This window comes from Elephas maximus, chromosome 15 (genome assembly GCF_024166365.1).
Source record: "Elephas maximus indicus isolate mEleMax1 chromosome 15, mEleMax1 primary haplotype, whole genome shotgun sequence".
NCBI lineage: Eukaryota > Metazoa > Chordata > Mammalia > Proboscidea > Elephantidae > Elephas > Elephas maximus.
This window is the reverse complement of record NC_064833.1, coordinates 60324484-60385431: the sequence shown is the minus strand read 5'-3', so window position 1 is coordinate 60385431 and position 60948 is coordinate 60324484. Positions and strand designations below refer to the sequence as shown.

The window sequence follows — 60948 nt, the reverse complement described above, 5'->3', positions numbered from 1 at the left end:
TGGTGGATTTGAACTGCTGACCTCTTGGTTAGCAGCTGTATAGGATCATATTATCTGAGAATAGGGATAGTTTTACTTCTTCCTTTCCAATTTGGATAGCCTTTATTTCCCTTTCTTGCCTTATTGCTCTAGCTAGGACTTCCAGCACAGTGTTAAATAGGAGTGGTGATAAAGGGCATCCTTGTCTTGTTCCCATTCTAATGCTTTCAGTCTTGCCACTGAAAATGGTGTTGGCTGTTGGCTTTGTATAGATGCCCTTTATTATGCAGAGGAATTTCCCTTCTATTCCTATTTTATTGAAAGCTTTTATCAGAAATGGCTGTTGGACTTTATCAAATCCTTCTGTGTCGACTGAGATGATTGTATGATTGGTTTCTTTATGTGGTAGATTACATTGACTGATTTTCTAATGTTGAACCATCTTTGCATACCTGGTTTGATTCCCACTTGGTTATGGTATATATTTTTTTATATATGATGCTGAATTCTATTGGCTAGAATTTTGTTGAGAATTTTTGCACCTGTATTCATGAGAGATATTGGTCTGTAATTTTCTTTTTTAGTGGTGTCTTTGCCTGGCTTTGGTATCAGAGTTATGCTGGCTTCATAGGATGAATTAACGAGTATTCTTTCCTTTTCTATGCTCTGAAAAAGTTTAAGTAGTACTGGCATGAGCTTTTCTCTGAATGTTTGTTAGAATTCTCCAGTAAAGCCATCTGGGCTAGGGCTTTTTTTGTTGTTGTTGGGAGTTTTAATTTTATTATTATTATTTTTTTATTACCTCTTCAGTCTCTTCTCTTGTTTTGAATCTGTTCAGATTTTCTATCTCAGTTTGTGTTAGTTTAGGTAGGTGGTGTTTTTCTAGAAATTTGTCCATTTCCTCTAGGTTTTCCAATTTTTTTTGGAGTATAATTTTTTTTTTTAATAATTTTTTTTTTGCTTTAAGTGAAAGTTTACGAATCAAGTCAGTCTCTCACACAAAAAACAGTGGTTAGATGCCACTAAGTAGGTGGCAATGCCTTAACCGTATGCGTGTTGTAAGGCCCGAGGGCCTCTTCCATCCTTGTCAAGGGGTGTGCTAACCTTCTCTCCTTTCATACAACACTGGAGTATAATTTTTTATAGTATTCTGTTATCGTCCTTTTTATTACAGTTGAGTCTGTTGTAATGTCCCCATCTCATTTCTTATTTGGGTTATTTTCTTCCTCTCCTGGTTTTCTTTTGTCAGTTTGGCTAATAGTTTGTTGGTTTAGCTGATCTTTTCAAAGAACCAAGTTCTGGTCTTATAGATTCTTAATATTGTTTTTCTGTTCTCTATTTCATTTATTTCTGCTCAAATCATTATTATTTCCTTTCTTCTGGTGGCAGTGGGATTCCTTTGCTGTTCTCTTTCAATTCCTTTGAGTTGTAGAGCTAATCTTTTGATTTTGCCCCATTCTTTTTTTGTGATGCGTGCATCCCTTGCTATACATTGACCTCTGAGCACTGCCTTTGCTGTGTCCCAAAGGTTTTGGTATGATGTATTTTTATTCTTATTTGATTCTAAGAATTTTTTAAATTTCTTCTTTGATTTCTTTTATTACCCAGTTGGAAACTGGAGTGACATAGTGGTTAAGTGCTATGTCTGCTAACCAAAAAGTTGGCAGTTCAAATCCACTAGGCGCTCCTTGGAAACTCTATGAGGCAGTTCTGCTCTGTCCCATAGGGTCACCATGAGTCAGAATTAACTCGACAGCAACAGGTTTTGTTTTTTATTACCCAGTTGTTTTTAAGCAAAGCATTATTCAGTTTCCATGTATTTGATTTCTTTCCCTCGTTATTCATGTTGTTGGTTTCTACTTTTATGGAATTGTGATCAGAGAAGATGCAATGTTTTGGATTTTATTCAGGGTTCTTGTGGCCTAGAATGTGGTCTATTCTGGAAAATGTTCCATGTGCATTGGAAAAGAAAGTACACTTTGGTGCTGTTGAGTGGAGTATTCTATACATATCTATGAGGTCAAGTTGGTTGATTTTGGCCTTTAGATCATCTGTATTTTTGTTGTTTCTTTCTAGATATTCTGTCCATTACCGAGAGTGGTCTGTTAAAGTTTTCTACTATTATTGTGAAACTCTCTATTCTATTTCTCTTTTCAGTGCTGTTAGTGTTTCTTATATTGGGGCCCTGCCATTGGGTGTGTAGATATACATTAAGGCTATGTCTTCTTGGTGGATAACCCCTTTAAACATTATATAATATCCTTCCTTGTCTTTCATGGTTGATTTTGCCTTAAAGTCTATTTTATCTGAGATTAGTATTGCTACCCCTGCCCTTTTTTGGTTACCGTTTGCTTGATATAATTTTTTTCTGTCCTTTGGATTTTAATGTATTTATGCCTTTGTGTCTAAGGTGTGTCTCTTGTAGACAGCATATTGACGGGCCATTTTTTAAATCCATTCTGCCACTCTCTGTCTCTTTACAGGCGCATTTAAGCTTTTTACACTTAGTGTGACTATTGATAGGTATGAGTTTATTGCGCTTTTTTTTGTGGTGCTGAAATTTTTTTTCAGTTCACCTTACTTTCCTCTTACAGCAGATTCTCTTGAAGGAAGTTCTGAGGGGACATTTCCGTGGCCACTACACCAGCATTATCTTCTTTATTCTGGATCAGATCATATCTGTTCCCTATCTGCACCCGTCGATAACTCCCTATTGGCTACAGAATAAATTCCAATATGCATCGAAGCCTTCTAAAACCTTGACCTAGGCTTAATTTACACTGTCTACTTTTAGAATAAAGAGTCCTGGTGGAGCAATTTTTAAGCACTTGACTGCTAACCAAAAACTCAGTGGTTCAAACCCACCAGAGGCTCTGTGGGAGAAAAGACTTGGTGATCTGATCCCATAAAGATTACAGCCTAGGAAACCCTATGAGGGCAATTCTACTCTGTCATATAGGGTTGCTATGAACCAGAGTTGATTCAATGGCACACAACAACAACTTTTAGGATATCTCTCCTTGATTCCTGTCCTCTAGCCACGGACAACTTTGCACCATTCCCTGGAGCTCCAAAGCAGTGTGATGCCTCTAAGCTTTCACTCAAGCTGTTCCTGTACATTTATATTCCCCTTTTGAACCTCTCAAAATACTATTTGCTTTGCCATATCCAGGTAGACTCCCTTCTTTGAGATATCTTTCTTGAGCTATCTACTAAACGTGTCTTTGTGCTCAAACTCCAGATTGTGCAATGCCTACTTGTCATGGATTTCATTTTGTTTTCTGCCTTTTTATCCCAGCATGTTTCAAATTTCTAAACAGCGGGATCTCTAATTCTAGGACCCTTCCAGGATCTTGTGTGTGGTCATTTGATAAATTTTATGGAAAATAAATTAATCCGGATGCAGGAAAGGACATTCGCTTATGTAGACAGGGGGCAGAGGAATAAAGATGGAGTCATATAAAGAACCTCAAAGACATTTCTGCATACTTATTAACTTAATCCTCATTGTTTCTCCAAGAGACTAAAGATTCTGCTTCCTGGAACTTGGAAATCATAGTGGCCAGAAAAGTTGAGCAATTAGAGGCAAGAAAACAGGTGACTCTTCCTTTTCATGAAGCCACTAGGGAGCATGTAGCATTTTCTCAGCTCTAAAAAAAACCCCAAAAAACCAAACCCATTGCTGTCAAGTCGATTTCGACTCACAGCGACCCTATAGTACAGAGTAGAATGGTCTCATGGGGTTTCCAAGGACAGCCTGGTAGATTCAAACTGCCAGCCTTTTTGGTTAGCAGCGGTAGCTCTTAATCACTGTACCACCAGTGTTTCCAGCCCTAAAGGAGAGAATGAAATCTGTGTTTTCCTGTGTAGTCGTTCCCTTTTTTCTTATATGTAGCCATGTAGGCCAACACTCTCCCACCTAGTTCTTATGTGAAGAATAGACTGTGAAATTGATATCACTAAATTGCGCACCTGAAAAATGTTGACTTGTAGAATGTTGTTTTATATATATATTTACAAGAGCACTAATAAAAAAGATTAGACTGAGGTTTTCACTCTGGCTTATGTGTATCTTTGGTCCTATCACCCAGTAGAGGGCCTGGCAGACAGTGGATGTGCAGAAAATGTCTGAGCTGAGCTGCACAGAGTCAAGTGCGGTTTGCAGTGAGTGAGGAAATGGGCACTCTTACAAAGGTAGAGATCCTATCAGCAGAAGGGTGGTTAACAAGAAATCACAGAGAGAACTACAGAAACCAAAAAAAAGAAAAAGTGGCAGGAGGTGAAGGGACAGGTGGCAGTATGCAGAAAAGAAAGCAAAGGTGAGACATTTTACTTTGGCAGTGGTCAGTTGGATTGGGCTATTTGGGGGCCCACAATAGGAGTAGAAATATCAATTGGATTAAAGTTAGCAAGTCTTCATCATGTGCTTATTTTTACAAAGAGCTACTGTCACTTTTGTAGTTAAGACCAAAAAAAAAAAAAAAAAAAAGAACTGAGTTCCATGTGCAAAATAATTATAATCTAGTTGGGAATACATGTACAAATATACATTAAATAGTTAATTATGACATGGTAAGATATGAATTTGACATTCTTTCACCTTCTGCATTTAATTTACTCATGGGTCCTGATGGCATAATCTCAAAATACATCCTAAATCTGTGGACTTTTATCCATCCCACTTAGTCCAATTCTTGCTTGTCTCTACCCAGGATCTGCTGGTCTCCTGCATTGTAATTTTGTACCCACATGATTTATTCTTTGCCCAATAGCCAGACAGATCTTTTTTAAAAAAAAAATACAAATCACTCTCTTGCCTCAAACCCTCCGATGATTTCCAGGTGCATTCGGAGTAAAAGCCAAAGTTCTTCCATGACCTAGCACTTGCTGACCACTCAGCTCCATCTCTACCATGCTTCCCTTTTCTCACTACCTTCTGGCCATCCTTCCTTCTTTTTGTTCCTGGAAAATGTCAGATTTAGCCCCCCTTTGTTGCACACCACTTGTTGATGTTGCTCTTTTTGCCTGGAACATAGCTCCATCTTTGCAGGGCTGGCTTTTTCTTTTCATTCAGGTCTCTGCTCAGTTGTCATCTCCTCAGTGAAACCTCCCCTGGTCCCTGAATCTAAGTTCTCAATCCCCCCTCCAGCCACTTTCTCTTATCACTGTGTTATAGATTTTCATAGGAGTCCCTGAGTGGTGCAGCTGATTAATGTGCTGGGCTGATAATTGAAAGGTTAGAGGATGGAGTTCACCTAGAGGTGCCATAGAAGAAAGGCCTGGCAATATACTTCTGAAAAATCAGGCATTGAAAATTCTACGGAGCATAGTTCTATTCTGACACAGTTCTACTCTGCCATGGGGTAAACTCAATGGCAGCTGCTATAGATCTTTATAGCGCTTGTCAGCACCGAAAATAAACTTTATTGGGTATCATCCAAGGAACCTCAAGACACTTCCACATACACATTCATAGACTTTTACTGTCTGTCCTTCCTTCCTAGAATGTGAGTGCCTCGAGAAGAGACCACTTGTTTGTCTTTTTCTCTGCTCTATTCCCGGTGCCAGGAGCCCTGGTGGCTCAGTGGTTAAAACACTCAACTGCTAACCAAAAGGTTGATCACCAACCGTTCTGCAGGAGAAAGATGTGGCAGTCTGCTTATGTAAAGATTTACAGCCTTGGAAACACTATGTGCTATAGGGTTATTATGAGTCAGAATCAACTCAGCTGCAATAGGTTTGGTTTTTTGGTTTATTCTCAGTGGCTGCCATGTTGCCTGATACATAGTTGGTTCTCGTTATATGGTTGTTAATGAATAAACAGAAAATACAAGATATTGGGAGATAAAGAAAGGAGACTGTAGTTTAGAGTAGTTGGAGAAAATTCTTGGAGGAATAAAGATTAGTTGTAAAGAATGGCTTGGAGAGCAAAGGCTTAGAGGCTCATTTCTATCAGAGAGGACACCGGCCTGCCTGGAGTAGAAGGTAAAAAACAAAACAAAACAATAAAAACATTTGCAGTCCTATGTTTTTCAGAGTAGACCTGTGCTCCATAGAGTTTTCAATGGCTAATTTTTCAGAAATAAATCACCAGGCCTTTCTTCCAAGGGAGCCCTCGTGGTGCAGTGCAGTGGTTAAGTGCTTGGCTGCTAAAAGGTTAGTGGTTTGAACCTCCCAGCTGCTCCATGGGAAAAAGATGTGGCAGTCTAGTCTGCTTCAGTAAAGATTTACAGCCTTGGAAACTCTGTGGGGCAGCTCTATGCTGTCTTATAGGGTCGCTATGAGTTGAAATTGACTCCAACAACAGGTTATGTGGTTATATTTGATTTCTTCCCAGGCTCCTCTGGGTGGGTTTAAACTGCCAGTTTTTCCAGTCAGCAGCCGAGCATGTAAACCGTTAACCCACATGGGGACTACCAAAGAAGGTACAGGTAGGTAAAAGTGGGACAGGAATCAGGTCAGACAGTAGAGCTTGGCTGGAATCTGAGAGCAAATGAAACTCATTATACTGCTAAATACTATATATGCATTTTGCCTCAGGTGGCAAAGCAGTGAAATTACACAGGGCACCTGAGAGCTAGAGTATCTATTTGTCATCTAATTTCCAATTTGAACAAATATGTAACAAATTACATTTCCTGAGTCATAAACATAATGAAAAAAATTTAGTAAGCCCCATGTATTTCATATTTATACCGGTGATGGTGATTTTATTTTATTTTTTTGGTTCCTCTGGTACTCATGAAGTGGTTCACTATTTTGATAGAGCAGCTACCTGGATTATTTCATCTGGGAATAGTTTTCATTTACTTGACATTTTGTTTTCTCTTAGGAATGGCCCTTATAGAATACGCATTTCTTTTCTTTGAATAAGATAATATATGTGAAAGTACTTTGCAAACCATCCAGTGCTGCCGAAATGGAAGGGAGAATGATTATTACCTTTAAAGGTCTTAGGCAACAAACTACCGAAAGCATCAAGTCTCACTTCCCTGGTTTCCTTGCTTTTTATTGCAATGAGATGGACTATTTCACTGCATTTGAAAATTATTCTCTGGTGCAGTCAGGATACAAACATGTCTGTCTGTACATTGCCCCGTTGCTGACTCCAAGAAAATTAACAAAACCCATCTGTTTCTGACCGAGATCTTGGATAAACAATCAGTTGTATAGCATATTCTTTGTTCAGAAGAACAAATAATTAAAGTTCTAAAGATTTAAAAGAGCACTTATTCCTTATATCTCTGATTGGCTGTCCTCTCGTTAGCACAGAATGTCTCCACAGAGTCAGGAAAGCAGCAATTTTCGTGAGCACGTAAGCTGCAATGGTGGGAGTAGATATTTGGAAATTTAATTTTGTGTCCTAAGTTACAGTGATCAACGCCCATTGAAGCAGCAGTCAAGAAATCAGAGGACATATTGCACTGGACAAATCTGCTGCAAAAGACCTCTTTAAAGTGTTGAAAGGCAAAGATGTCACTTTGAGGACTAAGGTGTGCCTGATCCAAGCAGTGGTATTTTTAATTGCTCATATGCATTGCAAAAGCTGGACAATGAATAAGGAAGACCAAAGAAGAATCGATGCCTTTGAATTATGGTATTGGCAGTGGATATTAAATATACCCTGGACTGCCAGAAGAACAAACAAATCTGTCCTAGGAGAAGTACAACTAGAATGTCCCTTAGAAGTAAGGACAGTGATACTTCATCTTACATACTTTCAACATGTTATCAGGAGGGTCCAGTCCCTGGAGAAGGACATCATATTTGGTAAAGTAGGGGGTCAGTAAAAAGAGGAAGACCCTCAGTGAGATGGATTGACACGGTGGCTGCAACAATGGGCTCAAACACAGCAATGATTATGAGGGTGGTGCAGGACTGGGCAGCATTTCATTCTGTTGTACATACGGTCACTATGAGTCAGAACTGACTCCACAGCACCTAACAAACAACAATAACAACAATTTACAGTGAAACTGCCCCATTCAGGGTTTTAAGGAATATACTCAAAATACGAAGATATTTTCCCAGATATGGTCCATCTCTCCCTCAGTCCTCAATTAACACCTCTGTCAGTCCCGGTACCTGAGCATAATGTGTCTGGGATCACATTGATGCTTTCTGTGATTTTTTTTTAAAGTAACACATTTCCCATATGTCTTCTAGACATCATAAGGAGAACTAAGTTCTTCTAGCAGTTACTGGGGTTCCTGGGCCCACCTGCTGTGCAAAGCAAGACCCAGCATCCACTTAGGAGGCAAAGGATGGATTGAGATAATGAAGAATGAAATGGTTTTCAGTTATGGCCTGGATGGAATTTCCAAGAAATGAGCTAAAGCAGGTGGTCAGGTGGTGTGGGGGCAGCTCTATCTGAGTAAGTATAGAAAAATGGGAATTCAGAAAGGAGTTTTCAGGGAAGAGGCAAGGCACAGGAAAACTCAGCTTTTGGACAGAGAAATATATGGAATGTAACAGCAAATGTAAACTTCTAAGAGAACAAGGGAGGCCGCGAATCTGGCCTGTTTAAGAAATGGGGAGGAATTAAAACCTATCTGATAGGCCAGATAAACCTGAACTTTGAACGTCATCTTCTTCACCCTAATCATCCTCAGCAGCATCTCTAATATTTATTGAGTTTTGTACGCCCCAGTATAGTTCCCGGGTGGCTAAAATGGGTAAGCACTGGACTACTAACCAAAGGTTGGAGGTCTAAACCCACTGAGAGGCACCATAGAAGAAAGGCCTAGAGATGGATTTCAAAAGGTCACAGCCTTGAAAACTCTATGGAGTTCCATCCTGTGCAGAGCAAAGAAGGATGAAGAAAACCAAAGACACAAGGAAAATATTAGTCCAAAGGACTAATGGGCCACATGAAACACAGCCTCCACCAGCCTAAGCCCAGCAGATCTAGATGGTGCCCAACTATCGTCACTGGCCACTCTGACAGGGATCAGAATAGAGTGTCCTGGACAGAATGGAAGAAAAATGTAGGACAAAATTGAAATTCACAAAAAAGACCCGACTTAACTGGTCTGACAGAGAATGGAGGTGCTCCCAAGACTATGGCCTCTGGACACCGTTTTAACTCAGAGTGGAAGCTACTCCCCAAGTCCACCTTTTAGCCAAAGGTTAGACAGGCCTGGAAAAAAAACAATAACATGTGAAGAATGTGCTTCTTAGTTCAATCAAGTATATGAGACCACATGGGCAAGACTTACCCCAAAACAAAGCCAAGAAGGCAGGTATGGACAGGAAAACTTTTGGAAGATTAGAAACAGGGAACCTGGGGTGGAAAGGGGGAGAGTGCTGACACGTTGCGGAGATTGCAACCAATGTCATGAGACAATTTGTATATAAAGCTTTGAAGGAGGAACTAATTTGTTCTGTAAACTTTCACCTAAAGCACACACACACACACACCACACACACACACACACACGCAAGCTTACTTTGCAACACTTGGGGTTACCATGAGTCAGAATCTACTCAGGGGCAACTGGTTTAGTTTTTTGGTTTTATGTACCAGTTACGACACTAAGTATTTTCACAAATTATCCTGCATTATTTCATTAATCCTTACAGTCTTATAAGATAAAAGCTACTTGTATCCTTACTTTATAGTTGAGGGAACAAAGGCTTAGGAAATCTAAGACACTCAAGTGGTGGAGCCAGGTCCCAGACTATGCCTGTCTGATTCCAAAATCCATGATGTATATATTTCCCAAAGCTATAATATAGTTTGTTTTTCATATATTTAATTTAAAAATATAGAAAAACACATATACAGAAGTTTAAATTAAATTAAACTCTACCATGTAAAAATAATATCACATAGTCTTTCAGACAACCTCCATTCCTAAAGATAACCATTGTTAACGGTTTAGTTTACATAGCTCTCCAACTATCTATGTCTGTATCTATAGCTGTATATGTTTGTTTAAGGTACATATTTTGCAACTTTTAAAATTAAATATGTATTATAACAATCTTTCGAGAAGGCAATATTGTTTCATATTTGTGCTTTTTTTTCTTCTGAAGGAAGAGCTCTAGAAGTTACACACGTAAATTATAATACTGTCAATAAGAGATATCAGTTTATCATTTTACCAGTGTATGCTATGAGAGCTCTTCTTTACTCACATTTTTGCAAAAAATAGTTGTTACGAACTTTTTAAATTTTAGTGACTGTGATAATAGGGAAAAGTTATCTCATTTATTTTGTACTTTTTGACTTATTATTAAAGATCAAAAATTTTCATATATTTATTGGTCTCAACATAAATCTTTCTTAAATATGTAACATGATATGCTTCTTCTCTTAACCACTATAGTGTATTCTTTATTCTGTACTGGGTTCTGTCTATTTGTAGATAAGATGCACTATGGGATGTGACGAATGTGGTAAGAGGTAGGGGTTTGGAAAGTGAGAAGGGGGCATTGGGACCAAGGTTATTGGATGGAAATGTTAACCTTTGAATAGTAACGGATGTTTCAAAACAGAAGCTTTTCTTTCTATAAGACTAGAAATCACTGTTTCTAATCTTTGATCACTTGTTGTTGTTAGGTCCCGTGGAATCGGTTCTGACACTACACACAAGAGAACGAAACACTACCTGGTCCTGTGCCATCCTCATAATTGTTGCTATGCTTGAGCCCCCATTGTTGCAGCCACTATGTCAATCCGTCTCATTGAGGGTCTTCCTCTTTTTTGCTGACCCTCTACTTTACGAAGCATGATGTCCTTCTCCAGGGACTGATCCCTCCTGACGTAATGTCCAAAGTATGTGAGAAATGTAAGTCCAAGGAGCACTCTGGTTGTACATCTTCCAAGACAGACTTCTTCAATCTTTTGGCAGTCCATGGTATATTCAACATTCTTCGCCAACACCACAATTCAAGGGTGTCAATTCTTCTGTCTTCCTTATTCATTGTCTAGCTTTCACATGCATATGAGGTGATTTAAAACCATGGCTTGGGTCAGGTAACTTAGTCTTCAAGGTGACATCCTTGCTTTTAACACTTTAAAGAGATCTCTTGCAGCCAATTTGCCCAATGCAATGTATCTTTTGATTTCTTGGTTGCTGCTTCCATAGGTGTTGATTGTGAATCCAAGTAAAGAGAAATCCTTGACAACCTCAATCTTTTCTCCATTTATCATGATGTTGCTTATTGGTCCAGTTGTGAGGATTTTTGTTTTGATTATGTTGAGGTGTAATCCATACTGAAGGCTGTGGCCTTTGATCTTAGTAAGTGCTTCAAGTCCTCTTCAAGTTCTGCAAGCAAGATTGTATCATCTGCATAACGCAGGCTGTTAATAAGTCTTCCTCCAATCCTGATGCTCTGTTCTTCTTCATGTAGTCCAGCTTCTGGGATTATTTGCTCAGCATACAGATTGAATAGGCATGGTGAAAGAACACAACCCCAACTCACACCTTTTCTGACTTTAAATCATGCAGTATTCCCTTATTCTCTTTAAATGACTGCCTCTTGATCCATGTACAGATTCCGTATGAGCATAATAAAGTGTCCCGGAATTCCCATTCTCCACAATATTATCCATAATTTGTTATGATCTACACAGTTGAATGCCCTAGCATAGTTAATAAACCACAGGTAAACATCCTTCTGGTATTCTCTGCTTTCAGCCAGGAGCCATCTAACATCAGCAGTGATATCACTGGTTCCACATCCTTTTCTGAATCCAGCTTGATTTCTGGTAGTTCCCTGTCAATGTAGTGCTACAGTCGCTTTTGAATGATCTTCAGCAGAATTTTGCTTGCATGTGGTATTAATGATATTGTTCTATAATTTCCACATTTGGTTGGATCACCTTTCTTGGGAATAGGCATAAATATGGATCTCTTCCAGTCAGTTGGCCAGGTAGCTGTCTTCCAAATTTCTTGACATAGACAAGTGAGCACTTACAGTGCTGCCTCTATTTGTTGAAACATCTCAATTGTTATTCCATCAATTCTTGGAGCCTTCTTCATTGCCAATGCCTTCAGTGCAGCTTGGACTTCTTCCTTTAGTACACTTGGTTCCTGATCATATGTTACCTCCTGAAATGGTTGAATGTTGACCAATTCTTTTTGGTCTAGCAACTCTGTGTATTTCTTCCATCTTCTTTTGGTGCTTCCTGCGTTGTTTAATATTTTCCCCATAGAATCCTTCAACATTGGAACTTGAGGCTTGAATTTTTTCTTCACTTATTTCAGCTTGAGAAATGCCGAGCATACTCTTCTCTTTTGGTTTTCCGTCTCCAGGTCTTTGTACACGTCATCATAATACTTTGTCTTCTCAGGCCACCCTTTGAAATCTTCTCTTCGGCTGTTTTACGTCATTATTTTTTCCTTTTGCTTTAGATGCTTGACATTTAAGAGCAAGTTTCAGAGTCTCTTCTGACATTCATTTTGGTCTTTTCTTTCTTTCCTGTCTTTTCAATGACCTCTTGCTTTCTTCATGTATGACATCCTTGATGTCATTCCACAACTTTTCTGGTCTTCGGTCGTTAGTGTTCAACGTATTAAATCTATCCTTGAGATGGCCTCCAAATTCAGGTGGGATATGCTCAAGTTTGTACTTTGGCTTTTGTGACCTTGTTCTAATTTTCTTCAGTTTCGACTTGAACTTGCATATGCGTAATTGATAGTCTGTTCTGCAGTCGGCCTCTGGCCTTGTTCTGACTGATGATAGTGAGCATTTCCATAACCTCCTTCTACAGATGTAGTCCATTTAATTCCTGTGTATTCACTTAGATTCCCTTATTATGAAATTTCTTTTCACTTCTAGGTATCCAATTTCTAAAGTGAGGATAAAATTTCATTTCCTTTTAAAAGGCTACCTGAACATAAAAGATACAAAAACTCTTAAAAAAATTATTCCATATTTTGATAATGACTTTTGTTTTATCAGTGATATCCTCTCAGGTCTGCTCTACCGGATTTCACATCCACCCACACTTATCCGCCTTATAAGAACTTATCATTATTTTAAAAATAAAAATAGCACATTCTCTCAGATTGCAATTCAGTTGTCTTTTAGAGTTAAGGAAGGTTGTTTTACTCTAAAGTCAAGACTGAAAATTATCTAAATTGTTTTTTAGTTAAGGACTGAGAGCAGGAGAGCTTTATAAAGAAACGCAAGGATCTGCAATTTTGCTTTCTTTTGATTCAGAAAAATCTAAAGCTGCTGTCCCCTCAGGGCATTATACAAAGCACATCTGTGAAGTCAGGATTTTCCTGCTATAAATGGACACTGGCTCTCTTGATAATTTCACCTATTTAAATTCCATTGGGCTACTACTATACCTGTGCCTGAGGGGGTCTGTCAAAGAGTGGCTATTATAAATCAAAATAAAATATCTGCTTGACTGTATTAGAAACATTATCTAATATACATTAGAAATGATTCCCCCAAATCCTCATCTGATCAAATGCAATTTTATTAATCGCTCTACATTTTTGATAGCCAGCTTGCTCTATTCATTGTAATTCAAGGTTGTGCCTCTGCTGCCATTCATAAATCACTTGTTATGCTCTCCCGCTCTATGGTTCCAGCATAACCTTTTGCTATATCTTGCTGTCAAAACATTCCAATTCATTTTGGTGCATTTGTATTCTACGTGTGTGCAGCCCTATCTGACCTACAGAATAGCAGAAATAATTGACTACATATGAGAAGTTTTTTTCTCCTAACACCTGTAGTAATTAAACACCCCCAACACTTGGAAAATTCTTGACAGTAGTGTTCCTCATTAAGAACTCCTTTTCATAGGCGTAGTAAACAAGACACGGACTGTGTACAATGGCTAGCCAAAGCTGGATAAATAATGGAAGCTTTATTCACTGAGCATTCTAAAAGATTCCATCTATTAGCCAGCTAAAGCATGATTCGTTGGATCCCTTTGTGATTCCCATACCCATGGCAGACAGGCATGAAAGACCACCTTCCCAGGCCGTATGAAATGGTAGTCCTTCATTGCCTGAAATAAAACTTGTTCTATACCACTTCCCAAGCAGATTTCATACTTGTGTTGATTTTTCCCTGGCTGTTTTGCAAGACATAGATCCTTTCCAGGTGCTTGGATCACACTTGCCAAATTGGTGCCCAATCCAAAGAGTCTTTGGCACTTCACAGCAATAGCTGTTACAGGGGACACACCCCGAAGGACATAAAAGCTGACTGGGTAGTGGGGATGTAAGGGAAGATGTTGCCTTTTTTTCTCTTACCTGACACTGAAACACAATGTAATATATTTTGGCTAAGAAGTGTTTTTCTCATGCTTTCTATTTTTATATGCAGACCATTAAAAAGGGATGCAGGAAGTCTATGACAGCCCAGTCTAAACCGTTCTGAGGGAGAGTCTAGAAATTAAGTTTCAAGCAGGAAATCACACGCATTTTGAAACCTGGTGTAATGTGCAGCACAATCATCTCTTCTTCTTTTCTATCCTCTAGTAATAGCCATTATATTCTTTTAATAGAGAAATGGGCCCTTTGTTTTTTCTCTTGTTTGTAGGGGTACATGAGATATCTTTTATAAGGAAGTGTTCTGCGTAGCCAGTATTAAAGTATTTAGTCTCCTGATGTACTTTCCCACCTTTCCAATTCTTTGAGAAAAGTTTCATTTCCCTCTTAATATCCCTCATGTGGATATGGAGTCAGACTTCATTATTTTCTCCTTCTATAGTTTCCTTAGCTGTAGCATAGATGCAGCCCAGGAACCAATTCTTTAAAAATAAAAAAGGCTTAAAGCCTTTAATTGCTTCTAATGTTGAAATACACTAGAAACACTGAAAAAGAAAAGCCTTTGCTTTGGTCTATCTGGAGACCTGGTGGTACAGTGGTTAAGAGCTTGGCCACTAACCAGAAGGTCGGCAGTTCAAAGCCAACAGCCACTCCTTGGAAACCCTATGAGTCAGTTCTACTCCCTCATATAGGGTTACAATGAGTCAGAATTGACTCAATGGCAATGGGTTTTTTTTTTTTTTTTTTGGTTTGCCTATCTAGGGAGGTAGTGTAGTGTCATTGCAGAGAAAGACATCAAATGTATCACAGTATTTCTGCAGGAAAATAGGATTTGTCCCTGATATGTGGCTGGGTGCCAAGGATCCAGGTTACAAGTTTAAAACACACAATTTCTACTCACTAATTTTTCTCTTTTTAACAAAAGAACACAAGTTAGTGCATAATATGTGATACGTATCTCTTTATGCGTACGCAAAATGTGTTTGTCATATAAGGGGTAAATGAACATAATGCCTATAGCTGCAGCCTGAAAAAAATAAGGGCAGACTTGAATCTGACCAGATTCAGAAAAAGATTTAACAGATTAAAAATACAAAGCCGCTACGGTCTGTTCCTTCCATATGTTCATGCTTGGAGATACCACATGGAGCATTGCACTGAGTCTGTATTTGAAGGAATAAATGATAAAAATGTTTTCCAGATAGCACAATAAAGCTGTTTCATAAAGTTTTACACATAAGAAACCCCAGAGGTAATAACAGAAATATGATCATTCATCAATTCATTAATTCAATTGCATTTATCCTGTTTTTGCTACATGCCTGGCACTAGGCAAATAAAGATATGCATAATATCATTACTAACCTAGAACTCAGAGCGAAATAAAGACCAAAGTCATGTAAACCTAACTATTATAAAATATGCTATGTATGGGAAAAAAGTGTATCCAAAGTGCTATGGAAGCAATGGCAGGAGTAATTCACACTTTTTTTTTTTTTTAATGGGGGCGCAAAGGTTCTCTCTGGTATCTCCTATTCCCCTTTCCTGCATTGTTTTTTAAAAATACTTATTATCACTTGATAGAGTATACATTTACTTGTTTATTAAGTTTATTTATAGTGTGCCTCCTCCATGCTTGAAATAATATAAATTTTTTCAGGGCGAGAACTTTTCAGTTTTATTCACAGCTCATATTCTAGTGCCCAGGGCAGTGGTGGACACACCCCAGTTGCTGTTGAGTCAATTTTGACTCATGGCAACCCCACATGTACAGAGCAGAGCTGCTCCATAGGGTTTTCAAGGCTGTGAACTTTCAGAAGCAGATTGCCAGGCCTTTCTTCTGAGATGCCTCTGGGTGAGTTCAAACTGCCAACCTTTGGGTTAGTAGTTGAGGACTTAACTGTTTGTGCCATCCAGGACTCCATGGCAGACACGCAGTAGTTACTAAATAAGTATTTGTTGAATGAATGAAAGGAATGCCCACTGTGTGACAGATTCTGTGTTAGCTACTGGATATATGATGGAGAACAACACTTACGCTGAGCCTGGCCTTAAGCAACTTACATTCTAAGGGGAGAGAGGTGAACAATACACAAGTAAACAAATTAATGTGATAGTCTCAATAACTGCTGTGTGCTAAGAACATACAAAAGCGGATATGTCACAGAGACTGAGAAGGGGTGTTGCTTAACTACAGAGGTCAGGAAAGGCATTTTCGAGAAGATGACATTTGAATTGAAGCCCACATGATGAGGAGGAAGCCAGGCGAAGATGCAGGGGAAGAGGGTTCAAGTGGAAGAAAAAGTAAGTCACGGGCCTGAGAAGGGAATGAGCTTGGTGTTTTTCTACAAGAAAGAGAGGGCCATGCTTATAGAGTGAATGAACAGAGTGGGCAGTGAAGGGCTTGAGGTGTCAGATCACACAAGACCTAAGGGGCAAGGTAGGAAGTTTGGAGTTTACTGTGGTTCTAAAGGGAAGCCACTAGAACTTTCTAAGCAGAGGAATGACATGACCCAATTTACGTTTTAGAAAGGATGTTTGCAGGGTTGTTTCCAATTACTATGCATGAGATGATTTATGGAGGGGAGTCAGGGAGACCTCTCAGTGGAGTCTCTCAGGGAATGTCTAGGAAAACTTGGACTAAGATTGTAGCGGTGGGGATGACAAGAAGTGCTTAGAGTTAGGATACATTTTGGAGGTAGAACTGACATGCCATGACAGCAGATTTAATGAGAGAGCTGAGGAGATTCAACAACTCAGTGAATGAATGTTGGAAAATGACAAACAGATTTGCTGTAGCTGAGTAGAAAATATAACCAGAACATTACAGGCAATGAGGGCAGGTGGTGAGGCTCCTGAAGTCTGTTATTTTGAAGTCTGAATCAGTGAAGTTGGACTTGGTCAGTACAGTGAGTTAGTGCAGTGGACTGATAGGGAGTTTACAAATATAAAGGATACTGGAACTCCATCATTGTGGCTGAGGTAGGCAGGGCAGAAAGGAGGTGAAGCATCTAGAAGGAGAAGGCAGTTCTAGCAACCTGCAGTTGAGGGGGATAGAAAATAGGGCTAGAAAGAATAAAGCTCAGATAGGTTACAGAAAATCGGTAGCACACTGACTATGCTGAGACGCTGCCCCAGCAGCTGCTCCGTTTATCTAATGCAGTAAATATCACCTAAACCTGTTGTGGAAAAAGTATCAGATAAATGAAACAGCCAAGTGACTGAATTTCCCACATTTTAGCAACTTGTTTTTGTGTTGCATGCATAAAAGTTTTTCAAGGATTGGACATAACGGATGCAGCAATGAAAAACAACTGAATTTAATTTCAAAGTCGATTTTTTAAACTTAAGAGGCCAAAATCACAAAATGGTCATGAGAAGCCTGGAGAGAAAAAGAAAACGAGACTAAGAGATATTTGAAATAGTGAAAGAAAGCCCCTTCAAATGGTAGGAATTCAAATGTTTTTACTTCTGGTTTAGAAAATGTTTCCATGTTTCCATTTAGATACCAGAGGGTGTGGTTTTCAGGAAGTTCATTGAAATATAACAAATTAATAGGGTGTAAAACAGACACAGGAGTTGCCGCGAAGCTACTCCATTTTCCAGTATCAGCTCTGTACGGAATAGACAAACTCTTGATTCTTCTGGAACAAAGGCTTTTCTTGACCCGTCCCAGGAAGATTATGGGAATAAGCTACGTGTTTGTGTTTAATATGCTGAAGAATGAGGAAAAGGAGCTGAGATGTCAACAAAGCTATAATTAAGCAGATTCATTTATTCATTTGACACATAAAAATTTCAATCCAGTCCAAATGCGTGTGATAAATATTCAAAGCTCATTGAGGTCAGTGACCATACCTAATGCATCTTTCTATCCCTTACAGCACTTGGCACCAGTAAATGCTGAGGACACATTTGTGAATTAAATGAATAAGGTGACTATGGCTGGAATGTTTAGTGAAGCCTTACCGACAATGTAGAATTTTAACTTGTCTTTTAACAAAGAGATAGTTTATATAGAAATTAAAAGAGGTAAGGAATTATAACCATTAATAAATTTGCAAGTAAGATTTGCCTCCTAGTCCAACTGTGAACAGACTGTCTTAAAACCACTCATTCATTTATCGTTTATTCAGCAATTCATTTAGTACCACTGTGGTCTCTGCCTTGTGCTGTATCCTAAGCATACATTGGAAAATAAAATGTACATGGTCTCTGCTCTACTAAGGTTATAGTCTAGTGGAGGAGATAGAGAAGAAACAAAGAAATAGGTAAATAAATGGAAAAAAAAAAAAAAAAGAAACCCAGATTGTTCTGATAGAAAATAATGAGATGACACCGAATTTAGATGAGAAGCAGCCAGCTGTCCTAAGAGGAGAGAATTTGGTGGGAGAGGGAAGCCAGTTGAGGTAGTCCATGTTCCTTCCAGGTGGAGGGAACAGCACGCAAAATTCCTCAGACAGGAAATATCTTGCCTGTTTTGGGGATTGGCAGGAGGACCTGCAGCTTAGTTTGTGAGGCGTGGTTTTGAGTAAAAATGGGACATCCAATTGGAGATCTAGAATACGGAGGAAAGTAACAGCCTAGAAAGGGTGAAATGTCACTGGCAATAGTCATTTGGTAAGTATGCATTGAGTCATTATTCTGGGCATTGAGGCTACAGTAGTAAGTAGCTTGCTTTGTAGAAGGGGAAGACAAACCAGAAAACAAGCAACTTAATGAACAATTTAATTTCAGATAATGATAGGTACTATGCAGATGATGCAATATCACAATGGCTTGAGAAAATGGGGGTGATCATGACTGCTTTAAAAAGGAAAAGTCAAGAAAGGAGCTTGAGGAGAAGACACCAGCTGGGCAAAGGGTGGGAGCAAGAGCATTTTGGGCAGAGCACGTGCAAAGGCCCTGAGACCTGATGTTTCTGTGCATCTTGTGCTAGTGTCGCAGAGGCTGGGGATAGTTTCATGGTCCTTCTCTCCCACCTCACTCCGTTGTGTCCAGAAAAGCTTCTGGACTACCTCGCCTAGAGGCAGACCACCACCTCTGGGAAGCCCAAGCTGTCCCTGGTTCCTGCTGCACTTACTCTTATTTCTCAACTCTTCCTTTTTTTCTGTCACTTGTGCAACTGATCCTCCTACCCCCGCTACATGGCCAGCAGCCTTTTCCTTCTTGGGGTGGGCACAGCACTGTGGGCTGTAAGCTGGGAGGCACCCCAAACAGCCAAGAGTAGGAATCCTGAGTGGGTGAGGCACTCGGATCAGGAAATGTTTGTGTGAATAAATGTAAGCTTGAGTATAGTTCACTGCCAAGCATGTGATCTAATTTAACACTCTGTCACCAAGTTCCTGCTGCGAGGTGCCCACATCGTCTTCAATGTACGTATGCGTGTTTGGCTGAGAATTTGAGCTCTAAATGTGGAAGCAAATGCATGGGTATCTATGTACAGAAAGAGGGTAAAGTGAAGAATTAAGTTCTCAAAGACAAACTGAGGTGTTATCAAACTGCTATTAAATGTGAAAATATACACACATATTTTAATTACAGAATTTAGTCACCCAGAAATCAGACTTAACAAACATTAATTGAGCGCCTATTATATCTCAAGTACTCTGCTTGGAAAGTGGATGCAATTCCTACAGTGGTCCTTTGAGGTAAGTCTGATTTTCCCCCATTTTTTTGGCAAGGGGTGACAAAACAGGCTGACAGTGGTCACATATTAGAAACAGGCAGAGCAGCGGTGTGACCTGGGTCTCCTGACCACAAATCCTGGGGTCATCTCATGAGATGCCACTGCCTTCTCAGGCATGATGACAGCACATTGAGAGGCAGTCTGGTGAGTAGACAAGGGGAGTGGTAGCCACACCTGGTTAACTGCAGGAGTCAGAATATCAGCAATACTTTCAAGCAGTGTGACCTTGGGCCAGGAACTTTACCTTTCTAAGCCCTAGTCTCCTGACCTATAAAATGGGAATAATAAAAAAAAAAACCTACATCACATGGTGGGTTAAGGATTAAATGAATTATTACATAAAGTATCCGGCATCATACACAGGTGGTGCAAACAATTAATGCTCTTGGCTGCTGACTGAAAGTTTAGAGGTTCAAGCCACTCAGAGGTCCCACAGAAGAAAGGCCTGGTCGGCTACTTCTGAAAAATCATCCACCAAAAATCTCTGGAGCACAGATCTTCTCTGATACACATGGGGTTGCCGTGAAGTCAGAATTGGCTTCACAACCAGCTGTCGTCTCAGAGGAGAGCACCTAGTCCTTCAGTTGTTCTTTTTAAGCTGGGTCATACATATCCATTAGCTCATTATATCCTCCCAGATAGGAGGGAATGGAATGCAAGCTGGGCTAGCTGGCCACGGGTGGGGGCTCTAATATATGGGTCCCCACAACAGCTGCTCCCTGCTCTCCAGCCCTCTTCATGGAGAGTGAGTGCGCCCACCGCCTTCTTTAAAGCATGCACTTCCCACCACCCAGCCTCACATCTGGCACTGGGGCAGAAACGTCCGTCTGGGGACAGGAGCAGCAGTCAGCAGTGACACTCATTTTCCCAAGGCATATCCACAACCTGAGGTCTCGTCAGAGAATGCTGAAGTTTCTGGAAACTGAAGAGCCTCGTCTTTGAATCTGAGCGCTGCCTTTTGAACACAATCACTGGCTCCTTGTACTTTCTAGATTTCTAAGCAGGAAAATCTACAGAAATATCCCCTATACCATGTCAGAACATCTAAATGTGAGTGTTTCAACCTGGCTCTTATTAAGAAGAAATTTGTTTATGATTTCTTTTTTGCATGCTCACCCCATCAGGTACACACCCTGCCTAATAAATTAGTTAAAAGAAAAAAGTTAAAAATAAGTGACTGCTGTCACATGGCCTTTGAAGTTAGAAAATAAATCCGAAAAGGAAAAAAGGGAAGTGAATTGTTCTAAGTATACCAGGAAGACTTTATGTGTTCAGAAACTCATTTACTTTTCTCCAAATCAGTATGCAGTGCTCAGCACAGAGAACCACCAGAGAACTATTGAATATAAAAAGCAGAAGATAACGGCAGTGATTACAACGTGCAATTGTGCAGCTGTGATATCATCCCCTCCCCCTCCACCCCATCCCCTCCATCAGATTGGTTGCTATGTTAGTATTTTAGGCTTAAAGGGCCAGAATTCATGCATTCAGTTTTGTTTTTAATGTGCTGGTTTTCTGTCACAAATTCCTGACAGCATTAACGGCCAATGAATCAGGATAATTAGAGATAGAATGATACAGCCGATCTTGTAGTCCTTGGAATTACTGGCAACTGGACGCCATCATCTCCTGCTTCCATACAAGGCCTTGGCAGAAGATGACACCCACCCCACCCCATCCCCACCATTCTCCTACAGGGGGACAATTCTGAGCTATTCATAGGCGGCCCAATTATTTTTTCTCTGGATAATGAATATGGAGAATGATTTTTCTCTGCTTTGATGAGCAACTACTACAACAAGTATCAGATGAAATCTGGGAAGGCAACTGGAGGAGGTGTTACAAAGCCTCTGAAACTGACAAAGTTTAAGAGTGTATAATGTAATCATTTTACCTTTAGATTTTGTTATGATTTTTTATGACGATGAAGTAGTTTGCTATTAAGAGAAAGATCCTGTGCGATGGATAAAATCCCTCAGAGAATGTTCCAGCTCATTCAGCCTTACAGTAAAATTTGCAAAGCCTTTCGGGGAAGATATGAGAATGTGAAACTAGAACATTTTCTTAACGAGTGTCATCCTCTGCCCCCTCCCGCGCTATCTTCTTTTCCTCTGATGTTTTCACTCTTGCACAGGAGTATGGAGGAAAGAACTATATAAATGTCTGGGCTGCTGATAAAGACAGCACCAACTTGACCTTTATGAACTGTCTTACTTGAGAACAATTGAGAACTCAAAGTTTCACTGTGGTCAGCAGCTACAGTTTTCCTAATCCAGATCCTCTTCTTCTAAGCCCTGGTTGTTTACTACAATCTAGATTTCTTTGCTTGCCATTAAGAAATTTACGTTAAGTCTTAGAAAGCTTTGCCTGGGGGAACATGTTATCATCATTTTGGTATCAAAGCTGTGACCACTGTATGTATAAGGGTGTTTTGAACCTGGGTAGGAGCCCTGGTGGTGCACTGGTTAAGCGGTGGACTGCTAACAGAAAGATCAGCTGTTTGAACCCATCAGCTTCTCCTCAGGAGAAAAATGTGGCTGTCTGCTTCCATAAAGATTTACAGCCTTGGAAACCCGATAGGTCAGTACTACTCTGTCCTATAGGGTCACTAGGAATTGGAATCCACTCAACGGCAACGGGTTAGGAGAAGGTCACATCCCGGTCTGTTTCTTAGCTACACATCAAATGCATTAGACTTTGCCGTTGCAGCTTTCTGAGGTTCTGCTGAGGATGCCAGAAGTGTCAGCAGGGTTTTCAAAAAAAGGGGTGAGCTGAGGTAGGAGGAAGAAGAGGGGCAGATGAATGGGAAAAGGGAGATATTTCTCCTTATGCCAATGGAGGTTGGTTAGCAATGAGGGAGGGAAATATTTGGTATACTAGGAACACAACTAGTATGATAAATTAGGAAACCTGGCTTTAGTAAAAGGCCTATGCAATACACCATCTACCCTTAGACGATTTCCCTTTGCCCTGGGAAATTGCTTACTATAAAGATGTTGGGCAATGCCTATGCTTTACAGCAACCCATTACACATTTACAAATGCCCTGTCACTGTCAAAAAGCACCAAACTCTCTCCCCCCCCCCCCCAATTTACACCTTCAGTGGCAGGGACAGAAATATTTAAATAATTAAGGATGTACACAAATCTTCTCTCCATTCTCTTGGCTAAAATTTTCCCTTTCCTAAAGAGTAGCAAAGATTAATTTTTAATGTTACTAAATTAGTTAGAATAAAAGCTAAGAATAGGTTATTAAATTAGTTAGAATGAAAGCTAAGAATAGTACATGAACATTTGAAGGAATGCATTTTTTTACCCTCACCAGGACAGTAGCATCTAAGCCCCTCTCCCTATTCAGCTGGTACTAAAACTTTAAAGGGAAAATAATTCAGTAAAGAAAAAGGATTATGTATGGAAAAACATTAATTGAATTGTCCTCTTTTGAGACCAAATAAACTTAATTAAAAAAATAAATGTAATACATCTCCCCCTTTTGCTTATCCACACGAAGGAAAGGGATGTGAGATGTGGATAACATCATAGTGCCTACCTAACTCTAAAAGTAATTTTTATTTGGTTTTTAAATGCATTATATAAATATTCACAGAAGGACTAGAGAGTACATTGTCTGACCATGTGTGTGGTTAAATCAGATGCGACTGGAAGATGTCATTCCAGTCCTTTGCCCTTAAGAAGATAACTGTTAACTGTAGAACCACTAGCTTACTGCTGGCTCTTAGCTAGGCCCTGGGAAATAAGTCATGGACAGTGTGTGTGTGTGTGTGTGCGCGTGTGTGCGTGCATGTGTGATCACGTACAGTTATTTTGAAATATAATTTTTCTATGCTATTTCCTATTGTAGTAACATAATATATATTCTTGAGTATTTTTGAATGATTTTATTTTATCAAGTATGATTTAAAGTGTTTTAAAAAATTAAGCAAAATGATAATAGGTTTTCATCCTGATCCTCCTTAATTCCCATCTTAAAGAATATTCTGGGAACTGTAACACTAGTATCAATACAATGGTGAGTCCTTTAAGCCTGCTAATGTTAAAAAAAAAAAAAAAAAAAAAACTGGTAAGAATGAAAATAGATATTACCCAATATACCTTGCTAGAACAATACGATGACCCACATTTAGGAATAAACAAATTTAAGTCTATGATAACAGACCACTTATTTCATGAAATATTGAACTCTATAAAATTTTAGCACAAGTGACTTTGAGCAGCCCACTGAATTCCACTCAGATGGAATCTGACTAGGTCCTACTCAGAACAACCAGTCTCTACTGAGATGAAATTGCCACGAGCTGCTTCACAATGTGTAAAAGTGTCAGAATGTCCCACATAGGATTCAGAGTAGCAACACAGGCACCTAGGAGCAGGTTAAGATATAATGAAATCCGAGGGCACGGCAAAGGAAAAGAAAACAAAAGTAAGAAGGTAAAGGCTCTAGAGTAAACCTTAGTCTTAATTCCATGACAAGGTAATTATGAGAATATCTTAGGTATTTAATCGATGATCTCTTCTTGGGGAGAAATATTTTTATTAAGACATCTTAAAAATATCTATTTTTATATATGTTTTAAAATAAATCTATTGGGGATATGCTCAAACATTTTTTTTTTTAACTGAGGGGACACAAAAAGCTTGGCTCTTTTTCCAGGAACTGGCCAGCATGGGCCCAGCTCACACCAGAACTGCGAAGAAGGCGGTCAGGATCATCACTGAGAAATACTGTGTGCATCTGGCCAACTACTTCCACATCGACAAGCGCACGTGGGAGAAAATCTCCATCATCCCCAGCGAGAAGCTCCACAGCAAGAGGGCGGGCTAAGCCATGCATCTGATTAAGCAGACTCAGAGAGGCTTCTCAAACTTCAGGAGGAGGAGGGAAACAGAGAGAGAACGATATTCCTGAGGTTTCAGTACTGGGTCAGGAGACCATTGAAGTCGATCCTCATAATAAGGAAATAATGCTGAAGCTTTTGGATTTTGGCAGTCTGTCCAACACAGAGGTTGGAACTCAGTCTTCAGTTGGGATGAATTTCAAAACATCACGTGGAGCCATTTGTGTATTTCTGCAATGCTGTAATATTTTCAGTAAACCTGAAGACATTAAGAAAAATTTTGAGACCCTTTGTAAGAAAGAAATTAACATTGGATTTCTTTTTAGTATGATGAGGCATCTGAAAGTACACCTTTTCCTTCCCTCAGAGCAGCAAAGTTTGAAGGAAAAAAAAAAAATCCTAAAGAATGAAAAAAGAAACAGAGCAGAGCACATCATGGGCAATTTGGTTTTTAATGTCATTCACAATGTTTTTATTGACATAACTGGAGCCTTTTTTTAAAATGCAGGATCATTACTGTATCTTATTTTTTATTTGTATCATTCTTACAAATAGTTAAATGGTTAGGTCTGGGGAAAAAAAAAAAATTAAGTTGGGGGTGAGGAGATTGTTTTGTAGGCCATTTAACAAAGTCGTTTCCATGAGTCTGAATCGACTTCAAGGCAACTAACAAGAACAATCTGACTTAAAGTAGGTCTGTGCATTCTGTTTAAGGCCCAGGAATAAAATTTCTAGTAAGCAGGGGGAACTCTGGCTTTAATTTTAACTACCTGTTTTCCAGTCTCCACAGTGATTTTGATTCGCTTTTTTCTCACTCATTTTTCTCTGTTGTGTGGTTTCCATGGTGAGTTCCTGCAAAGCAGGTAGAATAATCCTATCTCGCCTTGAATCAAATGGGTCCAGAGGTGATACATCACAGTGGTCTCTAGGAAATTCAGCCAGAGCAAGCAGGGGAAGAGATGTGGTTTAAGAAAACAAATCTACTCTCAGAAAATAAATAAGCTTTGGATAATTAAAAAGGAAAATCAGGTTAAAGGCTTTAATGAAATTTTATCCTTGCAATTAGTCAGATTATTTTGTTAAAAAAAAAAAAGAAGGCTCCAATGAGCTTTCTGTGCCATATTAACTCAGATTCGCATGGTGTGTTGCAGTTTACAAAGCTTTCTCACAGATGATTTCATTTTAGTTTATACGGTGCTTGCTTATATTGCTGTCAAATTTTAGAAATCTGCCGTGATCAGTCATAAATTGAAGCTCGTGGCTGCCTATAAACAGGACTAGGGCAATAGAGGGTGGGTTGTCTTGGATGAAATATAACAGAGACTGATAATGGAAGGCCCAGGAGGCACTGGTTTATACACTATTTCATCTTTAGCACAATCGTGGAGCCAGGACTTCAGAAATAACATCAATGCGAGACTCTAGTGCACTTCATGTGATTTTTTTTTTTTTTTAATTATTCAAAGTCATTTCCTGGGAGATGGTTTTATTATTTAAGTTCAGTTTTTAAAACCATTTGATCTTCACCATTGTTTCATTTAAACTTTCCCGATTGAATCCTTACAGAAAAGCCTCCTAGTAGAAACATCCATAGAAATTAAATAGAAACAGTTGAGCTACGTGGCTTTGCTTTTGACATTTTGATAAATTAAGGTAAAATCAAATGCCTCACATGGTGAAAATAGTGAACATCCTTATGTGTAAAATACAAATAAGCATTTCCTACGTGTTTGAGGGCATCCAGTTTTGCGTCATAGTTTTTAGGCTGCCACCTGGATGCATTCAGGCTGTTCGAAGACAGTTGAGCTAGTTTTGAGGGCTCCTCCTTTGTCTCTGGGCTCCTTCCTTTATATCCCCCTAGGACACTCTGCTTCAAATTATTTTATCTTAAGCTATGTCTGAACATGAATGGACAAATGGAGAATTGAGGCAATTATAATATTAATCCAAGCAGAAAAACAGTAACAACAACACGTTGCCAAGTTACTGGAAATTTCTGGCAAACACTTCTCTGTTTCAATGATCTGGAAGATTGCCTAACGTCTTTTCTTTGGGGATGTAGATCTGACCCATGTCACATGGCTCTGTGAACATTCAGAATCTATACATGATTGCCTCACTTCCTGCTGCTTCAGACTGTATCTATTCTAGGAAGGCAAAGACGAGAGAGGAAGGCTCAGTGGTTTTGAGGTGCGGTACTTGTTAAGACATCCCTGTGAACACTCAGATTGATATTTTAAGTTCTTAACTGTTCTTGGGGCCTTGTGCATCAGTCATGGTGAGCTGGGCCAACCCTCTTTTGTTCATTCTTTCATCATTTATTGAATGCCTGCATTGTGCTAGGTCCTGGGGGTATGAAGAAGACAAAGCCTTGTCACCAGCACTTGAAGAGTTCCAAAAGATACATTAAAAAGTAATTACAGGGGGAAGGGGGAGTCCTTGCTTAGGAGACACTGAGCTTCTGTTCAGAATGATGGAAAAACATGCAAACAGATAATGGTGATGTACAACACAGTGAACATGTCACTGAATTGTAAATGTGAAGAATGTTGAATGTTTTGTTAGGTATATATTTGCCACAAAAAAGTAGTTACAGTACAATGCAATAAATTTAAGCAATGATTTCACTGTGAACATAAGTTCTAAACCAAAACTAAACCCACTTCCTTTGAGTCAATTCCGACTCATAGTGATCCTATAAGACAGGGTAGAACTGCCCCATGATGTTTCCAAGGCTATACATCATTACAGAAGCAGACTGCCACATCTTTCTCCCTTGGAGCGGCTGGTGGGTTCAAATCACCGACCTTTCTATTAGCAGCTGAGCGCTTAACCACTGTACCACTGGGGCTCCTTGGCAAAAGTGCACACCCTCTAAAAGTTTCAGAGACAGAAGAAGTAGAAGCCATAAAAGCGATTTCCCATGAATACAATTTCCCTGTTTATCTTGTTTTAGTACTCCCCTAAAATCTCTTAAGAATGATTTAAACCAGTCTCACTGTAGATTCATTTGCTCAAGTCTCTCAAAGAGATTTAGTCTCTGAGAGTTCTGGGGTAGACATTTGCAATAGTGGGGGGTTTGGCAGAGGTTTATCACATATCTCTGCCAAGGGCTCTCGTGGGCAGATGGTAACAGCTGTTTGTGATTGAGTCTAAGAAAGTCCAGGAGGAGCCCCTGCAAACTGTCCTTTTTATTACACTAATGACTTTTTCCCTGAGAGTGGTTTTTCATTGTATCAGTGCATAATTGTTTTTGCTAATGCATTTGCGCCGATCATACAGAAATCTAATTACTCTATGTAATGCATCATTTACAATTTTCTTTAAATTCATTTCAGTGTTTGCACGCTGGTATTCAGTTTATGCTAATAAGCCTAAAATATTCATGCCTTTAAGCCTGAGATTGCAGACTCTGTTCAAAAAAATTGTTTTAGTAAAATGCACATTTTAAATCTGCATTTTGTAAAATACTGAAGTGTAAATTCTTCAAGATTATTCTCAAAGACAACATTCTAATCTGTTATTCACTTTGAAAGCAGAGTTCTTTTTATCTCCTTCACACCTCACATTCACTTAGTGACAACAAAATGACACGTGGTCCTGTTTAACTCCAGAGCATTAATTGGTGTTTGGTAATGGAAGGAGATGAAAGTGATTGATGTCGGCCTTTCCACTTTGATTTATTCACATTGAGATTCAGCCTCTGATCCATTTACTGCACTAGATATTAGGAATAAGCACCTTATTATTTTTTAATCACAAAAGAGGAAATTAAACCTTGAATTCTAGCCGTAAAAATGCACCACTCTAAAGTTAGAGATCTTGTACGGCACTGCCATTATTATCATTATTGTTACCATTATTATTAAACACATACATGTGTCAGGTATTTTGCTAAATGCTTAATGTTCACCATCCCATTTAACTCTCTCCCAAAACCGATGAGGTCAGACCTATTATTTTCCTCATTTTACAGATGAAGAAACCGAGATTAAGAGAACTGAAGCAACTTGTCCATGTTCAGTGTTGCACAGTGGTTCTCAACCACGGCGGGGGGATTTTAACTCGCTGGGGACATTTGACAATGTCTGCAGACAGTTTTCATTGCTACAACTGGGCAGGGGGCAGCTAAAATCTAGTGAAAAAAGGCCTGGGATGCTGATAAACACCCTACAATGCACAGGAGAGCCCCTACAACAAAGAGTTATCTGGTCAAAATGTCAATAGTGCTGTGGGTGAGGAACCCTGGGGTAGCAGCGGCTTGTGGTGCCCATGTCACAGCTCCTCAGGCTGCGGATTTCAGCACAGCTGAGGTGGGCAGCTGGGTGGGCAATGAGATGTACATGTGGTGGCTTTTTGCTTTCCTGCCTTAAGGCTTTTTCTGAAACACCTGTACAGGAGCAGCGAGGGATTGTGGAGGTGTTCACACCTAAAGAGCAACCCTTGACCATTGCTTAACCTCTCTGTTCTTTGATGGGGCAATTCTGAGGTATTCTACACAGTTCCTCTGAATGTCTGAAGAGTCTCAGTCACCTACCAAAAAAACTATGGCTGTCGAGTCAATTCTGACTCATAGCAACCCTATATGACAGAGTAGACCTGCCCCATAGGGTTTCCAAGGTGGATTCAAACTGCCGACCTTTTGATTAGCAGCCAAGCTCTTAACCACTGTATCACCAGGGCTCCTGGTTGCTTACACTTGTACAAAAAACTCCAAACCTGTTGCCATTGACTCGATTCGGACTCATAGCGACGCTGTTGCCAGATGATTTTTCTTAAAAGACTATTTTAATTATGTCACTCCACTTCATAAATTCCTTTAATGGTTTCTTTTTGCTTTCATCTTTTAGTCCAAACTCCCAAGGCTAGTTTTCAAGGCTTTTCATAATCAGACTCTTTTAACACTCTCCATATGATTTCCTTGTGTTCTCCAACATACAGTTGTCACTATGTATATATATATTTTTTGATGTTCTATCAACTGAGAAATGTTTCCCTTACCCAAATTCAATTTAAGCTTTCAGTTTCTGTCCAAGTTCTAGGGTCTCCATAAACTCTTCTTAAATAGATCCAGACTGTATTCATTCAAACAGTCTTTATTAGGTGTACACTGCGTGCCAGGTACTCAACAAGGGAGCTATAAAGGCAGATTAATCACAGCCCCTCTTATGTCTAGGAGCGTGCAGTTGAATGCAATGATTTTCAGGTTTTAAGTAAACTTTTTATGCAAAATCTTATAGGTTTTATATTTTCAAATTTATAGCATCTCAAGCTAAGGAGGCTGTTTCAACTAGCGCAAAATTTGAAATCAGGGTTTATAGATGAGTGATGCGGTTTTATACATAGCCTCAAAGTGTAATTTATACCTGCATTTTATTCTGATTACATAGTAAGAGAAATCTGGTTTCATAGTAAGAGAAATCTGGTTTATACAGTTAAACGTGAAAAAAATTTTAGCAGCTCACCTTGTAATCTCAGGATATGTTTATACTGAACAGAAATGACAGAAAGCGCTTTTTGATGTTTGCTTTAAAACGTTTTCACATGGCATAAGTTAACATGTTGATGGTATTTAATGTGATAAAATTTGGTGCGTATTAATTAAATCATTTATTTATTTGACATATTGTTATTATGTCCTTCAGGCAGGGCCTTATTCTAGATCATTCATTCTCAGTCAAGTAATATTGCCCCAATGGGCAAATACTGGTTTTTGGGGGCAAACAAAACTCCTTAGATATTATAGTGGTTTTTGTCCCTCCAAAGGGTCACAGAACATAAACAGATATACAGTATATCTGTGGTATAAAAATTTCATTGGTTGGGGGGGTGGTTAGAAAAAAAAAATATGAAAAGGGCTTCCTGGGGAGCAATAATGAAAAAAAAAATTGAGAAAGATTCGTCTAGGTACTGAGTAGACAGCGGTGAACAACATGGAAAAGGAAATGCCCGTCTTCATGGGGCATTTATTCTGATGGGGGAGAGGGGCAGACTACAAACAAACAAGATAAAGAATTAAAATGTATTTTTTAAAAATGTTTAAAAAAATGGTAATTGATAAGAAGAAAAACAAGTTAAGGAGAGGAGATAGGAAGTGGTTGTGTGTGTGTTGAGGAAGGGTGTTGACACTTGTGATAAGGTGGCTGGGGACATTAGTGTCAAGAGCTGCATGAGAGATGGAGCAAGTGGGGAAAGAGCTCTGCAGATATGGGACAGGTTGTGCAAAAGCCCTGAGGAGAGAGGGTACCTGGCATACTGGAAAAACAGCAAGTGTGGCAGGTGAGGTGTTTTAAAATCGATTTTGATTGATTAAAAATTTTATTTTTTCTGCTTGCCACAATGACTGGGAGAAGTGGGATTTAAGGGACAGGAGTCAGGGATGTAAACCATGCCATCCTGCAACATGTGGGCTCATCCTGCACAACTGAATTGTCCTGTCACAAATTCCAGTTACGTGTCTGTAGAATAACACTAATGGAGCTGCTTTTCTTTTTTCTTCCTTTCTTCCTTTTCTCCTTCTTTTCTTTCTTCCTTCCTTTCTTCCTTTTTCCCTTTTCTTCCTTCCTTTTGTCTCTCCTTCCTTCCTTCATCTCTATTTCTTCTTCTTCTCGCCCCTCTTTTTTTAAGAAATCTTTTATTGCACTTTGAGGAAATAGAAACCAGAGTATTTAACTGCCCATTTTTTCAGGTATGATCCCTCATCCCCACCCCAGCTAAATTCTAAGTGTCTTAAGGGCAGGTGCCATCTCATAGATTCCTTTTTGCATTTCCCGTAACGAAGAGCAGAAACTGCCTTCATTTTGATATCTCTGTCTCACGTTTGTAACGTGTGTTCTTATTTTATCCATTTCTGACTGGAGTGCAAGCAAAGATCTATGCAAAACTGAGACTAACCACAGTTTTGACGGATTTTTGCTTTAAGACTCAGCATACAGGAAATGATAAATAAATATGAGTTCTTATTAATGATAATAACAGACGTAATATAACTTTTTTTATTGAAGCAAATACCTACCTTATTTACATGATCTTATTTATTTATTTTTTTATTGCCATTACCCATTCTCTTAAGCTCATATCTTGATAGTACACTTTAAAAATTAAGTCAACACAAAGTTTATTTTCTTAAAACTTAATATAACCCACCGCTAATAATATTTATTTCTTCATATTCTCTTATAAATGTTGTCTACATATAGTTGGTATTTTATTAAAAATAATAATACTGAATATGTTGTTATTGTAATGTATTTTATTCAGTTGGAGTCAATGTTTTTCAATATTTCTACCTAATTATCAGAGTTGCCATTTTAACAGCTACATAATAACCCAGCATATTTACTAATAGATTTTTTTCCTTTTTTGTTGCACAATTTGACCATTTCCATACTTTCATGAGTTATTTATAATGTTTGTGCCTAGTCTTTCTGCTACTAATTTTCTTATCCTTTTTTAAATAATCCTAAAACCCACTGCTATTGAGTTGATTCTGAGCCAAAGCAACCCTGTGAGACAGAATAGAACTGCTCTGCTCCATAAGGTTTCCAAAGCTGTATATCTTTACATAAGCAGACTGCCACATCTTTCTCCTGCAGAGTGGCTGGTGGGTTCGAACTGCCCACCTTTTAAGGGTAGCAGCTGAGCGCTAACCACTGCACCACCAGGTCTCCTATCCTCTATTAAATAATTTTATTATTGTCTCAGGAGCCCTGGTGGGTAGAGTGGTTAAGAGCTCAATTGCTAACCAAAAGGCCAGCAGTTCGAATCCACCAGCCACTCCTTGGAAACCCTGGGGAGCAGTTCTACTCTGTCCTATAGGGCCACTGTGAGTTGGAATCAACTCGATGGCAACTGGTTTGGATTTTTTTGGACATAGAAAATATTCCTTTGGTTAACAGCCAAGCTCATAACCACAGTGCCTTCAGGGCTGCTGGCTCCCAATAGCTGATACTTATGGGCCTATGCTGCTCAAGAAGCTATAGTGTGAAGCACACGGCAAGTAAGCAGTTGACTAAGTAGATGTTTTGTGGTAAGAGAGAAGACATATCCCAGAATAATTGAAATTCTTCAAAGATAGAAGCCACATATTACCTTTTTTTAAATAAAGTCCTACATAGAAGATGTAGTGGAGCTCTGGTGTTACAGTGGTTAAGAGCTGACTGCTAACCAAAAAGTCAGTGGTTCATATCCACCAGCCACTTCTTGGAAATCCTATGGGGCAGTTCTACTCTGTCCTATCGGGTCACTATGAGTTGGAATCAACTCGATGGCAACAAGTTTGGTTTTTTTTTTTGGACGTAGAAATATTCCCCAAGGAAACCCAAAGACTACTTCATAAAAAAAATAACAGCTGAATAATGTTTTTAATATCAAAGAAAAGCAAACACATCAATAGCAACCATAACATTATTTCATATTCCTAAACTCCAGTGGAATAATCAGTTTATAAAAGATGTGATCTCGGTTCAAATAGCGTCATTTATCAAATGCAAAGGATTATTGTAGCTCTTGACTTCAAGGCATATTAAATCTATCAAAAATAAGATTCAGTATAGATACAGGTCAGATTCCATGATACATCTCAGAAGCTAATAAAAGACAAGAACAAACTATATTCACAATTCAGCTAGAAAGACAAAATACTTAGGAATAGTATAAGAGATGGCAAGATCTACATAAAATTTTTATAATGTTATTTTTAAAATGCTTCTAAAAAACACAAAAGAAGATAAATAAATGGAAAGCTATATAATTTCTTGGATAGCAAGTCTTCGTCTCAGGCGTAGCTTTCTAAAGAAGCTAGTCTAAGTTACTTATTCTACCTTTAACATCTCTCCCCTTCCCTCTTCCAAATTATATTTTGATATGTCATTTATAATTTGTCAGAGCTTATAATGTTTCCAGTTTGTCACTCTATTTCTTATATTTATTTTAGTCTGAGTCTTATTTAGATGCAATGTGCACTGACAATGGCTGGCTGAAGGTTTTCATGTAGTTTAAGGGTTTATGGAAATAGTGCTCCCTGAATTCTTGAATGTTCGAAGCAACTCCTCTGTTGTTTTCGCAGCTGAAGAACAGTTTGACTGGTATAAAGTCCATGGTACAATTTTTCCTAGACAATTTTGTAGCTGTTCCTCCATTGTGCTATGTTGTTGAAAGCTGTGGAAAAGTCTGAGGCCAACGTGAAATTTTTTCCTGACTAGCCAGAGTTTATTAACTCTATTAGCGTATTTCTCAGTATGAATCATTCTGGGTCAGTCTAGACTGGAAAAGGGTAAACTTTCAATATGTATAAAAAAATCCTTTATTTCAAAAAATAGTTATTTCTTGAAAAATTATTTTATTTCACTTTGTTTACTTTTAAATTTTCTTTCTTCTGTGTCCACTGCAGGATTTTCAATAGTTTTTACTTCCCTTGAGCCCCTCCCAATTTTACACTTACTTCTGTGATGATAATATATTTTTCTTCTACTTTATGTCTAAGCTACCAGCTCATATTTGATCACTTCCTGTTATCTTGCCATCTCTTTCCCAAGTTATTATATTTCTGTTTTATGCTCTCGTTTCATAGCGGTGATTGCTTCATTAGAGGTCTTTCCTACCTGCTCTTTAATTCATTGCAAAATATTTGGTCACGTTGTTTTTTCTGCTCCAGGACAACTTGTTGCTGTTGGTTTTTCATCTTCCATTTGTTTTTCTGGTCCTTTTCTCATTTTTTTTTTTTCTTTTGTAGATTTTTGTCTAGACCCTGTACTAGTGCCTTTCTAATTTCTCATCAATGAACTATACACATTTCTCTCAGGTCAGTTATTTGCAGGAAAGTTGGGGATTTATATTTGCAGTTATGTTGGGGATGAGCCAAGAGTGCATATCAGGCTAGCTTGAATTTTTCTTGTGAGTGAATGCAATGAGTCCTAATTTCTCCTCAACTTGTAGAGATAATCAGCCATACGGGCTTTTACATCTCTGCCACTGCCAAAGAAATGCACTGCTTATCCCTTTCTGTTACTTTGCCATCTCGTTGATTAGTCATATATGATTCCTCATTTAATCCTACCTTCTCCAGGAACCTCATGCTGCTATCAGGTCACTCCCCTTCTCATTACAACAAAGGGTTAAGTTTTGTACCTCATGTGTACCTCATGTGTTCCCCCCGCCTTCAGGAGATTTATTCCTCTTGCTGCTTCTGAGATCTACTGCTACTGAGTATTCGATGTCTGCTTCTTCCCCTGATATCTACCGCTTTTGATGTTCCTTCCACCTCTATGGGGTCTAGAGTCTTAGCTGTCTTCTAGCTTCACAACATAAAAAAAAACGTAGCCCCCCAAAAATACAATTTGAAGTATTTTGTTTACCTTCCCCTCATACTTCTTATCACACTTTTTTTTATAATTTTCAAGACAAGAATAGGAAAATACTGACTTAATATCATTATGTTCTAAGTAAAATCCTAAGTTCCTCTATAAATAACACCAAATTCCTTCATTACTTCAGTTAACAAAAGTTTGATCCTACCCAAACAGAAATAGGCTTTGTATAGGTACCAAAAGAGTTTCCTTACCAAGGCTCCACTAAGGCACAATTTCAAGCTCACATTTTTTTTTTTTTTTTTTTATGGTATGGAGTTTGTATGTTATTATTATTTTTTTTAATAATTTTTATTGTGCTTTAAGTGAAAGTTTACAAATCAAGTCAGTCTGTCACATATAAGCTTATATACACCTTTTTTTTTTACACCTTACTACATACTCCCATTTACTCTCCCCCTGATGAGTCAGCCCGCCCCCTTCTTCCAGTCTCTCATGACCGTTTTGCCAGTTTCTAACGCTCTCTACCCTCCCATCTCCCCTCTAGACAGGAGATGCCAATACAATCTCAAGTGTCCACCTGATACAAGTAGCTCACTCTTCATCAGCATCTCTCTCCAGCCCATTGTCCAGTCCCTTCCATGTCTGATGAGTTGTCTTTGGGAATGGTTCCTGTCCTGGGCCAACAGAAGGTTTGGGGACCGTGACCGCAGGGATTCTTCTAGTCTCAGTCAGACCATTAAGTCTGGTCTTTTTATGAGAATTTGGGGTCTGCATTCCTCTGTTCTCCTGCTCCCTCAGGAATTCTCTGTTGTTTTCCCTGTTAGGGCAGTCATCAGTTGTGGCCAGGCACCATCTAGTTCTTCTGGTCTCAGGATGATGTAAGTCTCTGGTTCATGTGGCCCTTTCTGTCTCGGGCTCATAGTTATCGTGTAACCTTGGTGTTCTTCATTCTCCTTTGATCCAGATGGGTTGAGACCAATTGATGCATCTTAGATGGCCGCTTGTTAGCATTTAAGACCCCAGACGCCACACTTCAAAGTGGGATGCAGAATGTTTTCATAATAGAGTTTATTATGCCAATTGACTTAGAAGTCCCCTTAAGCCATAGTCTCCAAACCCCCACCCTTGCTCTGCTGACCTTCAAAACCTAAAAAAAAAACCTTTGAAGCATTCAGTTTATCCCAGAAACTTCTTTGCTTTTGGTCCAGTCCAGTTGTCAAGCTCACATTTTTATTAAATGAGTACTATGTGGCACTAGTTTTTTGTTTTTTTTTTTATGTTGGCATAGACAGTAGACTGTGTCCTCTGCCAGTGTGGTTGCACCCATGGCACATTAACTCAGGTAATCCACTTATGCACTGTAACCTACTGTCTTTCCTGTTTGTTCATTTTCATACTCCCACCATGAGTGTCCCTGTCCTAGTTGAGCTTTTATTCCCTTCATCCCTTAATTTTCTCCAAATACATCACCTTTTCATTGGCCTAATTTCCTTCAATATCCAGCTTAAGCCCATACATGGTGTTTATTTTAACAATCTTTTGGCAGTTCACGATCTTTATAACCTTCCGTTATATTAGTCCAAAGAACATTTCAAGATCTATCCTGAAGTACAACACTGAAAAAGGATGACCAGTTAATTCTACTATTATTCAAATTTACACACCAACCACTAAGGCCAAAGATGAAGAAATTGAAGATTTTTACTAACTTCTGCAGTCTGAAATTGATCAAACATGCAATCAAAATACATTGATATTTACTGTTGATTGGACTGCTAAAGTTGGAAACAAAGAGGAAGAAAGAATAGATAATATCACCTTGGTTATAGAAAAGGTACTGGAGATCACATGATAGAATTTTGCAAGACCAATGATTTCTTCATTGCAAATACCTTTTTTCAACAACATAAGTGGTGACCTCACCAGATGGAATACACAGGAATCAAATCGACTACATCTGTGGAAAGAGATGATGGAAAAGCTCAATACCATCAGTCAGAACAAGGCTAGAGGCTGACTGCAGAACAGGCCATCAATTGCTCATATGTAAGTTCAAGTTGAAGCTGAAGAAAATTAGAGCAAATTTATGAGAGCCAAAGTATGATCTTGAGTATATCCCACCAAAATTTAAAGACCATATCAAGAATAGATTTGATGCACCGAACACTAATGACTGAAGACCAGATGAGATGTGGGATGACATCAAGGACATCATGCATAAAGAAAGCAAGAAGTCATTAAAAAGACAGGAATAAAAGTCCAAAACAGATGTCAGAGGAGACTCTGAAACTTGTTTTTGAATGTAGAATAGCTAAAGCAAAATGAAGAAATGATGAAGTAAAAGAGCTGAAGAGATTTAAAAAGGTGACTGGAGTTAGAAAACCAAAAAGGAAAAATATGCTCAGCCTTTCTCAGGATGAAAGAACTGAAGAAAAAATTCAAGCTTGAGTTGCAATATTGAAGGATTCTACGAGGAAAATATTAAACACTGCAGGAAGCATCAAAAGAAGATAGAAGGTAGTCTTGGGGAATATTTAGCTCAATTGGCATAACAGTTTCTAAAGAAAATGTTGTATACTCTACTTTGGTGAGTAGTGTCTGCGGTCTTAAAACCTTGTGAGCGGCCATCTAAGCTACTACACTGGTCTCACCCCATCTGGAGCAAGGGATAAAGAAGAAAACTAAAGACACAAAGGAAAGGTTAGTCCAAAGGACTAATGGACCACAACTACTACAGCCTCCACCATATCGAGTCTAGCACAACTAGATGGTGCCTGGTTACCACCACTGACTCCCCTGACAGAGATTACAATAGAGGGCCCCGAACAGAGCTGGAAAAAAAATGTAGAACAAAACTCTAACTCAACAACAACAACAAAATGATCAGACTTACTGGTCTGACAGAGACTGGAGAAACCTGGAAAGTATGGCCCCCAGACACCCTTATAGCTCAGTAATGAAGTCATTCCTGAGGTTCAGCCTTCAACCAAAGATTAGACAGGCCTATAAAACAAAATGAGACTAAAGGGGCACACCAGCCCAGGGACAAGGCAGGAGGGGGCAGGAAAGCTGGTAATGGGGAATCCAAGGTTGAGAAGGAGAGAATGTTGACCTGTCATGGGGTTGGCAACCAATGTCACAAAACAACATGTGTATTAATTGTTTAACGAGAAACTTGTTTGTTCTGTAAACCTCCACCTAAAGTACAATAAAAACAAAGAAGAAAATGGAAGGAGTACAGAGAGTCCTTGTACCAGAAAGAATTGGTCAATATGCAACCATTTTAGGAGTGGCATATGTTCAAGAACCAATGAAGGAAGAAGTCCAAATTGCACTGGAGGCATTGGCAAAAAAACAAAACCCAAACCCAAGGCTCCAGGAATTGACAGACTACTAATTGAGATGTTTCAACAAAGGAGTGCAGTGCTACAATTGCTCACTTGTGTGTATCAAGAAATTTGGAAGACAGATTTCTGGCCAACCGACTAGAAAAGATCCATATTTGTGGCCCTTCCAAAGAAAGGTGATCCAACGGAAAGCAGAAATTATTGAACAATATCATTAACATCACACACGAGCAAAATTTTGTGGAAAATCATTCAAAAGCAGCTACAGCAGTAGGTTGACAGGGAACTGCCAGAAATTCAAGCCAGATTGAGAAGAGGACATGCTATGAGGGACATCATTGCTCATGTCAAATGGATCTTGGCTGAAAGCAGAGATTACCAGAAAGATGTTTATCTGTGTTCTATTGACTATGCAAAGACATTCGACTGTGTGAATCTAACAAACTATGGATAACATTAGGAAGAATGGGAATTCCAGAACACTTAATTGTGCTCATGAGGACCCTGTACATAGATCAAGAAACAGTTGTTCCAACAGAACAAGGAAATATTGCATAGTTTAAAGTTAGAAAAGGTGTGCAGTCAGGGTTGTATCCTTTCAACATATTTATTCAATCTGTATGCTGAGCAAATAATCCAAGAAGCTGGACTACATGAAGAAGGATTGGACGAAGACTCTTTAACCGTCTGTGGTGTGCAAATGATACGACCCTGCTTGCTGAAAGTGAAGAGGACTTGAAGCACTTACTGATGAAGACCAAAGACCACAGCCTTCGGTATGGATTACACCTCAATATAAAGAAAACAAAAATCCTCACAACTAGACCAATAAGCAACATCATGATAAATGGAGAAAATATTGAAGTTTTCAAGGATTTCATTTTACTTGGATCGGCAATCAAGACCCATTGAAGCAGCAGTCAAGAAATCAAATGACACATTGCATTAGGCAAATCTGCTGCAAAAGACCTCTTTAAAATGTTAAAAAGCAAAGGTGTCACTTTAAGAACTAAGGCGCGCCTTACCTAAGCCATGGTGTTTTCAATCTCCTCATTTGCACACAAAAGCTGGACAGCTAATAAGGAAGACCGAAGAAGAATTGATGCCTTTGAGTTATGGTGTTGGCAATGAATATTGAATATACTACGGACCGCCAGAAGAACAAACACATCTGTCTTGGAAGAAGTACAAGCAGAATGCTCCTTAGAAGCAAGGATGGCAACACTTTGTCTCACGTACTTTGGACATATTATCAGGAGGGACCAGTTCCTGGAGAAGGACAGCATGCTTGGTAAAGTAGAAGGTCATAGAAAAAGAGGACACCCCTCAATGGGATGGATTGATACAGTGGCTGCAACAATGGGCTCAAGCGTAACAATGTGAGGATGATGCAAGGCCAGGCAGTGTTTCATTCTGTTGTACGTAGGGTTGCTGTGAGTTGGAACCAACTTGACGGCACCTAACAGCAACATATCAGCCTAAGAAATGACTAATCCGAGATCAATCCGAATGTCTATCTTCTATTCCTTTACACTGAGTACTAACAGGGAACAGATATCACATGACCAGTAATGCTTTATCAATAAAAACTAATGATTTCCAATCTCAGTTCAACAGTAGTAATAGTAGTAGTAATAACTTCTAACATTAAGTGATTACTTAGAAAGGGAGGCTCTGGGGTAATCTTGCTTGTAGTTGAAATCCAGCTCCAAGACTTACTGGCTATAGGATTTTGGGCAAGTTCTTTAACCCCTTGACCTCATCTACAAACTGGGAAAAATAAAACAGTGAAACCTGTGAGAGCCAGTACTTGACGGGACTGTCTTTTTACTCTGGGTCTCGAAAGTTTTCTGCCTTTGACAGGATGAAGCCTTACCACATCATCCTTGGTAAAGCAGAGGGTCAGGAAAAAAGAGGAAGACTCCCAACGAGGTGGATTGACGCGGTGGCTGCAACAATGGGCTCAAGCATAACAAGGATTGTGAGGTTGGCACAGGACCCGGCAGCATTTTGTTCTGTTGTACATAGGGTCGCTATGAGTGGAAACCGACTCGATGGCACCTAACGACAACAACAACCTAATGTTCAGTGGTAGGCTGAAAAATGTCCACATCCTAATCTCTAGAATCTGCGAGTACAGTGCTTTACAAGGTAAAAGGAACTTTTTTTCACATATGAGTCGGGATCAACTCGACGGCACTGGGTTGGGTTATGATTAAATTAAGTATCTTGAGATGGGGAGGGTATCCTGAATAATTTAGGTGGGCCCAATAGAATTACAACGGTCCTTGTAAAACGGGCGGCTGAGTCAGAAGCAGAAAGGAGTTGGTGACAATTGAAGCAGAGATTGGAGTTGCTTTAAAAATGAAGGAAGGGGCCACGAGCCAAGTAATGTATGTGGCCTCAAGAAGCTGGAAAAGGCAAGGAAGCAGATTCTTCCCTAGAGCCTCCAGAAGGATCGAAGCCCTGACAACACCTTGATTTTCTCTGCAAGTTCCATTTCAGCCTTTTAACTTCTAGAACTATAAGATAATAAATTTGTGTTGTTTTCAGCCAAGTTTATAGTAATTTGATACAGCAGCAAAAGGAAACAAATATATGTTCCTTTTATTTAAGCACTTCCCTTTCCTTAATAGAATCACAGGTGTTGCTTTAAGAAACAGAGACACCCAGGCATTATACTAAAATTCAGGTCTCTATTATCAGATAAGGAGGCCTGGTGGTTAAGTGCTCTGTGAAAGGTCAGCAGTTCGAAACTACCAGCCATTCCGTTGGAGAAAGATGTGACAGCCCGCTTCCATAAAGATTATGAATCAGTTCTACTCTGTCCTACTTGACGGCAATGGGTTTATTATCAGATAAACTGTAGGTATGTGAACTAAATGGCTTGTTTCCCCACAGGCTAGCATATGAACTAAATTCGCTTACAAGTTTTTAAAGGTTTAAGTTTTAAATAATGTCAAAAATATGATAAGAGAATTTAAAAATAAAATGAAGAAACTACTGTGTTAGGAATCATTTGGTTGCAAGGAGGCTAACTCTGACTAGCTTAAGTAAAATGCAAACTAGAAGCTAGAAGAGAAGCCAGACTGCAGGAGTAACAGGAAATCTTGCAAGAATCAAAGTAGCTGCCTTTTCTATCTCACTGTGCATAGTCTCCCTGTTCTTTCTCTCTTGGTGCACAGGCTTGTCTGCAGCCTAGCTTTTTTTTGTTCCATTTTCTCATGGGATAAACATGGCCATTCCAATTCTGACTTTCTCTTGTATCGCAATTGGAGTGCAGAGATAAAGACTGGAGCCACTGTGTTTCTATGCTGATCTTCTAGGAGAGAAAGCCTGATTGGTTCAGAAAATCTTATCCAATCAGATGCTCATCACTGTCCAATCAGGTAGGACTAGGAAGGTAGCGTTCCATGTCCCTGTTCAGTAGGGGCTATGTGGCCCGCTGTCTGAAAAGGGGAATGTACAGTATAGAACAATGGACCAACATGGCAAATCTACGTTTAAACATATAGGATGCTGCTGGATTCTGAGATAAAATTATAACATTAAATGCTATTACTCTTTAAAAAAAAGAGGAAATATATCAACCAACCATTTTAATTAAAGAGTAAAAGGACTCACAATCAAACAAAGCAATCTACAACAAAATAAATCAATTAAAAAAAACAAAGTTCAAGGAAAGCAGAAAAGAGAATTAATAAAGGTAAAGGCACTAGATACACTGTAGACTTGATCACTTAGGCTAAAATAGGTACTCGAAAGATTTATGGTAAATCAAATCAAGAAAAAATGGACACCCAACACAAGGAAATAGCATTATGAATAAGAACTAAAATTGAACCACAGGTACTTAAAAAAAAAAATCAGAACAGCAACGGAGTGCTATGCATAACATGGAAAATGATTAATATTATTTAGAGAATTACAAAAAAGTCTCCATTTAAAAAAGAAAACCAGTAAACCAGATTTATTTTTCCCTAGATTTATTTTTAATGTAAGTAATAGCTCTCTGCCAAAACTTTTTCTTGTCTGCTCCCAGTACTGAGGGAAAGAGGAGATGAGTCTGGTAAAGTTTTTTTGGTGTGTGTATATGTTTTTTTTTAATAATTAAAAAATCATTGGGTTGAAGCATTGATAGCAATAGTTAAAATGTAATGTTAAAGGAGATAACATATTAGGTTACTATTAACCACTAAAACATTTTCTCAAAGGGAGTTTATTAGTTTAACTAGTCTACTACCCAGTACTACCCAGGGAAAGGGGAGTTGAACAGGCACATTTCAAGGACGGTGGATTATGAAATACTCAGATGAACATGATCTGGGAAAGACACCGCAGCGCAAAATCTTAACAGCAAGGCTTAGAATCTGAAGAGCCTAACTCCAAAGTGCCTAGCTATGGCCTGAGAGCAAATCTTCACCGCCCCATTTTGCTTAGAGTAGTTAGAGATATACCCGGTCCTCATTTCCACTTCATGGTTTCCTAGGGAATGTCTATGCAGAGAGGACAATCACATTAGCTCAGATTTTCTTACCTTTTCTTTCAAGTGTGAGCTTGATAATCTTTAAGGCCCTTTCCAGCTCTGACATTAATTTTTTTAAAATAAAAAGTTTATAATAGTTGTTTAGATATTTATATATTTACCATTTTGGCTTCTAAGTGGTCTCTTAATTTAGCAGTTTCCCATATCTGTCAAATTACAGTGACCTTCCATCAAAAGATATCACTTAGTAGGGCCAATCTGTCTGTACTCGTTGTTGGTAGTTTCTGTTGAGCTGGCTCTGACTCATGACGACCTCATGTATAAAAGAACAAAACATTGCCCAGTCCTGTGCCGTCTTCATGATCTTTGGAATGTTTGAATCCATTTTTGTGGCCATTCTATCAATCTATCCCACAGAGGGTGTCCCTTGCCTTCACTGGTCCTCCACTTTACCAAAATCTCTGGTGATCACTCCTTCCCAATGACACATCCGAAGTAAGTGAGCTGGAATCTCAGACAATATTCTGTAATCCATAAGGTTTTCATTGACTAATTTTCGGAAGTATATCGCCAGGCTTTTCTTCTAGTCTGTCTTAGTCTGGAAGCTCCATTGAAATCTGTACACCATAGGTGACCTTGCTGGTATTTGAAATACTGGTGGCATAGCTTCCAGCATCACAGCCACACACAAGCCACCATAGTACAGCAAGCTGACGGACGGGTGGTAGCATCAGTTACGCTCCCTCAGATCTTCTTTAGATTAATCTAGTGGCCTCTTTTTCGCAGAAATCTTTACTAAAAATGATTTTCTTCAGCTTGCTGAAAATCTTACCACCATGAGCATGTTAACCCAGACTGTATTGTTTGGATGATGAACAAGGAAAAAATCAAGGCTATAGCTGTTACTTAATAAAAACCCATTGCCTTCAAGTCAATTCCGACTCATAGTGATCCTATAGGACAGTTACTTAATATGGCTACCAAATTCACCAGGCTGAGTGGTGAGAACAGTGGGCCTAAACAGCAAGAATTTATGGTTGAATAAAAGGAAGGTATAATTAAGAAATTTAATCATCAACATAATAAAAGCTGAAAACGTCAGAGTAAGAATACACACTTATTTGTAGCTGCTGTTTCTTCAGAAATGTAACTTTTCATGAAGATAGTGGTCTCTGTAACCCTTCAGAGACTGAGGTATTTGAGCCTCATTGCCCCACTACAAACAACTCCCATGTGGTCTTCTTTTTTGGGGGAACTCAAGCAATTCTCCAGCATGAAAAACTATACCCACAACGCTGCTAATACACTGCTTCACAGCTGTGATGTCCACACTGATGAAACCATAATTTCATGGAGAAATTAAGGCAAAAAAAAAAAAGTTCTCTATAGAAAATTCTGAAGACTTTGTTAGAAATTATGTAGTCAAATTATTCGGAATTGTGATCACAACCAGATTCATTGGCTACCTTTATGTCCAATAGTTTAGACTGAGTCTTATTTTTATACTATGCAAATTATAGAAGTCTTTGGAATGCTAAAATGCTGATAATAGAATACTGGGGTAAATTATTGACTCAGAAGGGAGAGTTCCAACTACCGAATCATCAGTATAGCTCTTGCCACACCTGGGGTTTTCTCTGGATGACTTCCATCCAATTGTTGACAAAACCTGACCTTGGATAGTTGCTAAGATTTGTTGAGGCTATGACCAAAGGTGCTTATAAACCAGTAGGACATGTTCCACGTTCATTAACCAGGTTATTCTGCTCCACATATGGCAAGAAGTGTGTTTTTTGAGTTTTCCACATCAATACTGAATGAAAGCTTCCAGACAAAAAGATGCTTAATTAGTAACCCCATGTAGTGCCCTGGACTCTTTCCTGATGTAAGCCATAGTGTGTGGCTAAGTCAAAAGACCAAAGCCCAATGATCGCTCATCCAAAAATGATAAACATGCCTATTTATAATACAGGCTCACAACCAGAACACTGCATTATACTTTCTGAAGTGTCCTGGCAGCATTCAGAGCCAGAGGGGTGCACTGTTTTCCAAATGAATGAACTAGAAGCCAAAAGTGCAGGAATTCTGACCCCAGCTATGCTCCCAATTTGTCTTGGAAAGGCACTTACTCAGAGTCTTCCATTTCCTCCTTAGAACATAAAAATCATTAAGTAACTGACTTTGAAGGCTATTGTAAGGACAAATTACATTTTAAGGAGGCTTGTCTTTTGGGGCAAAAGGTGCTTAGCAATCTCACATGCCTCAGTGCTTCGACAGTGGGCAATAAATAGAATAAGGTGAAGAAATAGTAATAAAAAGGGCATTATAGAAAAAAACTAAACAATACTGTCCAGCCTGGTAAAACCTCTTCTTGCTACTATTATCTATAATTTCTAGGTCAATTATGCTAATGTCAACCCTTAACTGAATTAAGGAAAGAATGAAGGAGGACTTGTATTGACATGATGTCAGGTGAAGAGTTGCACAGGGTATGGAAATGCCTTATCAGGCCTCCATTTGGATCTAATAGTCTGATTTGGTGCAAGCTTCTAATAGAGCCTGATAGTTAATCATATCCCTATGGAGTCAGACTACAGTCTTGCTGGATTATGAATCCTTGAGATAATTCAGTTTCACAAAATGTGAGATCGATGCCAAACTTTTATTAATTAATTCTCTAAAAAGCAGCCTTAGAAAGATTCTAGAAAATTAGTTAACAAAATCTGTTGAGTGCTTTCTGTGTGCTGGGTCTGGGCTAGGGTCTTTAGGTTTAATCATAAATTATCGCCTGGTCATAACATAAATTTAATAAGGTGAGCATAACATTTCTAATGTTAAAAATGAAGTGTATTAACTTTATAAATTAATATATCTATAAATTACCCTACCCCATTCTGCCCCTAGGAAATCTTTGTGATCCAGGAAAGAAAATTTGCTGCCAAATTTCCCCTCACTGTATGTTGATGAGACATAGTCTTAAACTCAGATAACTAAGTCTTTGTATGCAGGTAGGCTCCCCAGCACGGTGAATCTTCCCCCATACAAAGAACTACTTCCTACAGGGCAGGAAGTGTGAGCCTGGGTACAGAGAAATTTGGTTATTCTTTTTGGACTGTTTCTGTCCTCCTCTACATGGGGCTCAGCATTGGTGGAACTTTATCTGAGTGTATATACTTTTCTGTTGAGCCTTGTGTAGCCTGAGATAGGAAGGAGTTGAGCAGCTTTCCTTGACATGTTAACAACATGTTGATTCTTGGCATGTAATGTAGACTACATTCCTAACTGGAATCTCTACACATATTTTTTATGCCCTCAGAGTGAACACCCCACTGATGAGTCTTTCGACACTTGTGACTGAGGAAGTAGCTCTTTGCTCACACTTCTTCACTTGGAGAGGTAAAGCTGGTTGACATTTGTATGATCAATTCCTAAACTTCCTTTGCCACAACTACTAGGTGTTCCAGCCTCTTCCTCCTTCCATTCCCTGGTACAAACTGTCTGGGCAACTGGGTAGGTGTGTTTCAACCAAGTCTAAGCTCCATTCTCTAATATTGCTCTGAATTTCTAAAACTCCAGAAGCATGCTTCAGCTTCCTTGTTATTGGCTGTAGATTTTCTTCTTGGGAGCAATTTACCATGAAAAGTTCCCACCTAAGCAAAGCAAAAGAAGTATGGAAGTATGAAACAGTAAAAAATTATTGAAGTGGAAGATGAATAATATATAATAACTAATTGTAAGAAGAAACTGGTCTAGAATCACATATTACAATTTCAAATATGGGGAGAGAGAAGTAGAAAAGAAAGAAGGTAAACATGATAGTTGATGTTGTTGTTGTTAGGTGCCATCAAGGTGGTTCCGACTCATAGCAACTCTATGCACAAAAGAACGAAACACTGCCCAGTCCTGCGCCATCCTTACAATTGTTGTTATGCTTGAGCTCATTGTTGAACCCACTGTGTCAATCCACCTCGCTGAGGGTCTTCCTCTTTTCCACTGACCCTGTACTCTGCCAAGCATGATGTCCTTCTCCAGGGACTGATCCCTCCTGACAACATGTCCAAAGTATGTAAGACGCGGTCTCGCCATCCTTTGCTTCTAAGGAGCATTCTGGTTGTACTTCTTCTAAGACAGATTTGTTCATTCTTTTGGCAGTCCATGGTATATATTCAATATTCTTCACCAGCAGCACAATTCAAAGGTGTCAACTCTTTTTCAGTCTTCCTTATTCATTGTCCAGCTTGCACATGCATATGATGCGATTGAAAATATCAAGGCTTGGGTCAGGCTCACCTTAGTCTTCAGGGTGACATCTTTGCTCTTCAACACTTTGAAGAGGTCCTTTGCAGCAGATTGCAATGCAATCGTCTTTTGATTTCTTGACTGCTGCTTCCATGGCTGTTGATTGTGGATCTAAGTAAAACGAAATCCTTGACAACTTCAATCTTTTCTCCATTTATCATGATGTTGCTCACTGGTCTACTTGTGAGGATTTTTGTTTTCTTTATGTTGAGGTGTAATCCATACTGAAGGCTGTGGTCTTTGATCTTCATTAGTAAGTGCTTCAAGTCCTCTTCACTTTCAGCAAACAAGGTTTTGTCATCTGCATAACGCAGGTTGTTAATGAGTTTTCTTCCAATCCTGATGCCCTGTTCTTCTTCATGTAGTCCAGCTTCTCGTATTGTTTCTTCAGCATACAGATTGAATAGGTATGGTAAAAGAATACAACCCTGACGCACACCTTTCCTGACTTTAAACCAATCAATATCCCCTTGTTCAGTCCAAACAACTGCCTCTTGATCTATGTAAAGGTTCCTCATGAGCACAGTTAAGTGTTCTGGAATTCCCATTATTCCCAACATTATCCATAGTTTGTTATGATCCACACAGTCAAATGCCTTTGCATAATTAATAAAATACAGGTAAACATCCTTCTGGTATTCTCTGCTTTCAGCCAGGATCCATCTGACATTAGCAACGATATCCCTGGTTCCACGTCCTCTTCTGAAACCAGCCTGAATTTCTGGCAGTTCCCTGTCGATATACTGCTGCAGCCGTTTTTGAATGATCTTCAGCAGAATTTTGCTTGCGTGTGATATTAATGATATTCTTCTATAATTTCCACATTTGGTTGGATCACCTTTCTTGGGAATAGGCATAAATATGGATCTCTTCTAGTCAGTTGGCCAGGAAGCTGTCTTCTATATTTCTTGGCATAGACGAGTGAGCACCTCCAGCGCTGCATCTGTTTGTTGAAACATCTCAACTGATATTCCATCAATTCCTGGAGCCTTGTTTTTTGCCAATGCCTTCAGAGCAGCTTGGACTTCTTCTTTCAGTACCATCGGTTCCTGATCATATGCCACCTCTTGAAATGGTTGAATATCGACTAATTCTTTTTGGTATAATGACTCTGTGTATTTCTTCCATCTTCTTTTGATGCTTCCTGCATCATTTAATATTTTCCCCATGGAATCCTTCACTGTTGCAACTTGAGGCTTGAATTTTTTCTTCAGTTCTTTCAGCTTGAGAAACACCCAGCGTGTTCTTCCCTTTTGGTTTTCCATCTCCAGCTCTTTGCACATGTTATTATAATACTTTATTTTGTCTTCTCGAGAGGCCCTTTGAAATCTTCTGTTCAGTTCTTTTACTTCATGAATTCTTCCTTTTGCTTTAGCTGCTCGACGCTCAAGAGCAAGTTTCAGAGTCTCCTCTGACATCCACGTTGGTCTTTTCTTTCTTTTCTGTCTTTTCAGTGACCTCTTGCTTTCTTCATGGATGATGTCCTTGACGTCATTCCACAACTCGTCTGGTCTTCGGTCACTAGTGTTCAATGGGTCAAATCTGTTCTTGAGATAGTCTCTAAATTCAGGTGGGATATACTCAAGGTCATATTTTGGCTCTCGTGGACTTGCTCTGATTTTCTTCAGTTTCAGCTTGAACTTGCATATGAGCAATTGATGGTCTGTTCCACAGTCGGCCCCTGGCCTTGTTCTGACTGATGATATTGAGCTTTTCCATCATCTCTTTCCACAGATGTAGTCAATTTGATTTCTGTGTGTTCCATCTGGCAAGGTCCATGTGTATAGTCACCATTTATGTTGGTGAAAGAAGGTATTTGCAGTGAAGAAGTCGTTGGTCTTGCAAAATTCTATCATTTGATCTCCAGGGATTGTTTCTATCACCAAGGCCATATTTTCCAACTACTGATCCTTCTTTTTTGTTTCCAACTTTCGTATTCCAATCACCAGTAATTATCAATGCATCTTGATTGCATGTTCGATCAATTTCAGACTGTAGCAGCTGATAAAAATCTTCTATTTCTTCGTCTTTGGCCCTAGTGGTTGGTGCGTAAATTTGAATAATAGTCGCATTAACTGGTCTTCCTTGTAGGTGTATGGTCATTATCCTATCACTGACAGCTTTGTACTTCAGAATAGATCTTGAAATGTTCTTTTTGACGATGAATGCAACACCATTCCTCTTTGAGTTGTCATTCCCAGCATAGTAGACTATATGATTGTCCAATTCAAAATGGCCAATACCAGTCCATTTCAGCTCACTAATGCCTAGGATATCGATGTTTATGTGTTCCAGTTCATTTTTGATGATTTCCAATTTTCCTAGATTTCATACTTCGTACATTCCAGGTTCTGATTATTAATGGATGTTTGAAGCTGCTTCTTCTCATTCTGAGTCGTGCCACATCAGCAAATGAAGGTCCCGAAAGCTTTACTCCATCCACATCATTAAGGTCGACTCTACTTTGAGGAGGCAGCTCTTCCCCAGTCATCTTTTGAGTGCCTTCCAACCTGGGGGGCTCATCTTCCAGCACTATATCAGACAATGCTCCGCTGCTATTCATAAGGTTTTCACTGACTAATGCTTTTCAGAAGTAGACTGCTGGGTCCTTCTTCCTAGTCTGTCTTAGTCTGGAAGCACAGCTGAAACCTGTCCTCCATGGGTGATCCTGCTGGTGTCTGAATACCGGTGGCATAGCTTCCAGCATCACAGCAACACACAAGCCCCCACAGTATGACAAACTGACAGACACGTGGGGGATGATAATTGATAGAAGATTTTATTCTAGGTGTTGATAATGAATAAAAAGATCAGTAGTTGCCAGGAGCCCGGGGAGGGGGGGGAGGAGAGAGAGATGAATAGGATTAAAATATTTTGATTACACAAAAAAATTCTTCCAATGTTGTGTGGCAAATTATATCTTTAAAAAACAAATATGAAAGTTATGGGAAAATAATATTTACAATGTACATTATTGATAAAGGGTTAATATTTACAATAATTCATTTGTAAGAATTTATGTATCTTTTCTTATAAATGAATAAATTAATTCTTTAATAAGAAAAGGCATGTAATCAGATTATGTAAAAAATGCAAAGTAAACGTTATAAATGGACAATTCACAGGAAGAGAAATCCAAGTGATCTGACCATACATGTGTAAATATGATCAATTTTACCAATGAAATGCTAATTCTTATCCATTATATTAGTAAAATTTTGATAGATGCAATAGCCTCTCATGAAAGGATTTGGGCAAACTGGTTGTCTCATGAAGTTCTTACAGAAATGTGAATTGTAGCACCATTTTTTAGAAGGAGCTATTTGGTACTATTACCTGATATTACCCTTTGACCCCACAAATCTATTCCTGTGAATTTTTGTATAGAAACAAAAAATTTGGTACATTAGAACATATGCTCAAATAATGTTTTCCTGTAGGACTGCTTGTAGAAGACCAAAAAAACAAAACAAAAAAATAACAACAAAAAAAAAGCTGGTTAGAAAGTGATTTCCTACCAATAGGAAAATAATTAATAGCAAAATAATTGAATACATAATGATACATCTGAGCATGGATTTTTGTGTAACCATGAGAAAAAGGTTAAAACTATACTCACTGAGCTAAATTCCCATTATTCAGTGAGAAAATTAAGATGCAGAGAAATTCTTACATTTTGTAGGACAAAAGTTGATTAAAAAAAAAAAAGTTGGTTTAAGAAAAAAATCCCTATATATGAGAGTGTGGGTATATAGATCCTTCCATATGGTTGTGGGAGCATGGAGGCAGGGAAGGAAGGACATTAATGGGTTGTCAGTGCTTATGTTTCAGGGGTAGGGAGACACAGGGATGCAGGGTGGGAAGTGAGGTTTCAAAAAGAGTCCAGAGTACATTGGAACATTATATGATTTGGAGAATATAAAATGTAATCTATGTTATTGGTTCTCATTGTAAAAATTTCACAGATGAGGATAGGAAGTAATATGAATGGATTAAAACATTGATTTGAATTTGACTAGGACTGTTATTTCAAAATAATACATTCTCAAATAAAAAAAAGAAAACCCAAGAAAACTTTGAAATGACAATGTTGTTGTTTGGCGCCATTGAGCTGATTACAACTCACAGTGACCCTATATACAACAGAATGGAAGCACTTCTGATCCTCTACTATCCTCACAATCATTGTTATGCTTGAGCCCATTGCTGCAGCCACTGGATCAGTCCATCTCGTTGAGGGTCTTCCTCTTTTCTGATGACCCTCGACCAAGCATGGTGTCCTTCTCCAGGAACTAATCCCTCCTGATAACATGACATACTTGCTTCTAGGGAGCATTCTGGTTGTACTTTTTCCAACACAGATTTGTTCGTTCTTTTGGCGGTCCGTGGTATATTCACTATTCTTCGCCAACACCTCAATTCAAAGGTGTCAGTTTTTCTTTCGTCTTCCTTATTCATTGCCCAGCTTTCACATGCATATGAGACGACTGAAAACACCACAGATTGGGTCAGGTGCACCTTAGTCTTCAAGGTGGCATCTTTGCTCTTCAACACTTTAAAGAGCTCTTTTGCAGCAGTTTGCCCAGTGTGATGCAGCATTTCTTGACTGCTGCTTCCATGGCTTTTGATTGTGGATCTAAGTAAAATGAAATCCTTGACAACTTCGATCTCTTCTCTGTTTATCATGATGTTACTTATCAGTCCAGTTGTGAGGATATTCGTTTTCTTTCTGTTGAGGTGTAATCCATACTGAAGGCTGTGGTCTTTGATTTTCATCAGTAAGTGCTTCAAGTTCTCTTCACTTTCAGCAAGCAAGGTTTTGTCATCTGCATATCTCAGGTTGTTAATAGAGTCTTCCTCCAATCCTGATGCCCTGTTCTTCTTCACAGAGTCCAGCTTCTTGGATTATTTACTCAGCATAGAGATTGAATAAGTATGATGAAAGGATACAACCCTGACACACACCTTTCCTGACTTTAAACCATGCAGTATCTCTTTGTTCTGTTCAAACAACTGTCTCTTGATCTATGCACACGTTCCTCATGAGTACAGTTAAGTATTCTGGATGGCAACGGGTTTGGGTTTGGAGTTCACATTCTTCGCAATGTTGTCCATAATTTGTTATGATCCACACAGTTGAATGCCTTTGCATAGTCAATAAAACACAGGTAAACATGTTTCTGGTATTCTCTGCTTTCAGCCATGATCCATCTGACATCAGCAACGATATCCCTCTTTCCACATCCTCATCTGAATCTGGCTTCAATGTCTGGCAGTTCTCTGTTGATGTACTACTGTAACTGCTTTTGAATGATTTTCAGCAAAATTTTACTTGCGTGTGATATTAATAATATTCTTCAATAATTTTTGGATTCTGTTAGATCACCTTTCTTTGAAATAGGCTTAAATATGGATCTCTTCCAGTTGGTTAGCCAGGTAGCTGTCTTTAAAATTTCTTGACATACACAATTGAGCACTTCCAGCACTGCAGCCATTTATTGAAACATCTCAGTTGGTATATTGTCAATTCCCGGAGCCTTGTTTTTTGCCAATGCCTTCAGTGCAGCCTGAAGCTATTCTTTCAGTACCATTATTCTTGATCTTATGCTACCTCCTAAAATGGTTAAATGTTGACCAAGGCTTTCTGGTAAAGTGACTGTGTATTTCTTCCATCTTCTTTTGATGTTTCCTGCATTATTTAACATTTTCCCAGTAGAATCCTTTGATATTGCAACTCAAGGCTTGATTTTTTTTTTTTTTTTCAGTTCTTTCAGCTCGAGAAATGCCAAGTGTGTCCTTCCCTTTTGGTTTTCTAACTCCAGGTCTTTGCACATGTCATTATAATACTTTGTCTTCTCGAGCCACTCTTTGAAATCTTCTGTTCAGCTCTTCGGCTTCATCATTTCTTCTGCTTGCTTTAGCTACTCAAAGTTCAAGAGCAAGTTTCAGAGTCTCCTCTGACATCTATTTTGGTCCTTTCTTTCTTTCCCATCTTTTTAACGGCCTCTTGCTTTCTTCATGTATGATGTCCTTGATGTCATTCCACAACTTGTCTGGTCTTCAGTCATTAGCATTCATTGTGTCAAATCTATTCCTGAGATGGTCTCTAAATTCAGGTGGGATATACTCAAGGTGGAAACCCTGGTGGCGTAGTGGTTAAGTGCTACAGCTGCTAACCAAAGGATGGGCAGTTCAAATCTGCCAGGCGCTCCTTAGAAACTCTATGGGGCAGTTCTACACCGTCCTATACGGTCGCTATAAGTCGGAATCAACTCAACGGCACTGGGTTTGGTTTTTCAGTATGCTCAAGGTGGTATTTTGGCTCTTGTGGATTTGTTCTAATTTTCTTCAGCTTCAACTTGAACTTGCATATGAGCAATTGATGGCCTGTTCCATAGACAGCCCCTAGCCTTGTTCTGACTGGATGTAGTCGATTTTATTCTTGTGTATTCCATTCAGTGAGGTCCACATGTGTAGTTGCCACTTATGTTGTTGAAAAAAGGTATTTGCAATGAAGAAGTCATTGGTCTTGCAAAATTCTCTCTTGTGACCTCCAGCATCATCTCTATCACCACAATCATATTTTCCAAATACCGATCCTTCTTCTTTGTTTCCAAGTTTTGCATTCCAATCACTAGTAATTATCAACGCATCCTGATTGGTTGTTCGATCAACTACAGACTGCAGAAGTTGGTAAAAACTTCAGTTTCTTCATATTTGGCCTTAGCGGTTGGTGCATAAATGACAATACGGAAAGGAAAATTTTTTATAACCTGTTAATTTAAATATGCTTGTGCTAGTTAGACTTCTCCAGGTTTTGGGTTATCTCAGCTGATGGAAAATAAAGATAAGACATAGTTAAGAAAAAAAGGGAATAGTCTCAGAAGGCCTCACGAAGATCTAAGTTGTTGCTCATTGTTCTTCAGGATAGACAAGTGGCTTTGGCCCTCTGAGAACACCAATCTAGAACTCTTGTATCTCTCATGATCAGCTACATCTCTGCTTCTCATTTATTCTGTCTCTTTTACTCTTTTAAAAGGCTATAACAGATTTCATTTTTCAGAAGTGGCAGAAACATGTCTACTGTGTGGTGGGAGTCAGAGGGAACGAAGTTACTTGTGTAGAAGTGAGATACACCCCACTGAGGGGTTCCAGGGACCAGCTGCTGTGTATCTAACTTATTTGGAACAAGAGCTCTTTCTTGATTTTCATTCTATATGGTAACATAGAAGTTCTTAGGCTCAGAAGACATCCACCACCAGACTGCCTCTCTTGGAAGAATCCCTTGTTCCCTTCCATACCCATATTCCTCCACCAACCCCCGGTAACATGCCCACTCCTAGTACCACAGAAGTACCATTGTAAGGCGTGTTAACAGGTTGTGTGTTTTCCTACACTGAGGACACACACATGTTCCCAAATCAGCTTTGTCTTGAACTTTAGAGGGTTCTTTGGCTAATGAGCATCACTGGTCACTGATGGCCATGTAGTTCATGTCTAAGGTGTTTGGCATCCACAGAGTGGGAAGATAAAGGGTGATGGGTTCCTTTCTAAATCTGAACCCAACCTACACAAATGGATGACTTGATAGATAGGCTGATAACATGTCCTCGTAATAACTATACCTCCTCTAGTTTATGATAATAAAATCTTCTCATAAATAAAGTAAAATCTCTAAAATGTATTTTCTTTCTAAAATTTTACTAAATGCTTTCACACAGTTCATGTTTTATGATATGCAGCTATATCTTACAGCCAGTTTTATGTATTCCAAGCTTCATATTCTTCATAAATATTTTAATTTAAATAAAGTAAATTTCAGGATGTTTTTCCAAGACCAAAAATATAACTATTAATTTCTGATTTTATTAGTGTTCCCTAAATATCGCAAACAAAATTAAGATTATAAATCTTGCTTTAAGTTTTTTTTTTTTTTTTAAAAGGACTGGAGTTTATATTCAAAGAACTTTTCAAATTTTCTGAAAGTATCTGGAAAAATAATTCTTTTTATCTGAAAACTGCATATCCACTTTTATATCTCCAACTATTCTGTTTTATCTACCTGATTGTTTTCACATCCTAAGTGCCTAATTTATCACTTGTGGCTTGTCACAACTGATTACTTCAAATATCACTCTTGTTTCAGCAACCGGAAATGCACGTTTTGATTCTGAAGCCAACAACCCCCTCCAGGAAAAGACAGAAATAAGAAAATCACAAAATTAAAAAAAATGATTTTTCCTTTTTTCCACTTTGGCTGGGAGATATTTACAGTTAATTAGGTTCATCAGTTGCGGTTTCTCTCAAAATGACCAAGCCTGGAAGGGAACTTGAAGACTAATAAAATAACTCCGTGTGAAATACTTCAAATTTTGCAAGATCCTCGTGAGTTTATCCTCATTATCAGGAAAATGAATAAGAAAATCTACCTATAGAAATTTTTATTTCCCTGAAGAGTGTAGTTTTTGGATATGAAGCAATTGAAAAGACTCTTTAGTAAAGCTACAGAGGTACTGCTGATCCAACCCTGCTCTAGTTTCATACACTCAAAGATTTTAGAAACTGAATACAATGTATAGGTTTTCTCTTTCATCTACTTCCTTCTGCAGTCATTTGGAATTTGCTTTTAAAACAAAAAAGTAAGACGCTGTGCTGAATGCTAAGGTTGTAATTATTTCCTGAGTTCTACTCTACAATTTTTTTTTGTGTGTCAAAAAAAACTATACTAGAGTACTGGTATGGTTTAGGAAAAGTGTAAGAAGTAAGTTGAACCCATTTGGATTAGTTCTCAGATGTTTTCCAGCTGTTACTTCAGTAAGAAATAAATTTACTAATACAAACAAACATCTTCAAAACCCTGAATATTATTGGATCTCAAGCTATGAAATACTTCAGTATATGCCATCTCTTTGCATCCATTGGTACGTTAAGGAAATCAATTGGTATCTTTAGTTAGATGTGTTGTATCTGAACAAAAGAGTTTCCTTTAGAAGCTATCTTCTCAAGCCTGCCTGCCTCTCAATGTTACCTGTCTACAAAAGATAATAATTTGTTTGGGGACAATTCAATTCATAACAGGGATTATGGACAGTTTTCTGATCAAGGCGAAGGCCAGTTTTCTCCTACAATAGAAACCAAACGCACATACACAAAGGCACACAAATCACAACATTGCATTCATTTTTTTCTTACTGTCCTAATGCTCTCCCCCCCATAACCAAGCTCTGTTTACTCATGAACTTCCTGCCACCAACACTGACTGGCTTACCTTTACCACTGTATAGGGACGGCTCCATCCAAGTAACAAATGATCCCTTATTGTTACTAGCATTGGGTTTTTTTCAAGTCCTGATTTCATTTGACCTGTCTTGCTTACTTCTGACACTGTTGACCACTTCTTTCCTCCTTTGGTTTCAGAAATAACACCTTCTCTTGATTATATTACCCCTCTGAATATTCCTTCTCAAACTTCTTTGTTAGCTTCTCTTATGATAAGCTATTTAAATGTTGATATGCCTAAAGATTCTCTGAACCTCCTAGTTACTCTCTCCGAATGTCCTTTCTGAGTGATCGCATTCAGTCCAATGGACTCAGTTAACATCTTCACCCAAACCCAGTCATTTATTCTGAGCTCAAGCTCTTTTGAAATTTTTATCTCAATCAACCTAAAACACTGTGGTAGGTCACATTCTCTGAAAAGCAGGCTAATTCACATGAAGACATTTATCGGGAAGTGCCCTTGGGAATAACATCTGTAGAAGGGAAGGGAAGAGAAGGAAGCATTTCTGGAGGAGGGAGAGGCAGCAGTGCAGCTACAAGGCCTTTGCTAGCTTCATGAGGAACTCTAAAGCTAGGAGGGTCCTCAGTATTGACCTTAGTTAGGGCAAAGGGGTTGGATCTTTATGTTCCTGCACTGATGAGCATTGGAGGCAGACTGGAAGGGGGTTTGACTTGGGTGAGGAGGCTCTTTTAAACAGAGGGCAATTCTGGACAGTGCTGTCAGCCAGATCACTCTCAACAGCTGGTAGAATTAGTCTTTCAGTCCTAACATATCATACCTAACATGTTTATAACTGCATCCACTATTTTTTACCCCATAAACATGTTCCTTCTCTTACATTTCTACATTTGCTGAATTGTTCTCCTATCTAGTAACCTATAGCAGATAGGGGTCATTCAGTCTCTTCACTTAGTCCTCACCAACAGCTAATCCAATAGCCAAGTCTCTCCATCCTCTGTCCTTAGAATTTCATCTATCCTTTCCTTCCTATCCCACCCTGCTATTAGGGGGCCAATGCAGATGCACCTAAACATATACAATCATCTCTTAATTGCTACCCCAGGCTCATGTGTTGCATGGTTCCTATCGATCCTCCACTTTATCTCCAAAGTAATATTGCTAGAATGGAAAATTAGCCACATCAATCTGCTGCTTAGTCAATGGCTCCCCATTTTCTCTCTTATCATGACATGAAATTTCTGTAGCCTCATCTGAAGCCCACAATCCAGTCATTCATAATTGCTTGCAGTCCTCCAAATACATCAGGCTACTTCATACTCTATGCTTTTGATCATGATGGTACTTCTGCCTGGAATATTCTTTCATCTCCCTCCCTTACCACTTGAAAATACCTATTCATCTTTCAAGACTTAGTTCAAACAGAACTCTCTATGAAGCCTTTCCTAACTACTTCCATCCTTCGCAAACCATCTCCTTTTTTAGTTATGTCCCCACTATATCAAAAACATGCTGCTATATTTAATTCTATAATTCTTAATTGCACTTTTTGTACTGAAGCCTATCTGAACGACTATTTGTATTCTCCTTGAAGGTGGAGAAGATATCTGACTTATTGAGGAACGCAGAAGAAAGGGCATTAGGTAATGATGAATTAAGACTACTAAACAGAGGAGGGGATCAGTTGCTAACAGAAAGAATGAATCTGAAAAACAAAAACACAACAAACAAATTTGGTTTTGTTTCTTTATTTAATAATGCCCAACAGCTTCATGATAGAAAGGAAAGAGATAATATGAAATACTAACGGTGAAAATGTGGGTCTATTAGAAGGACAAGGTATAGAAAAGACCAAGGCACCTAGTGAAAGCTTTACTGAAATGGCTAACCATTGGGAGTAGCCTATGTAGCAGACAAATGTTTTTCAGTATGGCTGATGTGTTATGAGAATGGAAGAGACCTAGGAACTGGATGGCAAAGGGTAGAATCCATAAGAGTGAGGCAGTGGGCAGGAAAGGGGGGAAAGAAAAGTTTTGGAACTCAAAATTTTAGAGATGAAGCAGTTCTGGGTGATGACAAGGTCCAAGGCACAATCTTAAATTTAGGGAGCTTAAGGAGTAGAGTATGAAGATAAAGATGATCATTGAAGAATCTAAAAACTTTGAGGGCTATGTGGGTTATGATTAAAGTGATCATATATCCTGGTTTCTTTGGGGTAGCCCTGGGTTATGCCTGCTGCTCCAGCATAACTATTAATAGAATTTCTTTCCCTCTCAGAAATGTTCTTGTTTGGATGATAAATTACATGGTCACTCTGGTTTTTATTAACCTCTACAAATAGCATAACAAACTATGGATAACACTGCGAAGAATGAGAATTCCAGAACACTTAATTGTGCTCAAGAGGAACCTTTACATAGTTCAAGAGGCAGTTGTTCAGACAGAACAAGAGGATATTGATTGGTTTAAAGTGAGGAAAGGTGTGCGTCAGGGTTGTATTCTTTCACCATACCTATTTAATCTCTATGCTGAACAAATAATACGAGAAGCTGGACTATATGAAGAAGAACGGGGCATTAGGATTGGAGGAAGACTCATTAGCAACCTGCATTATGCAGATGACACAACCTTGCTTGCTGAAAGTGAAGAGGACTTGAAACACTAATGAAGATCAAAGACCACAGCCTTCAGTATGGATTACACCTCAACATAAAGAAAACAAAAATCCTTACAAGTGGACCAATGAGCAATATCATGATAAATGGAGAAAAGATTGAAGTTGTCAAGGATTTCATCTTACTTGGATTCACAATCAACAGCCGTGGAAGCAGCAGTCAAGAAATCAAAAGACGCATTGCATTGGGCAAATCTGCTGCAAAGGACTTCTTCAAAGTGTTGAAGAGCAAAGATGTCACCCTGAAGACTAAGGTGTGCCTGACCCAAGCCATGGTATTTTCAATCACATCATATGCATGTGAAAGCTGGACAATGAATAAGGAAGACCGAAGAAGAGTTGACGCCTTTGAATTGTGGTGTTGGCAAAGAATATTGAATATACCATGGACTGCCGAAAGACCAAACAAATCTGTCTTGGAAGAAGTGCGGCCAGAATGCTCCTTAGAGGCAAGGATGGCGAGACTGCCTCTTACATACTTTGGACATGTTGTCAGGAGAGATGAGTCCCTGGAGAAGGACATCATGCTTGGCAGAGTACAGGGTCAGAGGAAAAGAGGAAGACCCTTAACGAGGTGAATTGACACAGTGGCTGCAACAATGAGCTCAAGCATAATAACGATTGTGAGGATGGCTCAGGACCGGGCAGTGTTTCGTCCTGTTGTGCATAGGGTTGTTATGAGTCAGAACCGACTCGACGGCACCTAACAGTAACAACAACAACAAATAACATGATGTTGCTTATTGTAGTTAAGATATACCTTTAGCCTTGTGGACTTTGGGAGAAAAATTAAACTGTCGAAATTAGTATTAAAACATAGTAGGAGGTTTAAAGAATAGCAATTGCAATTTACCATTAAAAGATAGTAACAATGAGTGCATTTTAAATTATAACATACATCACAAATAGAATTTTTAGATTTCGTATTTATATACAAAACCTTAGATTTTCTGTTGTACAAGTCCTGCCTTTTTTTTTCCCAAAACAGAGTGAATTAAAACAATTAATGTATCTTAACATGTGGCTAAATAAATCACACTTACAGGCAAGTCTATCAATTTAGAGATGTCCTCAAATATAATTGCAGCATTGCATAAGAGAAAGAGCATAGGATGGGAATCAGTGGACATGGGCCTTGTCCTTACCCGCGCACATGAAAATAACCAATTATCCTCTCTAAAACCATCTAAACCCATTACTTCACTGGTAAAAAGGGGCTAGTAATAGCCATCTAACCTCTCACAGGGGTTGTAGTGAGGACCAAATGAAATAATGGAAAATTCTTTGAAATACTGTAAAAATGTAAACATACCCAATCCCTTCCTAAAAAAAAAAAAAAAAGGCCCGAGGGGAATTATTTGTATTTTTGTTTTGAATCAACTTGAATATCTTTTACATGAACATAGAATTAACAAATTTGGGACTGTTGAGATATAAATATTTGAGTTGTTCATGACTCGCAAAACTCCTTTCATAACATGGAACATAAGAAAGGCACTGGGAATTACTGAAAACCATAGTTACCTTGTTAGAAAAGTCTGTCTTTTCATTCTACATATAAGGCAGACAGAATAATTAGTGAACAATAGGCCTGATGAGAAAATGAGGTAATTTCTGGAGACAGAAATACCCAATTCATTCTTTTGTAAGTGTTTTACCCATTAAAACCCCCAACCTGGCCATGGAAGGTCAACCATTTTATAAATTAACTCACTCAGCCCATGTAAAAGGTTGGGGGTGGTGGGGAGCTTCCTTTTGAGAACAGCTGTTTGTCATTTGTCTTTCAACATCAAGGACCCAGGAATATTCCTTGCTAAATCAGGG

General features: G+C 38.8%; 1 non-coding gene and 1 pseudogene across 1 annotated transcript; one reads left to right on the top strand and one right to left on the bottom strand.

The window, feature by feature from the left end:
- Positions 1-979: 979 nt before the first annotated feature.
- LOC126059121 (U6atac minor spliceosomal RNA) lies at positions 980-1105 on the bottom strand. Its single transcript, XR_007513380.1, has one exon. It is a non-coding gene; the product is annotated as a U6atac minor spliceosomal RNA (small nuclear RNA).
- A 15166-nt stretch (positions 1106-16271) lies between these two features.
- Positions 16272-30497, top strand: LOC126058994 (40S ribosomal protein S17-like; annotated as a pseudogene).
- Positions 30498-60948: the final 30451 nt, after the last annotated feature.